Source organism: Apium graveolens, chromosome 4 (genome assembly GCF_009905375.1).
Source record: "Apium graveolens cultivar Ventura chromosome 4, ASM990537v1, whole genome shotgun sequence".
NCBI classification, from domain to species: domain Eukaryota; kingdom Viridiplantae; phylum Streptophyta; class Magnoliopsida; order Apiales; family Apiaceae; genus Apium; species Apium graveolens.
In genome coordinates, this window is record NC_133650.1 from 234224982 (window position 1) to 234297070 (window position 72089).

A 72089-nucleotide genomic window follows, 5' to 3' on the forward strand; every position below is an offset into this window, starting at 1 on the left:
GTCCCAATTTGTTGAAAATACTTCATGTACATATACAGATTTAGGCCCAAAACATAGCATCTTAATGTTTAAGCATATATCATATTCTCTCAGCTAGATTTATCATAGGTCTTTAGTTTGAGCACTTGTAGTCTTATGAGTTAATTGATTTCAGTATTGAGTTCTGCTGATTCATATTTCAAAGGTCGGTATCGTGTTTGACTTTTGAGACCAAAGTTGTCTATTTGGGAGCAGTGCGGACTGCGGAGTACACTAATTAGAAATATTAGTCTATATCTATAATTTTTTAGGAAAGTTGCTCATTGAATCCTATATTTGTACAGTTCTAGTTCTGATGTGAATCAAATTCTTATCAATATATTTCTAAACTGGAAAATAGTTATTTCAGTTAAAAAAATTTAGTAAATTTTCAGTTAGGTTCCTTTAAACTATTGGCAAGAATATTCCCGGAAAGGCCTTTTAGTAGTAAGCACTAGCACATAACTAGAACTGGCGAACAGACATTTGATTGAAAAGTATCATCTAGGATGCAAATTTGTATCTAATTTAAAACAAAGGCAGATTAAAACTCCCTGATAAGGTTATAACCATTACACTCACATCAATTTGGACAATTTCACATTGTCCACATCCCTTGTATCTCTTCGTACACCAGAAATGAATGAACATACAGGCTAACTTACATTTTTTTTCTTTCCCGTCTGCTCATCCTCTTTTTGTAGTCGAAAAGGAGCATCATCCTACTGACTCTCTGGAATGTTGGTCATTCTTCTTACCTGTCATATCTAATCTATTTCTAACATTTTCACTACATCTAGGACACTGCTCGTTTTTTATAGTGCTAATTTAGGCTCAAGCTAATTCAGATTAGTACCGTTTGAACTTTGAACCATAGAAGCACCATTATAATGAAGTTTTTATAATTGAACTAATAACCAGGTTTGATATCTGTTTAATTTTTCAAGATGTTGACCACATAATATTTCTGTCAGTCTTGTGCTATATAATCTCCTATAAATGATTAACTGTATTCATTCTGTAAGATAAAAATGCATATAAGCTTTAGGTCTATTCATGCCACCGTCCAACTGATATTTAGAGAAGCTGTAAGAAGTAATTCTTGTCCATTGAATGAAGAAAAGCAGACACCCCTTTCTTCAGTTGATCGCAGTTCAATATAAAGCTCAAATGTTCTTATATATGTTTAATGACATAGTAGAATATTACCAGAATATACTGTACTATCTAGACTTGACTAAAAATCGTACTCTATATACGAAGATTAATTTTCATCAAGTAAACGATCACGAAAATCATCAAAAAGTTGCAAAATCCATAGGCAATATAGGATTAACCTTAAATAGGTTATTCAGTATCCAAAAAGATAGGATATTCAATAACCTAATTAAGTTTAAGTAAATGGTCACTAAAACACCAAAAAGTGGCAAAATCCATAGGCAGTAAATTTAAGATTAATCGCGGCCAAGGTTTTGCGAGTTACGTATGAGCAATTTAGTGCGATTATCAAATTGGCATGAGATCGCACATGCTCGCGAAAAATCGCAGAAATAAAAACCCTAATTATCTTTATAACCATTCATACTTGTCTTTTTAAATGTTCATAGCCTCACAATTTTGCATTTCAGAAGGCAAAGAGAATTCGAGGGAGTCAAGTTCGAAATAAATGATTTCGAAGCCTTTGACGTGCTAACTATCATCGATTGAAAGGTTAATACTTTGGTGTGATATTTCTACCAAGTTGATATTTGTACAATACTACTATGTTGGAGACTTGTTATATGTGAAACTGTTTTAAGTACCATTCTACTGCTAAATATTGTAGAACAAACATTTTCAGTAAGTATAAATGTAGATATTTATATTAAGTAATATCATTTTTGGCAAACAATCGTACCAGTAATTGGGGTTCAAAATTGGATCTTTAGCTTTTCAAGGTTTTGCGCATTTTACAAGACTGGATTAACCTTGAATAGGATATTGAATAACATATTCAAGTTCAAGTAAGTGATCATTAAAAGCACCAAAAAGTGGCAAAATGCGTAGGCAATATTGTTTTGTACAGTTGGACCCTATTTTCCTCCAAAATGGGAAATAATGGGTTTCACTCGTCTCTTCTCCCTATCTGTGCTACCATCTCAATTCTCATGTTTCTTGTCATTCCAAGGTGTTAATCTACTATATATATATATATGGTTGGCATGATCTACTTGTCTTGCATTTCATTTATATAACTGTAGCTACTGCATATGTTGTAAGTTATGTGTATGTGCATGTTTTGTTCTCCGTTAACCATTGGTTTTTTGTTACCAAGATTGAATGTGTTTAGTTTGGATACAGTGAAGGGGTAATAACAGCTTTTGGTTGCCTAAAGCGGGTAATTGTGATCCAAAATTGAACTCAAAGCTTTTGGTTGCGGGACAACATTTGGGTATCAAATAATATTTGTGAATGCTTGAAAGGGGAATACTCCTTGTTTAAGCTGGGTTGGAATTTCACTTGCGGCAATGGAAATTTCTGTTAATTCTGAGAAGGGGTAATAGGTATCATGACTCCTGAATTTGCTGCTCTGTACATAATACAAAGTTGTGAAGAATGGGTTAGGTTTACGTCAGCCCTGGTTGTCGGAAATTAATTGTGTTATTGTGTACAAAGATGCATACTAAAGGGCCAGCTTGTTAGTAATCCAACTCTTGTATGTATCATCACAAAACAACAGTTGACAATTTTGCTTTTACCCCCTTAAAATATATTATCACTGTTCCATTGAATTATTAGCATTGTTCAAATTCTTCCTTACACAATTTGAACAAGGTTAGCAATCCAATAATGGAACAATCGACGGATGGAGTAGCACGCAATCCAAAGTTCAACTGGCTAAACCAGTAGCAGGCGGACTAGGGTACTCCGTATTCTTTGAAAATTGCTGTTTTCTTTTAAAAGATGTCTGGAATGGGGAAAAATAGATTAAGCCAAGGGCTTTGCTCCACCTATTCTCACATCTTTCCTTCCCAGGTTTAGGAAAATGAATGTATAACATCTTACATTTAATTACTAGTAATAACGAATTATCGTAGATTGTGTTTCGAGATTGAAACTTTATTTTCAATAATGAATTTGTATATAATTGGAGAGCAATCCTATGCTAACCCAAATGAATCCTAAATGACACATATCATTCTATTCATTCGTGAGACTCATGTATATGAAATATTGAGCAATGACATCTCATCATTTGGAAAATATTTTGGGAAGGTTTTTACGTACTCTAACATTTCTCATAATTTAATCCCCGTTTCGCCTAGATTTTGAGGCTCATGTAACATACATGGTATTTATATGTCACCGGAGTAACCACTCAAACACGTAATTTGAAATGACATACTAAGTACTTATTTTAGAATGTTGAAATGAAATATCTAAGGTACTGGCTGGTTATCTTCCAGCAGTTATTTGTAAGGTTTCAAAGTAGTAGAATATTTAACATCCACCGAATGTTTGCTCATTAGGCATGGGCGGATGGTAAAATCACAAACCTAACAAGTTCATTCATCTGGTAAGGTAATTCATAATACTAAAGTCTTGAAAGATATCACAAAAAATAAAACATAATCCAAACCAAATTCTTGAATAAAAGCAAAACAAAACACAATTTAATCAAGTCTCACACAACACATCCTTAAAGATGTGTAATCAAGCATCCCACAGCTACAAATGAAACACGAAAGACAGTACTAAACAACACTGTCTGTAAACTAACAACACAATAAACAAAACACACGGAGTGACTAGCAATTGCTAAATCATCTAGAGGTGAACCAAGTCAATACCCGAACCACCATTCCATGTTCCCAATCAAGTTTAAAAATTATTCCTTAAAGAAATGCCATTCATAAACATCCTCTACTTCTTGACAAACAACAAAAACATTTACCACGGTTCGTTCTTGACTCAGAAACCCTTTTCTGCCCACTTTCAACTTCAGCTCTAAAACAATAATTAATAATGTCTATACTTATTCAGTTGCCCTGGTGACCTGGCCCCTTGGGTTAATTGCAAGGAATCGCCTCCTTGATTCCTTGAATTGTACGAGATATAAGATTGTTCACAGTTTCAACTGACTCGGCTGAGAGCTTAGAATCAGGGGAGTCATAGATCATTATCTGAAAACCCACAGTCAGAAGAGAACCACCGCTACCAGCACCACAACTACTTTCTTTTCCCACCATTTCATTGGAGCTGCTAGGTCCGGAAGAGTCAGGAAAGCAATCTGGAACTATTGCAAACCCAGACGGAAGGATTGTTATACATGCAGAGTCTCCCCCGTTCATAACCACATTCATTAATGACTTATCAACAGCTGCCGAAACTATTAATGATCCGAACGCATCGTTGGATGTCTCTTGTAGTATCAGCACATTAGTCTGATTTGAATTACCGCCTGATGCCTGCAGAGGTAGTTAAACCAAAATAAATCAGAAAACGAAGAACGGACCTATGATTTATTGGCAATCCATCTACGTTCATTTATGTGAAGCTAGAGAAAAGATAGCACAATGGAGAACACGTCCTATTCAGTTTATTTCCATAAGAAAATAAAGGTTCATATACCTATCAAGATTTAATTTCCAAATGACACAAGTACATAGATCAAGTTTTTTTTAAAAAAATGATTATTAAAAATTACTGCATATACATGAAAATGCAACTTATTTACGACTGATGTACTAGCAGTGATGCTGTTTTTCTTTGGCTTGATTATTAAGTACTTTCTTTTGTGGATAAGACTATACGAATACTCACATTAGCACTCAAAAGAGAGATTTTGTTGCCAGAATCTTGGCCCTTGGCAATGCAGACCATCTGATGCATTTGATCACCATGGGACAAAAGTTCCCACCGGCTCCTTAATTCTTCATTTTGCAGTAAATCGAACAATTGCTGCTGTTGCATAGGCATCCAAACAGATGATGCAGCACTTAAAACTATGCCAGAGGGCTCTCCCAGGCTCTGAACACTTTTCCGTATCATCAACCTTGCACCTTTTCCCACATTCCCTACTTGGACAACCTCCCAATTGTGCATTGTTGCACAAACTCCAGCAGAGAAGTTACGAGTCATGCGTTGTGCCAGTTTTGCCATGCTTGTCTTACCAGTTGGTGTGATGACTGTTTTCATGAAACTAAATCAGAATCCAGTAATACAATTATCATCAGACAATTTAATGAAGACACCAAATTACCTGAATGATCTTCAGTGGGTCCCGCAGAAGGCATAATGGTTGCCAAAAAGTCGCATTGTCTTTGAAGTGCTGTAACCCACTTTTGTGCACCAAACCCCATGCCAGACCTTAGTAAAGGACGGTACAAGTGGTGAATTGAACTCTCGTCAAATTCTGTATGTTCTACCCAGATAATCTGCAATATAAGATTGAGACATGACCATAATATATAACGTTAGTCAGAGGCCAATTTTGTATTCATCCATACCAGCGCAATGTAGGATTGCAATAGCACTGACAAGATCTCAACTAGGTGTACAAGATAATATGAAATTGCACTTGGAAGTGGAAATCTATGGGATCAGTTTAATAGAAAACTATTTAATGATGGCAAACATGAAGCTTAGAAATCCCTCTAACAGTCTATAGTAGTACTTTATTTAAACAGCTTCAGAGACATTGCTAATATGCACGGATCAATAGATTCTGCACATGAAAACGTGCATGTACTTGTGGGTACTTCATCATGATGATATGTTCAAGAACCCAGTATTTGTCTTTGTTTAAAACTGATGAAAAGCCACCAAAAAAACAGACTCTTTGTAAGGACCGAGAGCAGTCGCACACTTGGTATTGGTTTATAAAAAGCAGGGTAAGAAACCAAGAAGGGTTTGACTGATATACTTTAGATAATATCCTCTAGAAACAAAACATGATCATTAGGAAAGAGATACAATACTATATTATAGTACCATGGTTTGATAAGTCGAAAAGTACTATATGAAACTGCATCCAGTTCATATAACCTCGTTAACAGTACAGAAAATTTGGGGACGAAAGAGGGATGATACTTCCAAGGCTTTTATCTGTGAAACAACTTGGCTAGCATAAATATAAGAACTGGAAACCACTAATATTAAATGTACTCGTTTACTTTCGATGAAAAAGTTATATATACCTTTAAGATGTAGATCAAAACAAAAGAAGCAGCAATTTACAGGTAAACACTAAAAGGTTCAACTTATAAGGTAAAAGTACGACGGCTTCTTATTGGGACTAGATAAATAAGTTGTTTCTAATAGTCAAATTCAACAAGGATAAATCACAAAGAATACAGGAGGTGAGGCCATGAGGTTACATGTAAAGATACAGAAATAAATACATAATAATGTATCAACAATTACCTTAGTATACCCATTAGGCATATCTTGCACAACACATCCAGAAGGATGCCTCCTGCAATGCATGAATGTTTGTGCATTTGGCACTTCTTGAATGGCGTCAATAGAAACGTCAACGACAGCCCACAGCCCATCTCCATGTTGCTTGCAGAATCGGAGAAACCTTACTTGACGAGTGGGGACCAACGGTGAAATGACTTGAATTTCAGCATGCATCTACAGTGTAAATATTAATCTGAGTTTGGTACTCATCTAGGTAATTTATAACAAAAAATATATGAAAGAAGTTTGAAGATGTGTACCAGTTGCAGGGTACCATTTACAGAGCCACCCATACCACTAGAAATCACATCCAGAGTATTGCTCTTTACAATCATACCAGGAAACATTTCACCCCAGTGATTCTGTAAAAGAAGAGTCAAGAAAACCATAACTAAACATACAGACTTTCTAAATCTACAGTAAAAGAGAATGCAGATAAAAAACATGTATCGTCAACACCATTGCTAAAATTTCTGGTTCGACCACAAATTGAAGCACAAAAAACTTCTTTGAACATGTATGTGGAATCAAATCTTCCAAAACATGAGGTAATTTCAGAAAAACTAAAGTAAAATAAAAACAAAGTATTGAATTGAACAACTTACTGCATCCATCATCATCTCTACAAAGCCCGCGCTGTTGATAGTTGACACGCCAGTGGCCCTGGTACCCTCAGTCCTCAGACCAGGTGTCTTGTCAATGCAAGGAGTGATTATCCTTGTGTACTCCTCCACATTCATTGCTTCAACACTTCCATCCAGACTTCTTATCCAGAGTGGATTATTAATTTGAGTCAACTTCAGTAATTCATTCATTGCATTTGAAGCAAGTTCAAAAAGCAAGGATTTCTCAAATGGTGTATTAAGTCCAGGCACGCCAATAGATGGTTTGGTTGAAGGCCCTGCAAGCATTGTATTTGGGACCCCAGCACCAAAATCAAATCCCATAGGCAATGCTGCCCCTTCAGGACCTAAACCAACAAAGCCATTTCTTCCTACTGCAAGTTCCAGGTTGAAGTTAGACATTGCAGGAGGGAAAGGACCAGCTAAAGGCGGCAAAGGTCTTCCTAGGAATTTTCCAGCCAGGGCACTCATGCGACTGAGTTCCTCTTTCAACCTCGCATTCTCCATCCGAAGATGATTCTCCTCGAAAGATATCCCGCCAAGTATTGGTCCTCCACCACACCCCCTGCAAATCGGATTTCTCATGGCTTCCTTGATAGCAATGTTCTCTATCCGGAGCTTGTCATTCTCTTGTTTCAGAATTAAGTTCTCATGGCGCTCCAGTTGAGTCTAATGATCAAGTAAGCAACTTCAGTTTCATTGGAAATAAAATGTAGTGCACATTTATCGACAAAAAGAATCTACAAAACTATAGTACCTTCATCTGTGTTCGTCGATTCTGAAACCAGAACTTCACTTGCTTGTTTTCTAAGCTCAACCTCTTCCCTAGTTCCAACCTTTGTTTCTCATCAGGGTGGGGATTCTCCTTGAATGAACTAAACAAACAAAAAACAGCATTCAAGACATAAATAATGAAAAAGAAGAATCAAACAACTAAAATCTGCACAATGTCATTGAAACTTACCCCTCAAGTTCTTGAATTTGATAAGGAGTATGTCTATGGTATTTCTGTTTTCTCTTGGATTTACCCCTTGGCCTTTCTTGTTCATCACCTGATGCAGCTTCCATAGGTTCACTGCCAGATTTGCTCTCAAAGTCCTCTTCCCTAGCGATTACCATTGCACCAGTCTCAGAATTTCCAGCAACCAGAGCCATCTCATCAAGACCCTCCATCTTCAGTTTCTACATACATTTCAATACATTATACTATACAACAATAATAACATAAACAAGATAACAAAAATAATAAATGAAGCAAAAAACGAAATCCACCAGAGAACTAAAATGCACGAACATAACCAAGAACTATATATGTAGTGTGTGTGAAAGAGAGAGCATACAAGTGCAAAAGATAGAGCAGAAGAGTTGAAGACAGGCTGAAGAATAGGTGGACTAAGCAAGTGATGCTGAGGAATAGAAGCAATGGTCATGTAGTTAGTGGTGTAAAGACTATCAAACAACAGCCCAGCATCACCACCACCACTACCAAAGAAACCCCCTAAACTCATCAGATGTAAATCCAAGAAAACAAACCCTTTCCTTAAATTTCTTGAACCGCTACAAAACCCAAATATAAATTTGACAACAACAAAGGCATAACATATTTACTACTAATCTCACTTTTTAGATTCAAGTCATGAAATCAAAGTTATGATATGGCCTTGATTTTCACCAACCAAAATTTAAGTAGCAATAAAAAAGGGTACCAATACACAACCACAAAGAGTAAGCCCTTATAATTACTAGTACTAGCTAGTGTAGCAAAATATCCAGTTGAGACACAGGCAATATGTCTTCACAGTTTATAGCTGTCATTAGTGAAAACAACAGCAACAATGCTTAGTACAAGTAGCAAAAAAGTGTTGACTTTTTGTAGTACCTTTATAAAGACATGCAATGAGAATCAGATATATTAGAAAGACCCAGTTGACTACTTTTCCCTTTTTCTCACTTCTAACCAAACTTTAGTCCTCAGTTAGTGTTAAAAGGCCATATGGATATGGGGTATCAAATATACATTTATAATATTATATACAGCATAGCAGACTGAGGTATAGAGTGTTACAAGTACAGTGAAGAAGGTGTTATGTGGTTAAAGCTAAAATACAAAGTTGGGATTTGTGTGGGGTCCTTTTGTTATAAAAAATTCCCATAATAATTTATAATAAAGCATAGTACAACGTTATTAAATTAATAACGCTCGATAAATTAATATTCAATAAATTATTCGATCTTGACATAACAAAAATGGTGTATAATAATTTCGATTAATTAATTATCTCGCTGAACTGATAAAGAATTTATCGTTCCAAAATTATTAATTTATCGAGTTTTAAACCTATGAGTCGTTCCAAGATTATTAATTGATCGAGTTTTAAGTGTATTTGTCGTTCCAAGATCATTAATTTATCGAGTTTTAAGCGAATTTATCGTTACAAGATCATTAATTTATAGAGTTTTAAGTGTATTTATCGTTCCTAGATAATTAATATATCGAGTTTTAAACGTACTTATCGTTCCTAGATAATTAATATATCGAGTTTTAAGAATATTTATCGTTCCTAGACAATTAATTTATCGAGCTATAAACCTACATGAAGACGGTGGGGATCTGTGTGTGAGTGGGGGTAGAGCCTCCATAGATTTACATAAAGGAGAGTGAAAGAATGAAAAGAGAGAAGTAAAGTAATAAAAGTGGCACACATATAAAATAAATGTGACAAGCAACATGTGAGACATCAAATAAATGTGTGTAGAACGAAATAAAAGGAGGATTTAGAGCGGACTTACAGAGAGAGTGTAGGGGTGGGGGGGGCAAGCACAATAGTCCTGTGATTGAATTCTCCAAGAAGCCCTTGTCCTTTGCACAACCAAAAGCACTGATTAATATTTTAATTAGTGTAGATTAGAGCGTATTATATAGGGGTGGGGGGGCCTTTTAGGACAAAGATGGTGGGGTTTCACAAGATTAGGGGTGCATCGACGTTTCCAATTTTATTAATTCTTTTCTTCTTCTTTTTTTCTTTTTTTGTTGATAAAAGGTGGAAAAGGAAAATAAATATAAGATATGGGAATGGAGGCAGATTCGTTAAATATTTTATTTCAAAAAGAAATGTGAAACGACCGTTTGCATCACAATTTTGGTAATTTGTTTTTCTCTGATTTGGAAATAGATAACGATGACAAAGCATCCACGTATCCCTTCGGCATTGGGATTATTCTTGGAATTTCTATAATTGTGACATTTTATTCAAATTGGTTTCTTTTTTGTTAAGATATTAACACAATTTTTTGCATTTTTTAATACTCTTTTTTGTATTTTGACCCATAAAAGTTGTAAATGGAAAGCAATTTTTTGTCTGCACACATTTATATATCAGGATAAACGATCAAAAAGCATTGACCGATTAATGTTAACAGGTTTTATTAAAAATATCTTAGTAAAGGAATAAATTGAAAAGGTTGTGGATACTATTTTATAATTGATATCTACTGTTGATAGACTTTTTGAAAAATAACTGTTAATAAAATTATTTATAAAATCTGAATCATTGATATAAAAAAAAAGTGTCTCCATTCAAAATATGAATTACTTTTTTCCATTTTCTTCCGAGTGTATTTACGATCGAAACTAATAACGAGTTAATGTTAAACCGTATCAATATTAAGTTCGTTTGAAATATTTTTTAAGTGTAAACAAACACCCCTAATATTTACTGCATAACACATAAATTATGCCATTTTATTAGATAACTTATTTAAAGTCATAGGTATATGTGTATTCGAAAATGATATTATATAATAAAGATGACGTAACTCTTCATCATCTTTATTTGCCTTGGTGATATGTATTTTCATGGTGCTTAATAAACGGAGGAGTAAAAAATGAAGAGAAAAATAACAAAACATTTCGGAGTTACAAAGATAATTATTAAATATTAGTTTTTAAAGTACCTTTTTCTGAAAAAGGAGAAAATAAACAAATATAAACTCGAAAAATTAAATGGCACTATAAAAAACGATCTTTTTTATAGAGATGAAAATCTTGTAATGTTTCGTTAACTAATGCAAGATCTCATTTATTTTGTAATGAGAAATGCTACCTTAAAATATAGTCTTAGTAAGAGGGGAAAGGGTTGAGAATCTACCATGTGTGATATAATTCATTATTCGAGAAATCTTAGATACCGACGTGTTACGAGATTTGCTATAACTTTTTTTATCTTTCGACCGATTTACATCTTAGATTTTCTCATTCCGTCGTCTGACTTCTATTACAAAGACTGTAATATCACGAAACCTATCCAAGAGATGTTTTTATTTGCATTCACACATTTTGGCTTGAGGTGGTGCTCTCGGCCAGTGAATATCAGTTACTACCCGGTGTATATTGTTAACATTAACAAATGGAATAATAGAGGGTTTACGCTGGTTCTAAAATATAAATAGAATTTTACAATAAAAAAATTTCTTATATTCTTCCAAAATGTGATCATTTTAAAAATAAAAAAGATTTAGTTTTCCAAGAGCCACTATCAAGTAATGTTCAATCGATTACGTATTAATCAAGGTCCGGACTAGCTTACGAAAAGTGAAAATTGAGGGCAAATCTAACTCTCGGATGAGTTAGGACACGAGTCGAGACGATCAATAAGATTTCAAAACTAGTTGGTGTGTCAGATTAATCAAAAGGTGTTTGATCTTTTTTTGTGTCAAGGCAGTAGCTATGAATAGTAATCGATCTCCGAAAATCTAATTGTATAGAGCGAATATCGTAAAGATCAATTAGTAAGGTTGGTTTTGGGCTGAGACAATATTTTACACAAGAAGAAGAGGATTGCATATGTGGGATAGTCGAGGGATAGTCGAGCCACTACTCTTTCATTATAACTTCATCATATTGAGTATTCATTACCTAAATGAAGCGGTTCTTTTAAGAAGTCATTGATTCGTCGAAAAGGGGACTATTTACTTTCAATTTTACCGATTACTATAATCGGAAATAATATAATATTTTGTTGTTAATTTTTTGAATTCGAAGTGGGTTCCTAATCTATTTCTGTATTATACTACATTCAAAAACTAACTCTGAAATCACAAATAAAAAGCAAAATAGTGGATAGATTCATAGTTCGATAAGTTGTAACTGAATTTATAAATGGATGTAATTGAACTCATCATGCATGTAATAAATTCATAGTTCGATATGTTTAATATTTATGAATATAAATTTCAATTTGGCACTTAATACGTTGCTCCCGCTTTATTCATTGATAATTATGTGAGTGTGTTAATTAGTAAAAAGAATAATAGATGTAAATTATAAAACATGTATACAGTTATTACGTAATACAATGTCTCGATCCATGTGTATATTTGGAGGGCTATAATAAGCATGATAAATTTCTTGTAATATTTCGTGAATTAATACAAATGTATCATTTTTTTGTAATAAAAAATATTTGGTTGAAATATAATCTTAGTAAGAGGGGAAAAATGGTTAAGGATTTAGCCCATGTGATATATTACATTGTTCGAGGGACCCTAAATAGAGTTAGGCTATGAATTTGCTATGATTTCTTACTAGTGTCTAACCGTTTTAATCCTACATTTTCCCGTGGTTTCCATTACGAAGACTGCCAAGTCGCATATCTGAAGGGTTTTATTTGCATTCGAGCCTTTTGGCTCTAGGGGGTACTCTTGGCCCAGTAAAATATATGACCGGTAAACATTGCTAACATCAAAAAATGAAATAATGGAGGATTTATGTTGGTTCTAAAATATAAGTAGGATTCGAGACGATAATTAAAAAAAAATCTTATATTCTTACGGAATGTAATTATTTTAAAAAATAAAAATGTTTATTTTTGTAGAACCATTTTTGGTGTTGTTCGATCGTTTACGTATTAATCAAGACCTGCTTACTAGTGAAAATGGATGACAAATCTAGCTTTCCAATGAGTTACAACACGATTTGAGACGATCAATTACATTTCAGAAGTAGTTGGTATATATGGATAATCAAAAGAGGTTTGATATTCTTCTATGATGTCAAGTTAATATTTATGAATATCATCGACTTTCCGGGATCTAATTGATAGAGCAAGCATTGTAAAGATCAATTAACAAGCCTTTAGGTTTTGGGCTGAGATAATTTTTAGCGTAAGAAGAAGAAGATTGGATTTATGTAGAATAACGGAGCCACTACTATTTTGTAATGACATCGTGTTGAATAATCATGACCTTGATAAAGCAGTTTTTTCACGCAATAATTATTGATTTGCCGAGAAAGGGATACTTCTAATTTTACCAATTACCATATCCGAAAATAATATAATAATTCTTTGTTAATTCTTTGAATTTGAAGTAGATTCTTAGTCTATTTCTGGACTAAATTCAAAATTATAAATAAAAAAACAAAATATTGAATAAATTCATAAGTTTGATACTTTTTAATTGAACTCATGCATGAGATAAAATATTGAATGTTGCAGAGTTAACTATTTGTATGTTTAGAAGAATTAGGTTTGCATCAATTTTTATTTTAATAATTTTGGAATGAGCAATTTTTAAATTGTGAACCAGAGAAGACAAATGATAAATTTTCGGATGTGGTGTAACAGTAATAAACTAAATAATGTATTTTTAGTGGCTTTAGAAATAGAAAACAAAAGGATAGGTAGGTAATTTTTGTGTATTGATGAATTTAAGCATGCTTTATTAATAACGTTTTTAATTTCAAAATTTTGAATTGCACGTACAATGAGTGGCCGATCTATTATAATGCATGGCGTGTCACTTAACACACCATTAATTTTAAGAAAAATGTCCTTTTTTAACAGCTTAGATAAATCAAGCATGCCTTCCTTTCTCCATTTCTATTTATCAACTGCTTCACCAACTGCTGCATAGCAAATTCTGTTCCTATTTCTGTTGGATATAATTCTAACTATACAGTAACAATGTGCAGTTATATATATAATAACAAGAACAAGACAAATAACCAAATAACCAACTAACGAAATAAAACACGAAGGCAATAACAAACTATAATCAGATACTGTAATTGACAAAGAAAGTAAAAAAAACTTATCTCTTATCGCTTTCCAAATTCTGATAAGAAGAAGAACACAACAGCTGAGTCGCCAAACCCTTCAAGAGGACTTAACTTTTCTTGAAGAGATTATTGCCCCCACCACTTAAGCTGTGATGGAATGCAGTAATATCGCTTTCAGGATAAAAGCAACAGAACAATTTGACCACAGAACCAGCAATGATCAATGGCGACTCGCACCTCAATTTGTCCATAAAAACCTATGCAACTCATATATGTTTGCGAGGTAGGTACCGAGACTTGTGTAATATTTATCTCAAGTATACCTCTCAATATATAGGCATTTCAAGTTATTCTTCTTTTATTTTACTCGATGTGGTATCTCAAGCATTCCACTTATGCTAGTAGTCGTAAACAGCATTAACACAAGATATTATATAAACTCAATATCTTTCTTTTACGATATCAATGTGAGACAAAATCCCCATAACCCATTTCAAACAAGCAACTTTGTCTCAATATATTCATGAATTCCACTAAAAAAATGTCTTAGTATAATATATTTATTATACTATTTTTTTTTAATATAATAGTATAGATAAATTTCAATTCATACAGAACGGAAATAAATCATATTTTTGTAATATTCTAATTTTATTAACATCTCTCCATATTTTCTTGGAAATTTACCAAAAATACCGTTTTTTTTAGCAAAATATATGCACAAATTAGGACGCGGGTTATATATGAGTTTGTATATGAGTTTGCAACGGTTGATATGTGTTTGCAGATGAGATTGATCCGTATTTTTTCAAATATTTTATGTGATTGGGTATTTATGAAAAAATCCTTTTTTATGTATGATATATTTATTGATCTCTTATAGGTAATTCTGCTCCCGGTTTATTTACGGAGCGTCTGTGTGAGCATGTTAACTAGTAAAAAGAATAAAAGGTATAAATTTCGAGACATACATGCAGTTTTTTTTGAGTAAGACATGTATATACAGTTATTATTACAGCAATATACAGTGTCTCAATCCATGAGGATATTGGGTGGCGTATAATAAGCATAATAAATTGGTAGACTAAAGTTTAATTGAAGGCCACATGTGTCTTCTGTTGACAAATTAATATTTGGAATTGACTATACTTTGGCAGCAGGCATAGCAAATTTAAAATCTAAAATGTGAAGATGCTACAGTAACCAACTTATGTGGTGAGAGTGTGAGAGTGTGCGTTTGTGCTTGTGCACTCGTGCATGGTAAAGACATGAGACTCCTACAATTTTACAACAAGAGATGGATGCCTTCTTCTTCTTTCACCTTGGTGCAAATTTGAAGTGCAATGGGGATGTGAAAGAAAATATGATCAACGGTTTCATCGGCATTACTACCTACAATACATGATGAGCTAGCTGTCATATAAGATTGATAAATCATGTTATCTTGACACAGGATTCAAGAGCCTATCTTTTATGCCATCCACATCTATAATTGCAAGAGGGTTCCAACTAGAGTTAGTTATGCCAGAAATGAGTAGGCAGTGCGCCATTTAGAACCCTGAATCCCAGATTGTGTGGAACTTGATTAGATGGGGTTGCATATCATTTCAAGTTATCATATTATTCAGATGAACCTTTTCAATACCAGTGATCTAAACTCAATGGCATGTACATCCTCGTTGAACATGTTATATAGCAGAAGGGTCAGAATTCATAATCATAATTTTTGACAAAGCCCGCAAACAGTTCTAGGAAATATTCCTTATCCAGGATGCTCCACTCTGTAAGGCTTTTATCAACTCCACCCTCTGACTATGGTAAGCAACACTCATATATATATATATATATATAAATAGCAACCTTAAAATAGACTGATTAAGAAAGTAGCATATATATACGGATTGAATCCAAATACAATTTCCATTACAAGCATTGCAGTCGAACTTACAAATTATAATTGACAGGCAGCAGTATTCCACTTGTTTATGCATAATAATTGACAGCTCAAATATTCCATTACAAGCATTGCAGTCGAACTTACAAAAATGGCTTCAACTGGATAGCACATACATAATCAAATTCCAAGAAATAAAAACTAATCAGATATCAAACTTCAGTTAACTCAATTACAGCACTGTTCAATGTCCTGTTTCTACCAAAATTTCATATAAACAAATTCCAATATCCGGCAATCAAAGTTGAGAGTACTAGCAGATCCTTTGCTTCTTAGTAACACTTGAATATTCATCATCAACCCTTGCACGCTTTCCGGATACCATGTCAGGTGCACAAGTCCCCGTCCCAACTGCTTGGTGCCCTTGATCGTCCATAAATTCCTCCCAATGAGTATGAATCAGGTCTCTCACATCGCATTCCATGAAACAATCGTACGACTCAAAATAAACAGAGTGTAGCTTAGTAAGAACTTCCAAAGCAAAACTCAACTCTCCTGCATCCTCACTTTCATCCAATCGGCCAACTTGAGAAAAATAATCATACTTCTCAACTAGAATCAAATTCCGAAAAAAGCCTTTCCAGACGGCCTCAGTGTCATCCAAAATAACAACAGCACTGGGATGAACAGGCACAACATCAAGTCCCTTAAGTCCTTTGACAGTGCAATCCTCCCTTGATATGATTCGATCACCAAAGTAGATGCCTTGAGGATCAAGAAAGTCGCGAACAACGATAGAAGCATAATCGCGTGATCCCATAGTGTAAACATACAACTCGAACATCTGACTTGCCTCTTGCAAGAAACTCCGAACAAAAGGCCTCAACTTGGTTAAGTACTTGACTCCCGTGGCCTTCCATTCAAAGATGTCATCATGACAAGGAGGGTCTTTAATATTAGTGTTTGGCTGATGTCGAAAATTGGTGTGAAGAAGAGTATGATCCAAGTCCAGAACCAAACACAGCTTCCTTCGACTTTGAAGATTAAGCAACTTCATGTGCCTCACCCTCTCAACTTGATCAACACTCATCTTCAGTCCTTTCACCAAATAATTGAACGATATTGTTTCCGCCGCCATCTGAATGATTTCTCCGAACCCTAGTTTAAGATTAGATATACTAATATGTTTGGGTGAAGAATGTGAAGAAGCTTAAAAGACTAGCGTGTGTGTTGCATTTGGAAGAGTAATGAATATATATAGCTTTCTCCGCGTGACCTCACTGATCCTAATCCATGTCGGATTCGGTTTTTTAAAAATTTACCACTTAAACCAGAAATTAGTTACTTTTTATCCTAATTTTTAAAACTTATTTAATACGTTATCAAACTTGTTATTGTACTTATTTTTTGACAAGTGAATTTTGGATCTTTAAATTAAAATATAATTACACATTTATGTAAATGTATTTTATATACTATCTTTTTATAAAAAAATACATTTGACCCCGTATAGGGAAAAATATTCTTAAATGCACGTCACTTGTTTTTAACGATTGTTATTAAAATGTTGAAATTTGAACATAGATACAAATAGAAATAAACATTTACTATAAATAATGTTTTGTTGGGGATTTTAGCTAGGGATGAGCAAAACCGAACCGAAACCGAAAAACCGAACCGAACCGAACCGTGCTAATTCGGTTCGGTTCGGTCCTAAATTTTTCAGAAATTCGGTCTATTCGGTCCGGACCGAATAGACCGAATTAAAATTCGGTTCGGTTCGGTTCTTTTCATAAATATTTCGGTCCGGACCGAATAGACCAAATCTTAAATACTATAATTTTGTATTATATATATTTTACATATATCTTAAAAATTATAATCAAAATTTTTAATTTGTAATTATATTTATGAAATATTAGAACTCTACATATCACATTACCTTAATTATATTTTAAAATTTATAACTTGTGATTTAATTTATAATGCAATTTTATTTTTGAAAAAAAATTCGGTCTATTCGGGCCAAAACCGGACCGAACCGAATTATTTCGGTTCGGTTCGGTCCGGTCCATAATATAATTTCGGTCCGGTTCGGTCCAAGAAAAAATGACTATTCGGTTTTTCAGTCTATTCGGTTCGGTCCGATTTTGGACCGAACCGACCGAATGCTCTGCCCTAATTTTAGCATTCAAAATGGGTACATAAGAGCAGCGCTCAAGCTGCCCAAGTCCATTTACTGTGCCCCTCACCTCGCCACCTAAGCAAAAGTAAGTCCCGAAAAAAAGTGGCCAATTGCCTCCAACCCATGTAGCTCAATTTTTATATTTTATTTTTACTTTTATTTATTTTAGGTCCCACAAAGTTTATCTATATATTATATTTAATTTGTATATAATTTAATTATAATATTATTGGCCTCACCTTGCAAATGGCCTGTGCGGTCTAATTTTTTTGTTCTACTCCAGTGCATTATAGATGATCATTTCCAAATTGTTCTTCCCGAGATAGGAAGTGTGCATTATAGATAGTGATTTCCAAATTATTCTTCCCGAGATGGGAAGTGGGTACTCAAAAGTCCACCACTGGAGGTGCTCTAAGTCCAAAGACATGGTTGGTTGATCGGTTTTTCTCCCATTTTTTGTAAGGATTTTTCTAGTGTGATCAGGCACTAAATTTTATAATTTTACCTAATTCTGACTGAATTCTATTTTTTGATAATTGTAGCCTGCATTCACAAAAACAAATATTCACAAAATACATCAATGAGCTAACTTTTAGATCCAGGAAGGAAGATTTTCCTCAAACTCAAAGTGTGAGTTGTGCGGCTGAGGCTGACTAGTCCCTTCTGGGGTAATTGGTTTCTGGTCTGTCAAAGTTTCAAAAAAAACGGGAACTAACTTTGGAGAGGCTACGGCCCTCAAGCCTCACTACTTAACAGTACTTGACACATAGCTTGGACTAAAAGTTGCCAGATTTAATGATAACACGGTGCCTTCAGTTTCTTTTAACACAGCTCAACACTGATCAAAACAAAAACTGCTCAGAACTCCAATACATAAAACATGTTGGTAAATTAGTCAGGTCCTAACTATAACCAAAACCAAGGAAAAAGAAAACTATTCAAAACTCCAATACATAAAACATGTTGGTAATATGTCAGGTCTCAACTATAACCAAAACCAAGGAAAAAAGAAAAGGCATCATAATAACAACATCCAGATGTTGAGCTGATACCCCATCACAACCCAGAAATGGGAGACAGAAAGTTACCGTTTTCAAAGTTGTTGCAAAGATCTACTATGTTCCTTTTGATAGGTATCTATAATTTGTCAAAATAAAAACATTGCATTCACAATGCAAGTGACTGAACCTCGTCAGCTTTCCATGCATTCTCTTCATACCTGTACCACCTCATTAGGCCTTCATCAGCTTTACTTCTCTGGCACATAATGCACGATTCATTCATGCATGTGAAGAATTGACGCAAACGAGAAGCTTTCTGGAGTAGAGAATCATCGATCTCCTTCAGAATAATTCTTTTTTGAGCAGGTGGTGGAGGAACTTCAACAATGTGACAGTGAGATATATTAAGCACTTCCAGATGCTCTAAGCCGTCCAAAATAATGACCAATGCTTCTTTTATAACCATTGAGCAACGAAGGCTTAACATCTTTAAATTTGGAAGAAACTGAACGATCGAATTCGCACATGTTACGTTAAAAGATCCCATGATCTTCAGTTCAGCAAAATTTTTGCAGTTTTTGAAAATCTCTTCCATTACAAATCGAGGGGTGCCTATGCTTGGCATGGTCATCGACTCCAGATCCTTCCACGTGCTCATTGCCTTGCATATACCAGTCCTCTTTATGCGGTTCCAGGCAGGCATTACAAGCCGTTTGAGCCTTGGACACCTGCAACAAAATTAATAATTTACCACCGTAAACCACTCTATGAAAGCAGAAAAATATTGTAAAACATTGAAGGTAAAGTGAATCACAATATTATAATTCTACGTACTTCAAAATTTATTATATACTCTTTTTAGCCTGTTGCAAGCCATTTATACCGAAATGTGAAAACATGCTTTAGGAAATTCTAATACATTATAGATATTAAAACTTATAAGCTGTAATGTTGTATTAGAAGTTGGGTAATAACGAGTAGCAGGAGTTATCTAGAAAACATTAATATCATGATACCACTAGTAGCGAGAACATTAATTGCTGCAATGTTTCAATACATAATGTGCTGCCCAACAAACCAAGAATGCAAGGCATCTGTCATATAGAGGTCGACAGTCCGAGCTCTGGTAAATTTCGGTTTAAATAGGTAATAGATGTTGAGCAGACAGAATATAGAGCAAAATTCTAGGGCATCGCGCTAGAGATAAGGGACAGGGGTCCAAAATCCTCGCAGATATTTATGGGAGCCTGTATATGCAACAGTTCTCACTAGTCTTATAATAGAGTACCATCTTTCTTAAAGAGGCTAAACGAAGACATACAACCCTGGAAAGAACGGAGCTCTATAGAATATATGACTCATGCCCCTTTAGGTTTTCTCAGTTCCTTGGCAGGCAGTGTGCAGCGGGTTTTGAAAAGGAAATTAATCGCGGTCTTGAACCAGTTCTTTCCCTGACCCTCTTAATTGATTTATTCATAGATATATAAGGAAAGAAGACCTAATACTTAGTTTAAATGACTTTGATAGTATCATACTTTTGAAATCCATCCATCCTTTAAAAAAGTTAATTTTTTAACTCGGTAATATCAAATAGTTTTTTCTGGCTTAGCTAGGCAGGATAGCCTAGACACTAGTCTTTCATTACGACCCTATCCCGGCAAGACCGATAAACAAAAAATATAATTAACTAGAAAAAAGGAACGAGAGAGAGGGATTCAAAGTAAATGAACAGCAGAAAAGGAAGGCCTTTTACAATTTTGTCGCACCAAATTAAACTTTTATGGTACAACGGCGAATTCAATATATATAAAAAAAGGGTCGCGTTCCAATGAGAACTTCTTAAATGAAAACCGTGAGAACTGGTGATTTTTGTAGTTGAAACTGGTGATTTTTTGAAAAGTTAAAATTTAGAATATGGAATAGGTAACAGTATAAAATCTTGGAATCATCTAACTAGAAAAAGAGGCCAGTTTCATTCTTAACAAAAAATTAATTTATATGTTGTTTGTGGTTAATCAATTGTAAACTAGATTTCGAACTTACTTACATGTTAGGATATGTATAATAAGATATCTTCGGTTTAGGTTTAGGTTAGTAAATTCTAAAAGGTGACTTCTGTAGTTGAAACTGGTGATTTTTTGAAAAGTTAAAATTTAGAATATGGAATAGGTAACAGTATAAAATCTTGGAATCATCTAACTAGAAAAAGAGGCCAGTTTCATTCTTAACAAAAAATTGATTTATATGTTGTTTGTGGTTAATCAATTGTAAACTAGATTTCGAACTCACTTACATGTTAGAATATGTATAATAAGATATCTTCGGTTTAGGTTTAGGTTAGTAAATTCTAAAAGGTGCTTTCTCCCTTGCCTCCCGGTATCCCAATCCCAATGAATATAAGGAATTTTCAATTTATTCCAGATCATTCATATTTCGATGTAATCGAGAAAGATTATAGAGTCTCGTGTGAGTTAAAGTGCATCCTCTTCCATGTATGGAATGATTGTATTATTGGGATAGATACACAAATAGCTTTAACTACAAGAAACCGAGTAGGCGGGTTTGTTCAAGAGGAGATTTAAAAGAAAAGGAGGAAATCAAATAAGAAATATTTTTCTGGAGATATCCATGATCCTGGTGAGACAGATAAGGTATCTGGACATAGAGCAAAATATACTATGTCTTGCTGTAACGAAAAAGACCCAAAGGAATCCAAAATCCTACAGATAATTATTAAAACAGTATATGCAACGGTTCTCATTTAGTCTTATAAACTATTAAGTACCATCTTTCTGAAATGGTACCAAGTATAAACAGTAAATTTAAGTTCTTTAGTGCTTTCAGAGAAAATATTTTGAAGTTTACATTTAGCTTCAATTTTATACAGAGACAAGATCCTTAAGCATGCTTAGACATTCAGCATATCTATCCAGAGAGCATAACCCTTATTTTAAAAGTCCAGAACGCCTAACCCTAAATCCACAAAGAACATTACTTTCTATAAATATATATAATCTCAGATTCTGACTTGCAACAGTAGGCAATATAATATCAAAGTGCTCAGCAGGAAGTTATTGGCGATATGAAAGTCGGGCATGGATTAGATATATAAGTAAAATTAAAAGAATAGAGTTTTTGAATTACCTTTCAGCTGTGTATGACAATTGCTCATCAGTGAGATAAAGATTGTAATGGAAGACCAAAGTTAATATATGTCCATGACTAAGACTTAAACTGAGCCTTAGAATCCGGGTCAACGTCCTATCGGACTGGTTATCCACATAGACATAGGGCTCTAATGATGTCTTGATAAAGTTGGACTGCATATGCGACAAATCAACAGTTTGCCAAAGTAAAGGGTCAGAACATGCCCATCGCCATGCTCTACAGACGTGAGCTATGCCTGGAGCCAACTCAAACTTATTAAAAGACTCTATTATCTTCAAAAGGACATCTGTATCTAGATCCTCCCATCTTCTCGAAACAGTTCCACCTTCCATTTAGGACCTGATAAAGAAATCTCAAGAAACTTTAGAATATCATTAAGCTATTGACAAGAAAAAAATAAAGAAAATGAGTGGACCTTGAATGAGCAAGGTTTCTCATAAAAATATTTTAGATAAAGATTAAGTTTCATAAAAATATTTAGATAAAGAAGATAACAGGAAATAAGCAAATCATAAACACTTGGCAGAAAAAGGTTTTTACTTGAATTTTGTTACCAAATTAAACAAACAAGCTCTCAACAACATTAACAGTATATCTTTACTCATATGTAAATGACAGTCATAAAATATAGAAAGGGTATGTCGGGAGACCGAGGATGGAAGAAACAAACATTTATATTTAAAATGCATAATTCAATGTACTAAAAATGCAAAATTTAAGGTTTGCCGTTAAAAAAATTTAGAAGACAGAAACATTAGTGAATATAATGTGTGCGATGATCTCACTGTCATTACAAAATTATAGACGGTGTAAACAAAAGTTGATTAAATTATAAATCCTTTTCGATGTTTAAAAACTAAAAACAGCTAATATGAATATATGATTCTGCATAACAAAAAAAATCGTAAAGAAGTGAAAACAGTTTCATTGTTAATCCTAACAAATTGGCATTCAAAACTAATTTCAATTGGACATGAAAGCAAGCAATTACATAAACACATAAACACAACAATCACATGAAAAACATAGACAAAGCTGAATTAAGCTAAAGTAGCAGTGAATTATGAAAAGATATTTCAATTAAACATAACACAAATACAAGAGAACCCCTAGAAATGAAATAGAAATGAAGGATATAATCAAAATGACTTTAAAAAATGTATCTGCGCTACAAAATTACGATCCGATGATCTTGACATTCAAATGCAATCACAGATATGCAATTCTTATATATGTGTGTTGAGAGAGAGAGAGAGAGAGAGAGAGAGAGAGAGAGAGAGAGAGAGAGAGGAGTTAACCTTCGAGAATTTGGGAGAGAGAGAGAGAGAAATTACCTTGAGGAATTTCGATCTTGATACATGCAAGAGGCAGGAACACAAGTAGTTTGTAAGTCTTGTGTTATAAGCGTTTGTCGAAAAGAAACGGAAGGGGGAGGGGGCGTCAGGTCAGGTGAGAATTACAAGCGAAATGATAAAATTGGGACAATTAAAGGGACTGTTTTTAACGTTTGTAACCGCTCCCTGACGTTTGGCTACTGCTATCTATTTCGCAACTTAATTACATTTTTACACTCTTACGAAAAATTTACAGGACCCCTTATTTTTTTTTGGACTTTTACTGTTTATTACTCTTTCCGGGCCTCCATCCCATTTTATCTTTCATTTTAAAATTTTCACATATTAAAAAATAAAAAATTATATCTTTTTTCTCATTTTCACATAACAATATAATATAATTTAATTTTTACACCTTACATTAATTACACCTACTCAAATATGTAATTAAATATATACATATATATATATATACACACAAATTATAAAATAATATACATTTTCAATTTCTATAGGAGGACATCTATTAGAAAAGTTATTTAGTCGATTTTCAAACTATAAAATTTATACATTTTTTTGACATTTCTTCATTTCCTCTATGAATTTTTAATTAACTGATCTTATTAGATGATTCCACGCCATCCAATATTTCTCTAATGCATGAGTTCGATTACAAAGGATCGAACTTATGAATCTATTCACAGTTTTTATTATTTGTAATTTCGGAGTTAGTCTTTGAATGTAGAAAGAATACAATATTAAATTAAGAATTCACTTCGATTTTTTATTTTGCAAAGTTGATGATTAAAATGGGATAGAGGAAGTACATACTAGCTTAAACCGTTAATATTAAAAAAAATTAGAATTATTTAATAAATTTTTATAAATATATAATATTTATATATTGATAATAAATAATAATAAAATAATTAGAAAGAAGCTATGTTTATAATTTAGCACGATAGGTTGTGCTCGTATTTTTATGAGGATAATGAAACCGTGTATAATAATTAACAATTTAGTAATTTAATAGGTGTATAACACTATTTATTTTCATTTTTAGTAACCAAAATAAGGGGATCACCGTTGAAACAAATTATAACTCATTCCGGTAATTTTTACAATTTAGTAGTTTAATAGGTGTATAACACTAATTATTTTTATTTTTAATAACAAAATAAGAGGATAATAGTTGAAATAAATTATATTTCTTTTCGATTATTATAGTTTAACTAGCATAATAATCCGTGTAAGTCACGGGCAATTTTTCTTGCAATGTTTGGTTGCATAGTGTATGATTTTTTAATTTTAGTTTGTGCGGATTTTGTTAAAATATAAAATGTATAGTTCTTCATAATTTATTTTAAGCGTACGAAAATATAACTCGAAGCAACATGTACTCAATGATTGTTTAGATCGTTAAATGATGAAATATTGTGCAATGTTTATAGCTTTTTCTTTGTAGGCTTTGATGATTCTGGTCATGACAGATATTTTCGGTATATATAATTTTTGAGTTAAAGATATGTCTAAACTAATTATAATTTGTGTAGGTTGTTAGATATATTTGATAATGTCATGACTAATATGTTTTATGTTTAGCTTTCAGATCTTACGTGAACAGGATAGATCAGTACTTAACTGTTGATCAGTACTTATACTGGAAGTCAGGACTTAAGGATATCAGTACTTATATTATCAGGAGATAATCATCAGAAGATAGATATCAGAACTTAAGTGCTGGAGGACAATCAGATAAGGACAGTAGCTGATTAAAGGAAAAAAGATCGAGATAAACATAAGAAGAGATATGCATGAAGAAGGAATTCCGTGAAGAATGGAATACTTGGAATAGAAGATATCTGATTGATATATTTTAGGAAGCAGAATTATATTCCATATCAATTAGCAATTATCTTGTAACTGTGTAGTATATAAACACAGACATAGGGTTTACACTATAAGTGTTATCATTATCGAAGTTATTATTCTATATAACCCTAGCAGCTCTCGTGATATTTGTTCATCAGTGAGAGGTAACAGTTCCATACTGTAACAGAGTTTATTGTTTCAATAAAGTTTGTTTTCTGTTACTTAAGTTCTTTAAGTTCGATTTGAGTGTACTATACACTGTATTCACCCCCTCTACAGTGTGTGTGTGTGACCTATCAATTGGTATCAGAGCCTATATGTTAACATACATACAGTTAAAGATCCAAACACAATCATGTCGGACACAGAAACTCCAACTAAGCCTACTAAAACTGAGGAACCACCGAAGACACAAATTCAGAGTCGGTATGAGACCATCAGAGTCCCCATACTGAGACCATCTAAATATCCCATATGGAAGGTAAGGATGACCATGTTCCTGGAAGCAACAGATCCAGAATACCTTGATAGAATCAAGGAAGGTCCTCACAAACCAACCAAACTCGCAGTTGCAGTTGCAGGTGAAGCAGCAATGACCGTACCAAAGGAGAAGAGTGATTATACTGCTGAGGACATAGCATCAATTGCTAAGGATGCTAAGGTACGACACTTACTGCATAGTGCCATTGATAATGTAATGTCAAACAGGGTAATCAACTGCAAAACTGCTAAGGAGATATGGGATGCTCTGGAAACAAGATGTCAGGGAACTGACACAATTAAGAAGAACAGGAAGACAATACTCACTCAAGAGTATGAACACTTTGACTCAAAGACTAATGAGTCATTGAATGATTTATATGATAGATTTGTCAAACTTTTGAATGATTTGTCATTGGTTGATAAAGAGTATGATCTTGAAGATTCAAACCTTAAGTTCCTGTTAGCTTTTCCTGAATGCTGGGATTTGAAGACAACGACAATAAGAGACAACTACAATCTTGATGAAACAACTCTTGACGAAATCTATGGAATGCTCAAGACACACGAGCTGGAGATGGAACAAAGAAGCAAGAGGAAAGGAGGAAAGTCAAGGACAATTGCTCTTAAGGCTGAAGAAGAATTCCCCAAAGCAGCTTCCTCAAAGAAAGACAAGGGTAAAGCTCTTTTCATAAAGTCTGATACTGAGTCATCAAGTTCTGAGAGTGATGATGACTCAGATTCTGAAAGCTTGCCTGAGACTGATGCTGATGAGGAGATGATGAAGCTGTGTGCTCTTATGGTGAAAGGAATCACAAAGATTGCATACAGGAAGTTCCGGAAGGGAAAGAAGTTTTCCAGGAAAAGCATAAGTTCTGATAAGAAGAATTTCAGAAGATCTGAAGGCAGAGGAGGAAAGTCTGACAGATGAGATTACACCAATGTTAAATGTTATAACTGTGGTGAGAAAGGCCACATATCTCCTGACTGCAAGAAGGTAAAGGGTGACAGAGGCAAGGCTCTTGTCACAAAGCAGAAAAGCTGGACAGACACTTCAGACTCTGAAAGTGAGGAGAACTATGCATTGATGATAAATGCTGATAAAGAAAGTGCTGAGAGCAGTTCTGAAGCTGCTGAAACAAAGGTACCTCAGACTACTTATGCTTTTCATACTGATGATATTAATGAGTTGAGAAGATATCTTAAAACCATGTTTGTGAGTTATAGAGATCAAACCTTAACATGTGAAAGATTAACTTCTGAAAATCTTATTTTTAAGAAAAGAAATGATTTCTTAGAAAAAGAGTTAGTTATATTCCATCAAACTCAGAAGGATAGAGATGATGCTTTTATGTTAGGGATGAAGTGCTAAAAATGAATGAATCTCTAAAAACTGAGTTAGAAAAGGAAAGAGAGATAATCAGGACTTGGACTAACTCTGGCAGAACAACTCAAAATTTGCTAAGTAGTGAAAATTGGAAAGAGGGCTTAGGTTATGGTGAAAATAAGAATGATAAAGGAACTGAAGAAATTAAGCCTGTTGTTAAGCAAAAGCCAAAGTTAAAACCTGTTAAGTTTGTAACTGTAAAGTCTGATAATGAGAAATCAGAAGTTAAAGAGGAATTAACTTCTGACAAACTAAAACAGGAAAAGACAGCTGAAGTAAACATAGGCTTAATGACAAAGAAGCAGCTTAAGCATAAGCTGAAAGATGTCAAGAATGCAAACAAGGTAAAATCACCTAGGAAAAATAGGAATGAAAAGGAAGGTGTGAATAAAAGCAATGATTATAAACCTGTTCCTGATGCTCCTAGGAAAACATGTCATAACTGTGGAAGTTCTAACCATCTGGCTTCTTTTTACAGGAAAAATAAGAATATTAACTCCTTACCTTCAAAATTAGGAGTTAAGAGTCAATCAGTTAGATACAAACCACAAAATCCTTGTTTTCATTGTGGTAGTTTATGGCATTCCATTTATACTTGTAAGGAATATCATAGTTTGTACTATGATTATTATCAAATAAAACCTTCTTTGAAGAAAGTTTCCATTGTTCCTTCTAGTATAAATTCTGATTCAAAGTCTGATAATGTAAATTCTGATAAGAAAAATGTTAACATAAACTCTGATGCTAAATCCGCTGCAAATGTTAACAAACTTAATAAGGCCAAAGGATCCAAGCAAGTCTGGGTCCTTAAAACTAATAATTAGTGGTCTTTATGATTGCAGGGCAACAGGAAAAATATTCTAGTTCTGGACAGTGGATGTTCAGGTCATATGACTGGAAATAAGGCCCTGCTATCAGACTTTGTGGAGAAAGCTGGCCCAAGTGTTTCTTATGGAGATGGCAACATTGGAAAAACATTGGGATATGGCAATATCAATCTTGGGAATGTCATCATTAAAGAAGTAGCTCTGGTCTCAGGACTTAAACACAACCTTCCGAGTATAAGTCAAATCTGTGACAGAGGTTATCATGTTGATTTCTTTGAAGAACACTGTGAAATTGTGAGTAAATCTAAAGGCAGAGTTGTTCTGAAAGGATATAGACGTGGTAACATTTATGAAGCTAAGCTTTCAACAAGTACTGATGGCTCTGCAATCTGTCTGTTAAGTAGAGCATCAATTGAAGAAAGCTGGAATTGGCATAAAAAACTCTCTCATTTAAATTTCAACAATATAAATGAACTTGTCAAGAAAGATCTTGTGAGAGGATTGCCAAACACAGTATTTGCTCCTGATGGTCTTTGTGATTCATGTCAGAAAGCCAAACAAAGAAAATCTTCATTCAAGAGCAAGACTGAATCATCAATTCTTGAGCCTTATCATCTTATACATGTTGATCTATTTGGTCCAGTAATTGTCATGTCTATTGCAAAGAAGAAGTATGCATTGGTCATAGTGGATGAGTTCACCAGATACACATGGGTGTATTTCTTGCACACAAAAAGTGAAACTGCATCTATCTTGATTGATCATGTCAAACAGCTGGATAAAATGGTCAAAGATTCTGTGAAAATTTTAAGGAGTGATAATGGCACTGAGTTCAAGAATTTGATAATGGAAGAGTTCTGCAAAAGCCATGGAATAAAGCAGGAATTCTCTGCTCCTGGAACTCCACAGCAAAATGGAGTTGTTGAAAGGAAGAATAGAACTCTCATTGAAGCTGCACATACAATGCTTGAAGAAGCAAAGCTTCCAACCTATTTTTGGGCTGAAGCTGTGCAGACTGCTTGTTTTACTCAAAATGCAACACTCATTAACAAGCATGGAAAAACACCATATGAGATGGTGAAGAAAAAGAAGCCAAATCTGAAATATTTTCATGTATTTGGATGCAAGTGTTTTGTTCTCAAGACTCATCCTGAACAGCTATCAAAGTTTGATCTAAAAGCTGATGAAGGAATCTTTGTTGGATATCCACTTTCCATAAAAGCCTTCAGAGTCTATAATTTGAGAACAAAAGTGGTCATGGAATCTATCAATGTCTCTTTTGATGACAAGAAGATCACTGGTCTTAAAGATTTCGTTGACCATGATCAGCTGAGATTTGAAAATGAAGACTCATATTCTGATACTGAAAATCCTGACAGTCTAAGTCCTGATACTACAAACTCTGACGGATTAAACTCTGATGTTATTGAAACTGTGGTGACTACGTTAAAGGAAGATGCACCTATGCAGGGGGAGCATACTCAAAATCCTACCACATCTCAAGAAACATTAGAACATGCATCTGGCTCTTCAAGCTCTGATTCGTCAAGTTCTGATAAGCCAAGTTCTGATAGTGCTGAAAATCTAAATACTGAAGAATCCAACTCAGAGAGCATAGTTTCAGGGGGAGCATCAGAAAATGAAAATGAAGATAACATGGATCATGGGGGAGCATCCAGTTCTAGAGAAAACATTCCATCTGCAAGGAAGTGGACAAAATCTCATACACCTGATTTGATAATTGGAAATCCTGATGCAGGTGTCAGAACTAGAACAGGTACTTCAAATGAGTGTCTATACAATTCTTTTCTCTCTCAGACTGAGCCAAAGAAAGTAGAAGAAGCTCTTCAAGATGCTGATTGGGTGCAAGCAATGCAGGAAAAGTTGAATAAATTTGAAAGAAACAAAGTCTGGACCCTAGTGCCAAGACCAAAGAATAGATCTGTTGTTGGTACAAAGTGGATATTTAGAAACAAAACTGACAGTGATGGCATAATTACAAGGAATAAGGCAAGGCTGGTTGCAAAAGGATATTCTCAACATGAGGGAATTGATTATGATGAAACATTTGCACCAGTTGCTAGGTTAGAAGCCATAAGGATATTTTTGGCTTATGCTGCTCACAAAAAGTTTACTGTCTTTCAAATGGATGTGAAAAGTGCTTTTCTCAATGGAGAATTGGAGGAAGAGGTATATGTTGAACAACCTCCAGGTTTTGTAGATACCAAACATCCAGATTATGTCTACAGGCTTGATAAAGCACTTTATGGACTTAAGCAAGCTCCTAGAGCATGGTATGAGACTTTAGCTCAGTTTCTTCTGGAAAGTGGATTCAACAGAGGGACAATAGACAAAACACTGTTCTACCTCAACCATGGAAAGGACTTACTTCTGGTCCAGATTTATGTTGATGATATCATTTTTGGGGGGTCAGGGATATTTTTTCTACATAATTTTGTTATAAAAATGAAGACAAAAAAATAAAAAATAATCAGTTGTTATCATTGAATTACATAAACAAAATAAAAAAGAAAGAATTTAGTAGAATTTTTAGCTTCTAATTACATGAATACAATTTATATATTAACCTTTCAAATATTAAAGGGATAATTTGTAATTTAATTGCAGAAGAGTTCTATCAGTAGGGGAAAAAACAAAGAGAAAACTGAAGAAAGAAAACTAAAAAGCAGCTTGGAGGAATTGAATTCTGACGTTCAGTGTAGAAAATCAAATAAATGACAAGCTCAACTGAGGCTACAACACGTTTTTAATACTTACAAACTATTCACTATTTATCCAAATCTCACAGGGACCCCATGGACCCCCTTATCTGCCTCTGTTTACCAGGATAAACATGAGTATACACCCTTAGATTAGGTCCAATGGGAGCCCAAGTGAGTGATGTGGCAGATAGAGAAAAATAGTTGAGCTTCTTTTATGCGTTGGAGAGAAGAAGAAAAGTTGGTCAGGCCTGGCTACTCGGGCCGGCCAACTCTCTACTGCTTGGTTTGCTTTTTCATTTTTAACTATATTTTATCTTTTTTACTTGATAAACTTGGCTGTGTATAAACGAGATGTGTGTGAATAAGCATGGCCCACACAAAACCAGGACCTGGGCTTTGCATTGAAAATGTCTGTCCAACTTATTTGATAAAATCGCTATTAAATAGGTGGCACAAAAGTTTCAGATTTTGACATGGGACTTGGGCTTGTGCATTGCGGGTTTATCATTAGCCTCTCACAGCCATTCGTCGGAACCGTCTACAACGAAGAAGTGATCTAAACCGTTTTGGGATAAAATAGAAAAATTAGAAATGATCTCGGATGAACTAGTACTCTGGTAAATCCTAATTTAGTTTGAGCCTGTGCAGTTAAAAATGATTGTACTAGCTTTTCAACTACTAACATGTTACGTTTTCTTTTCTCGATTTCTAGTCTTTAAGTATATTAGCTTAAAACCCGTTGTGATGCATGGATAGTCGGTCTGATGACCGTAATTACAGTAATATTTAAAATAAAATACACTCATAAATAGATTAATATTCACAATAGAATTATTCAAATAAAAATAGAATCATAATATGTCTATTTTTTTTGGTTTAAACAAAAAAATTATACTATTCATCCAGGTTAGGCTAAATAGAATTATATCCAATCTTAAACAAAATATAAAAATAAGTTTTAGTTGATATAATGTTATCAGGTTAAAACAAAATTATATATAGTATTCATTTGGTCTAAAATAAAATTATATTTACCCCATACTAAAATAAAATTAAATAAAAATTAAATATAATTAACTGAATTTGAATTGATATAATGGGCATGAGGATAAAATAAAATTTGCTACCCCATTCTAAAACAAAATAATAAATACTACCAATCCGGCTAAATTTTTTATTGAACTATGCTAAAAAAATAAAAATTTGAAACATAATACGTTTGTCTATATAATATCATCACGTTAAAATAAAATATATAATCTATTGGATTTAAAATAAAATAATATCCACTGAGAGCTAAAGTAAAATTGAAAACAAACTAAATGTAATTAGCGGGTTGATATAACGGGTCTGAGACTAAAATAAAATAATATTTATTATTGATCTGTGAAAAAATTAAAATTAAATTAAAATTAAGAAATTTTATATTATTGATATGTGTTAAAGTAAAACTAAAGTCTCCCTAATTCGTTGGCTCTGAAATATTAGAAGTTTGGTAGTACATATTTGTGTACAAATTAAACCAAAAATAAATTTGAATATAATTAGTTGGATTTGGTCGGTATACAAAACTAAAAATAATTCGTATACTATTGATGTGACATAAAACTTACATTTTAATTAAAATATAATTATCTTTCCTCAACACACCTATAAATATTAATAAAATTATATATTTCAGTTAGTCATATTTTTTTTAAATTAAAATATCACCAATTTATACACGTGTATATTTAAAATTATTGTCAATTTATATTATTAAAAATTTTAAATAAAAAAATTCAAAGCTTAAAATTTTTACTTTAAATTAAATTCAAAATTATATAATATTATAAATAAACCGTACATCGCATGAGTTTTAGGCTAGTAGATATATAGAATATAATGGTGGACAATCTTAAGGAATTGTGACATTATTTTATATCAATTATTCCTTCAAAATTATTCATTTGAGCCGTACTTTTGTCCTATCAACATTACAGATTTACACAATATATTTATACAAAATAATACCCCTTATTTTATTTTTCTTATTAATCATTGTTCATAAATTGCGGCAAAAAGAATATGCTACATACTTCACAACCAGTATTGTTGTAAAAGACATGTCTGCACTTTAACAAGATTAAGATATTTTGTCAACCCTAAGTAAGTTGTTGTTAGTCCCTTAACGATATAGCAAGAATTACAGAAGGGGGGTTGAATGAAATTCTTGAACCTTTTTCTTGAAATAAAAATGTTCAACTCGATTATGGATATATTTGTTTTGATTAGCACAATGCGGAATGTAAACTTGAATGAATCAAAACATAAGTAATTAAAAACAAGAGTTTTTAAAAACTTTCTGGTGGATATAAACAATTCCACCAGAGATATATATAATATATCGAGAGGACTCTGTGTGCAGAAATGCTCACAGCTGCTTACAAAATAGAACTGCTGAGAATACAGGAAATGCTAAAGATTGTGCTTACAAAGATTTCTCTGTTTGTATGTTTCTCAGCTATCTCAGTTATTTTTCTATTTGCTACTCTCTTGGTTTATATATTACCAAGATTACAAAGTCAAAAGAACTGAACAAATATAAAATCTAACAGTCTTGATCTTTGCTGCTTTTCGTCCTCTATTACCCAGTTAATGGGCTTCCACAGTGTGTTTGTATCCAACTCGACGGCTGTGTGTCAGCTTTCACTGTTCAACTGATGTTTGAATCTTGATATGATCATCCGTCGAATTTCAGATCATCCGTCGATGACTTAATTGATCATCCGTCGACTGCTATGTTAAACATCCGTTGATAGTCATTTGATCATCCGTCGAAGCTTTGTTAATCATCCGTCGGTAGCTATTTTGGCACTTGACTTCATTTCACTTATACAGAATTACAAGACATTGCTTATGTACAGTTAATCAACCTATTCTGCATATCTAGTTAAAGTCAACATGACTTATATGCTTCTACAGATTCTATACAAAGGTGCATACATCACTGTGCTACAAACTTATTATTACATAAGCTACTCACTCGATGGATAATAAGTTAATCATCCGTCGGGACTATAATGAGTTATCCGTCGGGACTAAAACTCTTATCCGTCGAGTGCTACATAATTTCACTAAGTAAAATCTACTTAGACATTTTGTTGAAGTGATCATCAAGTACACAACAGTTGTATTGTTATCTTAATCTGTATTTTGTACTTATAACACTTAAAGTCTGTAAAAATGCAAAGGAGCAGACTGAAGTCTTTTTCCTGAAACAGTATCAAGCCTAATGATTCTATCTGGAAGAAGATCAAGAAGATCATGCCTCAGAAGAATTTTAAAGAAGTTTGGAGTTGAATAAATATGTTTGCAGAAAAATACTCTAAGTCGAGATCTCTACAAGTCACATATTTAATGTTATAGATAAGTCATTCGAGAATTCCAGAATGGCTTATCGAGAAGTCAGGAAAGCTACTAGAGAACTCAGAAAGATATCGAAAAGCTAAATTGAAGACATGAATATTGGAGATATCGACAAGTCATTTCTTCACTAGAGAACTCAGAGTTATCGACAAGTCTACATTCATTAGAGAACTCTGAGTTATCGATAAGTCAAGTTCCATTAGAAAACTCAGAGATATCGATAAGTCAAAATTCACTAGAGAACTCAGAGATATCGACAAGTTAAAATTCACTAGAGCACTCTGAGATTTCGACAAGTTAATTTGACTAGAGAACTCTGAGAAATCGACAAGTCAAGAAGCCACTAAAGAACTAAGAGTTTGTTAGGGCGAAAACACGCGCTAATATTCACGCAAGTATACGCATTCGCAAGTAGTATAAGATATAAATCAGATTCGTTCCCACAGAGACTGGTTTAGGTTAAGTTAAATTTATGCACCTATGCAACAATGTATGGTTATCTCTCAATGCTAAGACAAATAACAAATTGGGTTTTTATTAAACTAAGAGATTATACTAAATAACATTAACTAAGAGAATTGAGGTTAAATTAATATATATGATAAATATGGGATCCTAACTTCATTAAATACTTCATTCAATAGCCTTCTCGTTCTTAACCTTAGCATGTGATGGTGAGGACACTAATCAGATAACACGAAACTGATAAACGCCAACTTTCGTTGCACGAGTACCATTCTACCAGACATCCACAAAAGAGATAGAAGCTGAATAGGCACCAATTATATTGAGACCCTATATGTCTATAGAATTTGACAACATAACAGTTTAAGCACAAGTTATCTATCTTGATTACATAGGGCAAGTAAAACGGTTAGAGTTACCTACGAATCATGCATACACATACATGAACCTATGCTAGCATGGCAAGTTCTAAACCTCTATATTCACTGTCGCTTCAATAGAGATTAACACGCTATCTTATATGTTAGCTACGCACATAAGACGAATAAGCACAACCAATACTAGGATATCATACAATCACCACACACCAAGATATCGAAATAATTAACTATTGGAATCCATAAGTAAATCCGCTAGAATCCCATGACAACGATTAGCCCATAATCGAACTCATCGTCACCATGGGTTCCAATGAAAGCATGGTATAAACAAGGTCTTAATAAACTAAATAATAATCAAAGTACGAATAAACGAGATCTAGGTTCAACAAGAACGAAAACGAGCATCCAAAGTTACAACTAATTCAAAGAATCACAAGTTGAAAACAAGATCTTCTTTTTCGGAGTTGTTCTGTGCTTCTAGGTCTTCTCCTTGGTATCCCAATCTTCCCTTCTTGCGCAAAACACAATCTTCTTCTTCTTAAAAATCCCCCTGTGAAAACGTCTCAAATCTACTTATATAATAGTCCCATAAAACTCAGATTACATAGAAGTTGGAAGCCAAACAGAAGTAGAAGTCTAAAATAATTTAGCAAAATTCCCGACCCTGCGCGGCCGCTCAGCATAGCTGCGCGGACGCGCAGGCCTCCACTGGAAAAAATCCAAGTTTGCTCCGTTTCTTTGCCGTAATCTGCCCGTTCCTTTCCTCTCGCAATGGTGAACACATGCCAATGCTTATTCTTGATGATTCCTCCCCCGAAATGCAACTAATACCCTGAAATACATGAACACTAGAAAAACGCATCAAATATACAAAATACTTGATTCAAGACACCAATTTAAGCCATTTTAAGACGTTCTAAGTGGTATAAAATGCCACTTATCACACCCCCAAACTTAAATCGATGCTTGCCCTCAAGCGTCACAGACTCAAAAACAAATAAAAATATGAATGAATACAATCTATATGAAAATGCAGCGATCCCCCTTACTACAATTAATCAACCAAATTGCCACATCTCAACGAATGCAGTTAGACAACTAAAGATCAATAAACTCATGCAAACGGACATACAGCCAGAAACGTGGTGTGTGCAAATGCTTAACAGATATGCTTCGGAACTAGACCAATTACTATGACTAGACTATCCTCAAGGCAATCCTACGATTATACAAAGAATAAAAATTCCAGGCACAAAGTGATATACAACACTACAAGAACTCTGGAGCATACTACGGAATCGTGCTTTTTATTTACAACTCAAATGCTTATTTGACCGTGCAATGAGTGAGGTCCACAAAAGACTTATACAATGATATCCATGTAACGAGCGTTAGGTTAGCGGATCCCAGACTCTAAAAGCCTTAGGTCGCTAGGCACAAAGTCCCCTAAGAACTTAATAACTCGAATACCAAAGAGCCCACTCTTGATCAATTATGCCAATTTTTTTTTTTAAACTCTGAGCAAGTGCGTTTCGCTCCATCTTGCTCAACCCTAGACTACTCGCAACATACGCGAGCCGGCTACTAGCCATTTGACGCCTAGCCACAACTAGCAACAACTTCCATATTTTTTTCTCCAAAATTTTTCTTTTTCATGTCTTTATCACTAAGAACCTATAATCGAATTCTAAACATAATAAATAGATTGACCTTGAAAACAACCAAATCATAACACAATCTAGCCCTTTCGTATTCTCTAAGACTTAGTGGACTTACAATTGTTTCTAGCATGCATATCAACCTACACAACTTAATATCACTTTAATGCTATCACTACACTCACATCAATATCACAATTCAGTCGATAAATCATTGCAAAAGGGATCATGGTAAATGCATGAGCTACATGACATTCATAAAAAAAAAAACTATATGGCATAAATTATGCAACTATATGAACTAATCTATCATGAATATGCAACTAAATGACACACACACAATATTCCTTAACTACCACCCCCATACTTAAAATTTTCAATGTCCTCATTGAAGGCAATAATAAGGATTTCAGGCATACCTAATTAGCGGGAGATTCACCCTCGTCGGGTGGAGGATCAGGTGGCCAATCAACCTCGCCACCAGTGTCTCGAACAACAGTACCGAAAGCATGTGTCAAATCTGCAGCAAAATGATGGTGAATATCGTGCATGGCTTCCATACGCCTAGTTACTTGCCTGTACTGCTCATCACCAACACCGGTCCTATCAATTATCTGCTGCACATGAGAAGAACCCTCTATAGGCACTGGAGGATCCGTTCGGCTACCCTCTACATCATCAAAGATATATCCCAACCCCTTGTCAGGGGGTGCACCTAAGAATGAATAACTCAAGTGATTTGGCAGTGGGTTGAGCTCAAGTGTAGGAGCATCTTCAATAGACGACTCGAGACGATCCTGAGAAATTTTCAGCTCTGCTAACCCAAGAGAATCGAATGGCACATCCAACTTCCTCTTCCACAGAGGTGCATTCAAAACCTGAATTTGCTCTACTTTAAAGCACTCCTCTTTAGCTGTGGGTAATTTTATTTCCTTGAACACATTGAAAGTGACCTTCTGATCATGAACCTTCATCGTAAGCTCTCCTTTTTGCACATCGATCATAGTTCGGCCTGTAGCCAAGAATGGTCTTCCCAAGATAATGGGAATCTTCTTATCTTCCTCGAAATCAAGAATTACAAAGTCAGCAGGGAAGAAGAGTTTATCCACCTTGACCAAGACATCCTCCACTATACCTCGTGGATAAGCGATGGAACGGTCAGCTAGTTGCAATGACATGTATGTTGGTTTCGGCTCAGGAAGACCAAGCTTCTTGAAGATAGATAAGGGCATCAGATTGATGCTAGCTCCTAAATCACATAAACACTTGTCGAACGACAAGTTTCCGATGGTGCAAGGAATAGTGAAGCTTCCAGGATCTTTAAGCTTCGGAGGCAACTTCTGTTGCAGCACAGCACTGCATTCCTCCATTAGAGAAACGGTCTCTAAGTCATCGAGCTTCACTTTCCGAGAGAGAATACCTTTCATAAACCTCGCATAGCTAGGCATCTGTTCAAGAGCTTCAGCGAAAGGTATGTTGATATGAAGTTTCTTGAACACCTCCAGAAACTTCTCAAACTGCTTATCCAGCTTTTTTTTCTGCAGCCTTTTAGGAAAAGGAGGTGGAGGATAGATCTGCTTCTCCCCTGTATTACCCCCAGGAGGAGTGTGTTCCACAGTAGTCTTCCTTGGTTCCACCTCTACTCCCTTCTGCCCATCTTCTTCAGCCACAACTGCATTTTCTGAATCTTGAGATTTTTCAGGCTCTTCGTCTTGCTGAATTTGGGGGCTTGCGACCTTTCCAGACCTTAAGGTGATGGTGTTCACATGTTCTTCAACTTCCCTCTTTCCTGGATTGGCTTCTGTATCACTAGGAAGCGTTCCTGGTGGTCGATTCAATAAGGCATTAGCAATTTGCCCTATTTGGTTCTCCAGATTCTGGATAGAAACAGCCTGACTTTGGCATATAAGAGCCTGGTTTTTGCACATAAGCCTCAACTCCTCTAATTCAAATTTTTCATTCGAAGATAGACCTGCATCATGAGTTTGTTGTTGAAGTTGAAGTTGTTGCTGAAAACCAAGAGAGTTGAACAGCTTATTTCCAAACGGATGGAACGGCTGTTGCATCACATTCTGATTGTTGCTCCAGCTGAAGTTAGGATGATTCCAGTTGTCAGGATGATAAGTGTCTGGAACTGGTTGTTGCGATCTCTGAAAGTTGCTCACAAACTGAGCTGAGTCGCTAGATATAGCGCATTGCTCTGTCACATGCGGACCTGCACACAGCTCACAAACACTAATTATCTGCTTAACACCATAGTTAGCCAGAGAATCGATCTTCATAGACAACGCCTTTAGTTGAGCAGTGATAGCCGTAGCTGTATCTAATTCAAGAACTCCTGCTACCTTGCCCTGTGGATATCTCTGGGTTGGACACTGATATTCATTAGCAGCCATCAGTTCAATTAGATCATAAGCTTCCTTATAGCTCTTTGCCCATAATGCTCCGCCTGATGCTGCACCGAGCATGGGTCTGGACTGTGCTCCCAACCCATTGTAAAAACAAGTGATTATCATCCAATCAGGAATTCCATGATGAGGACACTTCCTAAGCATCTCCTTATAGCGCTCCCAAGCTTCACTTAGCGATTCTCCCGTTTGCTGCGCAAATTGAGTAATAGCATTCCTGAGTGCAGCTGTCTTCGCCATAGGGAAGAATTTAGTAAGAAACTTCTGAGCAAGATCTTCCCAACTAGTAATCGAACCAGCTGGTAGAGAGTGTAACCAGCTCTTAGCCTTGTCCTTCAGAGAGAATGGGAACAGTCTCAGCTTCACAGCATCTTCAGAAACAACGTTGAACTTGAAGGTGTCGCATATTTCGATGAAATCCCTAATATGTGTATTGGGATCTTCCGTTGGAGAACCCCCAAACTGGACTGAAGTCTGTACCCATTGAATTATGCCAGGCTTGATCTCAAAGGTATTAGCTGTGATAGCTGGCCGGACAATGCTAGATTGAATGTCATTGATCTTGGGTTGAGAAAAATCCATCAAGGCTTTCGTTCGTGCTGCTGGATCTCCCATTGTAATGAGTACCTGAAAAACAAACAAATAAACCGTGAAAGTAAAAGAATCCGAGTCAGTGAACTTTAACGGCCACTGATGACAAGCACATAAACTAAAAATTAACTCTGAGTCCCCGGCAGCGGCGCCAAAAACTTGTTAGGGCGAAAACACGCGCTAATATTCATGCAAGTATACGCGTTCGCAAGTAGTATAAGATATAAATCAGATTCGTTCCCACAGAGACTGGTTTAGGTTAAGTTCAATTTATGCACCTATGCAACAATGTATGGTTATCACTCAATGCTAAGACAAATAACAAATTGGGTTTTTATTAAACTAAGAGATTATACTAAATAACATTAACTAAGAGAATTGAGGTTAAATTAATATATATGATAAACATGGGATCCTAACTTCATTAAATACTTCATTCAATAGCCTTCTCGTTCTTAACCTTAGCATGTGATGGTGAGGACACTAATCAGATAACATGAAACTGATAAACACCAACTTTTGTTGCACGAGTACCATTCTACCAGACATCCACAAAAGAGATAGAAGCTGAATAGGCACCAATTATATTGAGACCCTATATGTCTATAGAATTTGACAACATAACAGTTTAAGCACAAGTTATCTATCTTGATTACATAGGGCAAGTAAAACGGTTAGAGTTACCTACGAATCATGCATACACATACATGAACCTATGCTAGCATGGCAAGTTCTAAACCTCTATATTCACTGTCGCTTCAATAGAGATTAACACGCTATCTTATATGTTAGCTACGCACATAAAACGAATAAGCACAACCAATACTAGGATATCATACAATCACCACACACCAAGATATCGAAACAATTAACTATTGAAATCCATAAGTAAATCCGCTAGAATCCCATGACAACGATTAGCCCATAATCGAACTCATCGTCACCATGGGTTCCAATGAAAGCATGGTATAAACAAGGTCTTAATAAACTAAATAATAATCAAAGTACGAATAAACGAGATCTAGGTTCAACAAGAACGAAAACGAGCATCCAAAGTTACAACTAATTCAAAAAATCACAAGTTGAAAACAAGATCTTCTTTTTCGGAGTTGTTCTGTGCTTCTAGGTCTTCTCCTTGGTATCCCAATCTTCCCTTCTTGCGCAAAACACAATCTTCTTCTTCTTAAAAATCCCCCTGTGAAAACGTCTCAAATCTACTTATATAATAGTCCCATAAAACTCAGATTATATAGAAGTTGGAAGCCAAACAGAAGTAGAAGTCTAAAATAATTTAGCAAAATTCCCGACCCTGCGCGGCCGCTCAGCATAGCTGCGCGGGCGCGCAGGCCTCCACTGGAAAAAAACCAAGTTTGCTCCGTTTCTTTGCCGTAATCTGCCCGTTCCTTTCCTCTCGCAATGGTGAACACATGCCAAGGCTTATTCTTGATGATTCCTCCCCCGAAATGCAACTAATACCCTGAAATACATGAACATTAGAAAAACGCATCAAATACACAAAATACTTGATTTCAAGACACCAATTTAAGCCATTTTAAGACGTTCTAAGTGGTATAAAATGCCACTTATCAGAGTTATCGATAAGTCAAAGTGAAGATTTGAAGACTAGAGATCTCGACAAGCCAAAATTCTCTTATAGAGAACTGAAGACCTCTACAAGCTAAACTAAATATAGAGTACTAGAGATCTCGATAAGCCAATATACTTATCGAGATGTCAAGTGTTCTATAGACCTAAACTGGAGATCTCGATGTACAATCTCAAAGTACAAGGTTGCAGATCAGTTCAATATCCAAGATAAACAATCAACAAACAATCCAACAGCTGGATTGACAAGTCTACAAAAAGCAGCTTGAAGAATGTGCAAGATCAATGATAAAGATTAACTGACAAAGGAAGACTAAGTGAACACGGGATGCTAAAGATATGCTAAGCCAGAAATGGAAGATCTGCTTTTCTATAAATAGAAATGACAAGTGACAGTTTAGAAAAACTAATAGCATGTCTTATTACACACTGTGTAAACCAGCAGTTAACTGAGTTATAAAGTTAACACTGGTCCTTAGTCAGTTGTAACAATTTAGATCAAATTTCTTGTAACACTCTCAAGGAGAAGCTAAGCTCTTTATCAACAAGGAGCCTAGAAATTTTGTAGCAAAACAGTCTTAATTTTAATATAAAATTAAGTGAGTTTTGAAGATTTGTGTTCTTTATTTTTCTGCAAGTTTAAATTCTGCATGAACACATTTCACTACAAGAATTAATTTACTTTGTTCAACCATAAACATTCAAGAAAAGCTCAAAAATAGTAAAACACATTCACCCCCCCCCTCTTTTGTGTGTTATTCATTTCCTAACAAGTGGTATCAGAGCAAAATCTGAAAGTAAACAGATTCAAGATCTTGGAAGAATGAATACACAGAAAATCAGTAGCATCAAAATTCCAACCTTTGACAAAGCTAACTACACTCTTTGGAAAAAGAAAATGATGTTGTTCATCAAGATGGCCAATCCACTCTACATTCAGATCCTCAAGAATGGACATTTCATTCCTATGGTTAGAGTTGAGGAATCTACAGATGGAGACATGGTTATCCCAGCTCATTTTTCTCCAAAAGATCCTTCTGAGTATTCTAACCCTGAAAAGGAGAAAGTCTCCCTGGATAGTAGCTTGCAATTAATATTGATTGAGTCACTTGACAATGTGATGTACAACAACATTGTCAACTGTGACACTGCCAAAAAAATATGGGAAAAGATTGAGATACTCTGTGAAGGAACTGAAGAAGTTAGGTCAAACCAAAGAAGAATACTGATTTCACAGTATAAGGGTTTTATGGCAAAGCCAAAGGAAAGTATTACTGATGTGTTTGAAAGGTTTAACAAGCTGATAAATGTTTTGCAGCTTCATGACAAATATTATGAAGCTGAAGAAGTGAACTTGAAGTTCTTGCTTACTCTCCCTGATCATTTGGAACAGAAAATCTCAGCAGTCAGGGAAGGGAGAGACTTGAGCAGAATAACTCTGGAAGTTCTATATGGAATTCTCAAAACATATGAACTAGAGATGATTCAAAGGCAATCACTGAGATATGGTCAAGGACATGTTGTGGATGGGTCAAGTGATTTAATTGTAAATGAAAGCCAAAAATCTAATGATGAACCAAGATCTCAAACTCCAGTTGTCTCAACAAGTGAGCAAAGAACAAATGATTCACATGAGCAAGTCATTCTGGAATTAAAAGGATGAGTTCTATACTCTTGAAGAACTGGATGAGCTAGATCAGTCAATGGCCTATTTAGCTAGGAAATTCTCTAATATTAGAGTAAAGAAGCCAAGATACTTCAAGAATAAAGGACAGTCCTTCGACAAAGACAACAGCTGGAAGAAAAAAGGAAAGTATAATTCTGATAGCAAGAATGGCTACAAAACTGGATCTATTGACAAATCCAATATAAGATGCTTCAATTGTGATGAACTAGGCCACTTTGCTACAGAATGCAGGAAACCCAAGAAAGCAAAGAAAGACAAGGCTTATCTTGAACTTGAAATAAAGTATGAAGCTCTTCTAAGGAAACAACAAAGTAAAGCTTATATTGCAGATGGTAAAAGTTGGGATGACTTTGAGAATGATGAAGATGAAGAATTTGGTAATTATGCACTCATGGCCCTGGAGCAAGGAGAATCATCCTCATCTAAATCATAGACGCCAACTCTTACCACTATTGATTTAAATATGAATCAATATAAGGAAACTGTTGAAAAGATGAGCACAGAAATGTTTCACATTCACACAAGCATAGTTGCTGCTAATAAAGAAGTTAGCAGATTAACAAAGATAAATGAGAAGTTTGAAAGTGAGAAGCAAGAAACTGAATTATTGTTGGTGGAGCTTGAAGCTTTAAAATAAGAAAATGCTTATCTAAAGAACAAGCTCAAGTGTGCAAATGAAATTGAAGCAGTGCTAAGGGAGAAGATGGAAAATAATGAAATGAAGATGAAATCTTTCAGAAATGCATCTGAACTGGTCTAACAGTATCATGAGAAGAATAAGCCATGTGCAAACATTGCTATTGGCCTTGACTATGATGCCATGAATGACAAAAAGAAGACTGTTGGTGACAAAGGGAAAGCAAAGAAAACTGAGAATGCTCCAACCTCTTTGAAAGAGGTTAATGCACCTATATTCAAAGCATGTGAAGTCAACTTCAGTGAAGAAGAATTTATTATCAAGCAAGAAATTGATGATGAAGATAAAGAGAAGAAAACTGAAGAATCAGTTCAGTCTTCCAATACTGAAGAGAAGCTCATGAACAAACAAAGTCCCAAAACTCCTGTTAAAGAAACCAAAACTGAAGATGCAAGAAAGAAAAGGAAAAATAGAAATGGGAAAATAGGGATAAATAAAAGCAATAATTTTGCTTATGTTGCAAATGCTCCTAGAAAGAAGTGTGAAAAATATGGCTCTGCAAATCATCTAACTCACCTTTGTTAAAAAGGTTGTTAGCAAGCCAACTGAAGGAACTTGCAAATATAATGAAGCAGATTCGAATGATCACTATTCATTTTGTGACAAGTTTGACTGCAGTCCTTGCAACTTGAAAGTAATGAAGAGTTGCCACAAACTGAGAGTAGACCTTAAATATACAAGAAATGAGTCCACATCAAAAGGAAAACATGCATAACAGTCACTGAATTCTATTTTTTCTAAAACAATTCATTCTACCTCTGTTGAACAAGTTACTAAGAAGAAACTACCCAACACTGCTTGGGTTTCCAAACACACTTAAGACTCATTGTGTGCAGGGCATAGTGTAGAGAGTCATCTTGATCATAGACAGTGGATGTTCCAGGCATATGACAAGTGATAAAGCCCTGCTATCACAGTTTGAGGAGAAAGCTGGCCCTTTGGTGACCTTTGGAGATAACAGCAAATGATTCATAATGGGATATGGCAAGATTGTTTCTGAAAATATTATCGTTGATGATGTAGCACTGCTAGCTGGTCTTGAAGTGAATCTTCTCAGAGTTAGCAAATTTGCAGACAAAGGCCTTAAGTCTTATTCAATAAAGAAGAATGCACTGTTATCAGCAAGAAAAGTGGTGAAGCTGCTCTGAAAGGAGCAAAGAAAGGAAGCTTGTTTGTTACAGATTTTGACCCAATAAATAAGGATGGTGTTTGTTGCTTCTACACCAAGGCATCAGAAGAAGTAAACAAGCTATGGTATAAAAATCTGCCTCACTTGAATTTCAAGGAAATTAACATCTTATCAAAAAGGAGTTAGTAAGAGACATGCCTAATCTGGAGTTTGCTCAAGTTGAAGTTCGTGTAGTCTGTCAGAAAAGAAAAATGAAGAAACTACCCAACAGGAAAATCATGAAAATGGAAGCTCATCTCATACACCTGAATTTAATTGCACAAACTCAGGGGGAGAAAGAATATTTTCAGATACTTGAAGGAAACTCCAAACTTGGGATTATAGTATCCTAAGGGAACTAGTTTTGAAGCTGTTGGTTACACAGATGCAGATTTTGCTGGATGCAGGATTGACAGAAAGAGTTCTAGTGGAAGCTGTCAATTTCTTGGATAAAGTATTGTATATGGTATAGCAAGGAACAACAAACTGTATCAACTTCTACATCTAAAGCTGAATATTGTATCAACAGAAAAATAATTAGCTGACATTTTTACTGAACCTTTGGATGAAACAACTTTCAATAGATTAATAGGTGAAATTGGAATGCTTAACTCTTCATCCTAAGGCAATAACTCAACTGATGTTTTGCAGCAGATTAATCTCCAGTAAATCAAAATTAATTTGATTAAATTGGAAATTAACTGAAATATGAATTATAAATATTTCACAAATCTCTGCATATTTATTTCTCAAATTCAAATTCAACTTGGAATTTTTCAAATTTTAAGTAAACTGCTCAGTTGTTAATTTACATTCTTAATATGTAAAATTAACACAAGGCAGAATTACATAAACCAAAAGTATATAGAGAACTGAGTCCTCGATAAGTCAAATTGACTTCTCGACAAGTCATTTTAGGACTTCTCGAGTGGGTCCTCGATAAGTCAAATACTGACTTCTCGATAGGCTTAATATGACTTACCGATAAGTCTTTGTAGAGTTCTCTAGTAGTATTAATTCACAGAGTTCTCTACAAGTGAATTTTTTGACTTATAAATAACTCAGAACTGAGATAATTTAATTATTAAATTATTTTGGTAAAATACTTTTGGAAAATTCATTCTAATTTAATTTTGAATTTATTCAAATGAAAGTTGGAATTAATTCAGTCCACCTCTTGGACAAACTGAGTATTTATTTGACATCTCGATAAGTTAATTTTGAGTTCTCTGAAAGAGTAATTTAAAATGACTTCTCGATAGACAAACTCCAAACGTCTATTTTTGAGATCTCGACAAGTCATTTACTTTTACTATAAATACCCAGACTTCTCGATACATTCACATACTTACAACTTCGAGATCTAAATTAACCTAGCCTTTCAAGCAAAAAAACCCATTTCTCACTCGTTTCTACTCCTTTCTCAAAAATTCTTCTTACCCATTCACTCTTACTAAACTACAATGGCACAAAACACTATTAGAGAAACTATCCCAGAGAGTGGAACAAACTTCTTGGCTTTCACTGATGCTTACCAAGCCCCTGACAGTTTCAAGGGGTTTGTGAAATTTCCGTCTGAATCTTACATTGCAGGAGCCTTGACTGTTAATCCAGTGTTGTACCTGGATGTGTTACATGCCTTTTGGACTACAGCTGTGGTGAGGACTGTGATACATGATGATTCTAAATCCTTGGTAGTGACTTGCTCAGTTGGAGGTTAACAAATTGAGTTTAATGAGCAGGATGTGAACATAGCTTTGGGGCTGCCTACTACAAATCTGGTGGAAGTGCCAACTCCTTATGAGCTGATTGAGTTTCTGGACTTCATCAACTATGGTGGAAGAATCAACTTATCAAGCCTAAACAGAACTAATCTAAGGAAGGAGTGGTCATTCATTTTTGATTCAGTCGTGAGAGCCTTTACATGAAGGAAGACAAGATATGACAATATTTCAAGTGTGGTACAAAAGCTGGTGTATTCAATTGCCCACAACAAACACATGAATGTTGGTCTGCTGATCCTGTAAGAACTTGCAACCAGACTAACTATGCCCCTGTCATCTAGAGGTAAGGAAATTTTCTTCCCTAAATTTATTATGTCCACTTTAAATAATAAAGTAGCAGACATACACCTACTGAATGGTATAGATAGTACTAAGTTAGGCAATTGTAAGCAAGTGTCCAAAATAATATTTGGCTCACTTACTACAAAGAATAAGGTCAATGTAAGTCTGAAAATCACTCTATTTATGTTGGAGAGGTTTAGGACTTATCCTTATCCTATGCCTGACATGAGATCTATTGCACAATCCAGCACAACTATGATTCCTGAACCTGTGGAAGTACAAGCACAAGAACACCAATATGGATCTTCCCAAGCTGCAACCATTCTTTCACAACCTTTAGAAGCTAGGAAACCAACTACCTCATCTTCTCAAAAGGGCGAGGTCAGTAAAAAGAAGAGAAAGAGGATAAACCTAGCTGTGATAACTGAGAGTGGTGAGGAGAAAGCTGAAAGAGAGACACCTTTGGTCAAAAGATCCAAAAGGAGTAAACAAACTGAGCTGACCACTCTACCCTCCTCTACATCCTCCCAATAGGATGTAGTTGTAAAAACAACCAAGAGTGAGTCTGCACAGCCAGCACAAGAAGCAATTCAAGTGTATGGTAGGAGGAACAAGGAAGACACACACTCTGAGAACACATCACTTGAAGCTCCCTCATCTATTCAGGGGGAGCTGCCAACACTCACAACTGAGCAACAAATTCTTATAACTAATATTTCTTCTATTCCAACTCCACTTGAATCCACTTCTCAAGTGCAACAAAAATTAAGTGACTTAGCTCAAGAAGCTTTGCTCACCACCCAGACACTCCATTCAGATGGTGAGAGGCTACATGCTGGGGTAGACCTTGATGACACCATCACAAACATGGGGGATTCATCAGTTTTTAATGAAGACCCCATCGATACCTCTAATGCACCTTCATATGCAAAACAATCTTCATAGACTGAAAGGTTTGAGGGTAGTACTCCTGAGGGGGAGCTATCTAAATCCTCTCCAATTCAATTAGAGGCTCCTCATGTAGGGACAACTCCCCTTACAACCCTAGCAGATATTGTCTTCACAGTTGAAGCTAGGAGTACAATTGCCCATGATCCTGTCATAGGGGAAGCAAGCATAACACACTTAAGTGCCATTGTGTTGCAAGACACACAAGGGTTTGAGGCTGGTGTACATGACAGTAACCCATTCAAATCCCCTCCAATTCAATTGGAGGTTCCCACCACAAGTGGAGAATCACACACTATCAAAACCACAGAGCAATCTGTGAGTCAAACTGTGACCCCAGTCACAGGTGTTTCTGATGAACCATCCACCTCACAACCTCACATACTCTCTCAATGGCTACAAGAATCTGCTTCTCAACCAACTTCTGTAGATGATCTACTACTAGAGGATATATTTGGAGTGGCCAACATCTCACAACATCTCCTGACTTCAAATATGAGCAACCAGGACTATCAAGCTATCATGCTTGCTTACAATAAAGAGGTTGAGGAGCAAAAGGAGAAAATTGTCAATGATGCTGAGCCAGATGGGAATGTGGATGCATGGCTGTCTGATGACTTTGCCTTGGAGATGAATCAAGTTCTGGCCAGATTCAAAGAAGAGTATGTTACTATTCTGAGCAGCAATGCAAAAGACTTGAGTCCAGAAGCTGTCTATGATGCCATTACAAATGTATACAAAGCTCAGCTCAAAGCATTTCATCTGTTTGGTAAGGCTCTTGAAATCAAGCTCACTAGCCATGAAGACAGAATCAGGAAACTGGTGAATGAGAAAATGGACAAGATCATACCTTCTCAAGAGAAGATCTCTTCTAAATTCGAGCATTTTTCTGAGCAAATGGCTAGGATGGATCTTGCCTCTATTGAGAAGGAAGTCAAAAACCTCAAACTATCTTTCACCAATCTCCATACAGTGATCCAACAACAAATTACTCACTCAAATGAGACCAAGGTCCAGCTGGATCTACTTCACCAGAGCAGATATAAGCCTTCAGCTTTGCTAATGGAAGGGATCAAAGAGGCTGTAGAAGAACACTTTGGCACATCTAGCAGCTCTTATCAGCCTGGATCCACTTCAACAAATCTGCAAATTCAGTCTCTACAGGGTCAAGTCACAGCATTGCAAGATTCCAACTCCTCTCTCACTGCACAAGTTCAGGCCTTGACATCTCTTGTCAAGAGCCAACAAACAGATATCCAAACCCTGGTGAACTCCCATAAGCATCTTCAAATGCAGAATTCTATAGCTTTGGGAGCTATTATAGGTAAACTCAACATACCACTACCTTCTCTACCTGAACAAGTAAGGCCTGAAATTCCTACTCCCCTCCTAATGCCTGTCCACAAGACTAAGGGGGAGATAGAGGCTAGGTTGATGCGATCTAGGTCATCTCAACAGCAATTCCAGGGGCTGAAAAGAAATCTAAAGAAGTTGATCTTGACATGGAGAGACTTATTAGGTCTGCTGAAGGACCTAGTCTGAGCAGAGAGTTTGAAGAACTACTCAAAGCCTTAAAAGCTTCTCTCAACAACAATCACTTCACACATAAAAAGGCCCTGGACAAGACAATCAATTTCATAAGAGTGATCAAGGTCAATAAGGACAACTTTATGAAAGAGAAGATAGTGGTTAATGTAAATGACTCAGGGAGACACAGATGTATGCAGGTGTCCCTCAATTGCCTTATCTCAAGGAGGGCATCTGAGTTAGATATCTTCATCAGCAAAGTTAGAGTTATAACTCGTGAAGATATTGTTAGGTCACACAACACTATAGAAGGGGGTTGAATATAGTGTTTATACAATCAAATCGATTTCAGCACAAGTATGTAACAAAGATCAAGTATATTCAAATAAACTCTGTTATAATAGAACTGTTGTTCTCTCTCAGTGATGAACAATATCACTAAGAGCTGCTAGGTTACAATGTATAATCTTTTCGTGAATGATAACACATATAGTGTAAACCCTAAGCTGTGTTTATATAGTACACAGTTACAAGATATCTTCTAATTGATATGGAATATAATTTTGTCTCCTAAAATATATCAATCATATATTATCTTTTACAAGTCTTCTAGTCCTCTAACTCTTCTTGCATATCTTCTTTTGTTTTAGTCCAGATCCTCTCCTGTAAATCAGCAGCATTCCTTTTCTGAAGTCTTCCCGCACTTAAGTCATGATATATATCTTCTGACGCCTTAAGTTCTGATATTCAGTTCTGACTTCAGTAAGTTCTGATTTCCAGTAAGTCCTGATAAGTCCTTGTTTAATTTTTGAAACTAAACACAACAGTTTAGACATGACATCACAAATATATCTAACAATCTCCCCCAACTTATAAATTATGAAAAATATACAAGTTAATAGATTTGACGAGGTCAAAAACATTTAAGTACAAATGTAATAAGAGTTTAACTAGACAACTAACTACAACTTACAGTCCTTGTAGCTTTTACCAATCTTATTGAGACAATCTGAATCCAAAATTATTCTTGACAAAGTTTGATATCAGCTTTTCTTCTTTATTTCTCAGGACTTGAGCTATTGTAGCTTTGACTTGTTTTATCTCTTCATCCTGACTTCCAATCTGATAGATTGCAGTCCTAAGTACTGAGGTAGATGTTCTTTCAAGACCATCACCAAGTCTGATTACTTTTGGATGAGAAGAGTCTTCATTGTAGCACAAACATTTCTCTTTTAGAATGACTTCAAGTTTAGCAGAATCCTTCTTCATTGGAATTTCATTTCCATCATCTTCAACTATGTTTGGAATGAATTCTGTAACCCTTAAACCAGAAATTCTTGCTTTATCTCTTATGGTCTTCATAATGAAATTTGACCATCTCCTGGTAATATCAGACTTTATCTCTAAAAGATAATGAAAGAATTGAAGTTCTTTCAGAGATTTATTCAGCACTTCTGATTCTGACATTTGATATGTTCTTCCATCTTCAAGAAATAGAATCAGTTTTTCTTTGACATTACTTTTGTCATGAGCATGCAGTACCACTTGAACAGAAATAACCTTATCAAGGTGTTTTTGTGTAACTTCTTCAAGAGGTTTGTCAGTCAATAGAAGTGGATCTCTTGTAAGTACTTCAACTCCTGTCTTGATCTTGGCTTCTTCAAAACCTAATCCAGCTCTGTCTCTTGCTTCTCTGGCTTTCAATCCAACAATCATGAAATCAGATAACAATTGACTTTTCTTAGGATCAGATGGATTAACATTCTTCCATAGGAGTTTTCTCTTATTAGTAAATGTCAATTTACTCAAATCAACTTAAGCTTTGTCAGAGGTTGATGTCTTGATAGCTTGATCAGAATTTGATGTTTCTTCTGTAGCTTGTTGTTCTTCACTCTGCCTAACTTGAGCTCTGTCAGAGGTTGTTTTAGATTCTTCATTTATCTTCCTTCTTTTCAGAGTTTGAACAGTTTCATCTACTGCAACAGCATCATCAAATACTTGAACCAATTTGCATACAGGTTTTATCAGGATTTGAGGAATTTTCATCTCCTGTGGCTTTGTTGGTTCATCAATCTTTTCTTTCCCTTTATCCTTGGGATCAACTTGTGATCTTGTCTTGGGTTTTGAAGCCTTAGAATTTGACTTTTCCTTGATCACAATGCATTTTTCCTTAGGCCTTGGAGGTTTCTTAGCATCAGAAACTTTAGACTTTAAATTTGTCTTCTCAGCTGCAAATCTGGCTTCTTCCTCCTTGAGATTCTCTAAATCCATTCCAGGATTATGCTTGAGAAATAGTCTTCTAGCAATTTCTTCATCAAGTGTCTGAATCTTGGATCTTTGTAATAGACTGTTGTCTCTCTTCCCTTGAGCTTCAGAGTTTGCAAGAACTTTTGAGAATCTTGACTTTCAGCTTGAATCAGAACATCAGAACTTGATATCCGATTTTGATTGTCAGAACTTGCTATCAGAGCTTGATCATTTACAGCTTCAGAACTTGTCTTCTGTGTAGAAGATTTGTTAGAGTCAGAAATTTGTTTATGTGAAGAAACTTTGTTGTTTTGCCCTTGACCTTGACCCTTGCTAGGGTTTCCCTGGTCATCTTTATCATCATCTTTCTTCTTCAGTACTTGATCATTAGAGCATTTGGACTTAACTGCCTTCTCCCCCTTTTTGGCATCATCTGATAGTAAGAGAGAGAGAGAGAAGAAGTTCTACTGAAGATTGAATTTCATTCAATTGAGTCTGTTGAGAGGCTTGATTTTGCAGGACCTCAGTAATTTGGGCCTGTTGTTTTTCCTGAACCTTCTCAATTGCTTTAACTTTCTCAAGAATAGGTCTGATAAGTCTTGACATGTCTAATTTGAGAGTCATATCTAGCTTTTTAGTAGATTCCAGAAGTTTGTCAAGTTTTTCATGAGTTTGAGAGTGTAGACCTTGAAGAGATCTGGTACTCAGAGCTGTAACCCTGAGTTGAGTCTTGAAATCAGAGTTTGACAACAACTCATCAGCTTTTGACATATGCTCTGTTAGAAATTTTATGGTTGGAATAAAATCTGATTCATTCCACTTCTTGGTCCACTCCACCCCTCTGTGAGTTTCTTCCCAAAGAATAAGAGCAGCTTGTTCAACAAACTTTTCAATCAGTGCCTCCTTTCCAAGAATGGGAGCTGGAGTATTAACTAGAGTTGACTCTCCAGAACTTGCAGAAAACTCTTCATCTTCTGACAACACAAGTGTGTGTGTGACAGAAGGAGATTCTGTAGCAGCTTCATCTAAATTCTGATCTTCAGGTTCCTGATCCAGAATTGGTGTAGATGGTATCTCAGCCTGTAAGATTGGAGAATTAACAATAGATGGCTGAGCTGCAGTTGGAGCTTCCAGAAACAGGACAGATGGAATTATCAGCCTTTGAAGGTCAATTTCAGGACATAATCCTGAATCTTCAACTGTTGTTTCTTTAACTAGAGAGACATGAGGTGTAATCACTGTTTCTGGAACAGTGTCTTTAGCTTGAGTTGGGGATGGCAAAGCTTCAATTAAAACAGGTTCTGATGAGATCAGAGATTCATGATCCCCTTCCTCAGCTTCTTGAGTATCCTCAAAATAAGGTTGTGCCAAATGCCTTCCTGCTCTCTGTTTCTTTGATCCCCAGGATAATGAAGGAGTTGCCTGAGCAGCATCAGAACTTATAGTTCTTTTCCTCTTCAAAATATCTGAACCCTCAGCTTCAGTCATTTTATGATGGGTTGACCCTTCAGCTTCAACTGTCACAGGTTCTGATGCATGAACCTGTGCTTCTTCTTCATTAGATTCATCCCTTAGAAGAATCCTCATTCTTCTCCTTGGTGGAGATTTAGGAACAGATTTTGCCCTTAAAGGTTTGGGTCTAGATGTTGTAGCAAATGGTTGTGGGTGTGAGGATTGTGCTGGTTTGAAATATATTCTGATGGCAGGTTGAGTTGGTTGAGGTTGAGAAGTATGAGCTGTTTGAGTAGTGGTTGTAGGTGCTGATAGAGGTTGCAATGGTTGAACATCAGGATATATGGCAGTATAGGTGTCTGGATCAGAGTTACTAAGACTTGTTTGACTGATTGATGAATTTGGAGGGGTCTTAGTACAGTTTTCTTATTATCAGTAGATAATAAGTCAGTGAAAGCCCTTTTAGCAAGTTTAAAGGGTTCAATCAACTTACTAGCTAGTTGGGGCTTATCAGAACTACATAAACTATAAATAAGTTGGCAAAATCTAGCAAAATATACAATATTTCTGTCCTCTTGCATCCTATCCCCAATAAATCCTAGCACAGCACTAGCATAATCAAAATGAGTTTGATTAATGAGAGCATACCCGATTTGCTGACTCTGGATTGGGATTGCATCAAAGTTTGATCACTTGTTGGTGAAAGCTTTTGTAATACAGTCAAAGAAAAAACTCCACTCCCTCCTGATGTGGGGTCTCTTCAATTGTCCCAGCTTTGCCAAAGATTCTTCATAGCCCGGATTTTCCATCATTTATTGAAGAGCTGGCTCCTCAACTGTTGAATTGAAAGTGCAATCTTCTGGCAAATGTAGTGCTTGTCGAACAGTTGACAAGGTCACCACATGCTCATCCTTCCCTGTAGTAAATATGATGCTTGGGGACCCATTTGCACCACCATCATCATAAACACCACTCCTCCAAAACTCCAGTACTTGAGTTCCTGAGAGTGTTTCTGGTTGGGTCAATGCATACCCAATCTCACTTCGAGAGAGAAAGTCTTGTATGAAGTGAAGATCTGATGGAGCTTCGTCCTTATTAAGTATGGCCAAATAGTTATTGGGGACGAACTTGGCTCCATTAAAAATGATGTCCTTTGGTGCCATTTCTGTAAAAAAAATCAATTGAGAAATAGAGTGTACACAAGGTGTTTGATAAAATGCCTGTGAAAAATAGAGCTTCAGAGAATATTAGAAAGAGAGAGAGAGAATAATAGAGATAAGAAAAGAATTAGAAAGTAGGTAAAAGATTGTAAAATCTTTTAACTCCTTATATATATACTCTCTCCACTCAACAACTCTTTTTGGAAGTAAAACAGACACTTTACACCTGTCAGCCAGTAAATAGTTAAAGCAGTGGTTAGTGGGCACGGGAAATAAGCAGTAATTATTGTGCACATGCAGTTGTCAAGGCAAACACGTTTCCCATTAATCAAATGATTATTACTGTTTTTCATCTCACTTAATTATTTTCTGATAAAATATGACCGTTACAGTAAATATCAAATAAGCCAAGTAATTAAATAATGCCACGTAAGCATCAGAGTTTCCATCAGGATTTACATCAGGATTTGACTATTATCAGAACTTAACAGTCATCAAAATATGGCTTCTGTACTCAAAAAGTGAATGTCTGTTTCTGTAATTCTCCACACAAATACTGACTTGTTTTCTTCAGAGTTTAATTATCAGAACTTCCATCAGAACTTGTCCTCAGAATTTATGCAAATAATACTTAACTGTTTGTCAAAAACAACTTAATCATTACATTAATTTTCATCATTCATATGGAGTGAGAGTGTGTGTATTTGCAAATGATCAGATAATGATTAATGTCTGATAAACTTCAGTATATCTTAGAAATAAGGCATAACTAAGAAAAGTGCTTAAAATCTGTCTTTATTTTTGAAGTCTACTATAGAATAAATTTATACAAGAGTCCACCTCAACTGTTTGTGCTCATTTTATGCATCTTCTGACATTCTTTTTACAGTGGCTTCTCAGTGTAAATGAGTCACGACTGCTATCAGAATTTATGCTATTATCAGAGTATTTCTCCAGTAATCAGAGAATGTGAAAAATCACCAAGAAAAACCTATTTGCTTTTCTAATGCATATTACTTAATACCAGCAATGTACTTGGGTCTTCCCTTTCACATATATTACTCTAGATCCCAAAGGTGTACCTGACTTCAATCTTTTTTTCTTTTCTTTTCTTCAGATAAGTGAGGCTTATCAAGCATGTAGTTCATCCTTAAGATTTACTGACATCAGAATTTGACAGATAAGAAGCAAAAATCTAGTTTGTGTCTTAGTAATAAGATACACAAAGTAAATTTGACTAAGCTCAAAATCAGAATTTTCTTGTGTTTGAGATTTCAACATAAATAACTAATTCAAACATGGGATATATAGTATGTTTAAGACTACTAGGTCAGCATCTAGCACAGTAATCCTCATTGGAGTGAATAGTCACAGAACATTCATAACACTATTAGAGTATATAGAATCACATCAGATAACAATCAGTATTTAATATATTAGAATTTAAGCACAGATTACATAGTGGTTTTGTGAAGATATCCTCTAGTTGTTGATCTGTTGTAACAAAATGCAATTCCATTGTACCTTCCATCACATGTTCTCTTATGAAATGGTACCTAATGCTGATGTGCTTTGTCATGGAATGCTGAACTGGATTACCTGTCATAGCAATAACACTTTGATTATCACAGTAAATGGGTATTTTCGAAAATTCTAACCCATAGTCCAGTAACTGATTCTTCATCCAAAGAATCTGTGCACAACAGCTTCCTGCAGCAATATATTCTGCTTCTGCAGTTGATGTGGAAATTGATTTCTATGTCTTGCTAAACCAAGAAACCAATCTGCCTCCAAGAAATTGGCAGCTTCCACTAGTGCTTTTCCTGTCTATTTTGCATCCTGCAAAATCTGCATCTGAGTAACCTATTAGCTTAAAATCTGATTCCCTTGGATACAAGAATCGTAGATCAGCTGTACCCTTGAGGTACTTGAAAATTCTTTTCACAGCTATTAGATGAGGTTCTCTTGGATCAACCTGAAATCTTGCACAAAGACAGGTAGCATACATGATATCAGGTCTACTTGCAGTTAAATAGAGTAAAGAGCCAATCATACATCTATATTTAGTAATATCTACTGATGATCCAGTATCTTTATCTAACTTGGTTGCAGTGACATGGGAGTGGATGCAGTTGAACAGTCTTGCATTCCAAATTTCTTCAATAAATTTCTGGTGTACTTGGATTGATTTATGAAAGTACCTTCTTCAGTTTGTTTGACTTAAAGTTCAGAAAATAGCTAAGTTCTCCCATCATACTCATTTGATATCTTGACTGCATTAGCTTTGCAAACCTTTCACAGAGTTTGGCATTTGTAGAACCAAAGATGATATCATCAACATATATCTGTACCAAAAGTAAGTCTTTTCCATGGTTGAGGTAGAACAGTGTTTTATCAATTGTGCCTCTGTTAAATCCACTTTCCAGAAGAAATTGAGCTAAAGTCTCATACCATGCTCTTAGAGCTTACTTAAGGCCATAAAGTGCTTTGTCAAGTCTGTAGACATGATTTGGAAATTTTGGATCTACAAATCCTGGAGGTTGTTCAACATATACCTCTTCTTCCAATTCTCCATTGAGAAAATCACTTTTCACATCCATTTGAAAGACATTGAACTTCTTGTGAGTAGCATAAGCCAAAAAGATTTTTATGGCTTCCAATCTAGCAACTGGTGCAAATGTTTCATCATAGTCAATACTCTCCTGTTGAGAGTAACCTTTAGCAACCAGCCTTTCTTTATTTCTAGTAATTATGCCATCACTGTCAGTTTTGTTTCTGAACACCCATTTTGTGCCAACAATGGATCTGTTCTTTGGTCTTGGCACTAGGGTCCAGACTTTATTTCTTTCAAATTCATTTAACTCTTCCTGCATTTCTTGCACCCAATCAGCATCTTGAAGAGCTTCTTCCACTTTCTTTGGGTTCAGTCTGAGATAGAAAGGCATGATAGAGACATTCATTTGATGTTGTTGTTCTATTTCTGACACCTGATTCAGGATCTCCAATTATTAAGTCAGGTGTGTGTGCTTTAGTCCACTTCTTGCAGATGGAAGTTGATCTCCAGAACTGGATCCTCCCCCATGATCCATGCTATCTCCATCAACATTTTCTGATGCTCCCCCTGTAGTTATGCTCTCTGAGACTTTAGAATTTGAGTTGGATCCTTCAGGATTTGAAGAATCAGAGTTTCCAGAATTATCAGATTTTGGCTCATCAGCACTTGATGAATCAGATTTTGAAGAGCCAGTGACAGTTTCTGATGCTTCTTGAGAGTCTTGAGATGTGGTATAATCATCAGCTTGCTCCCCCTGAACAGGTGCATTTTCCCTTGGAGCAGTTACCACAGTTTCAATGACATCAGAATTTAACCCGTCAGAATTTACAGGATCAGAACTTAAGTCATCAGAATTTACAGAATCAGAATTTAAATCTTCATTTTCAAATCTCAGCTGATCATGATCATTGAGATCTTCAAGTCCAGTAATCTTCTTATCATCAAAAGATACATTGATAGATTCCATGACAACCCTTGTTCTTAAATTGTAGACTCTAAAAGCTTTTGTGGAAAGTGAATATCCAACAAAAATTCCTTCATCAGCTTTTAGATCAAATTTTGACAGCTGTTCAGGATGAGTCTTAAGAACAAAACACTTGCATCCAAATACATGAAAGTATTTCAGATTTGGCTTCTTTTTCTTCACCATCTCATATGGTGTTTTTCCATGCTTGTTGATCAGTGTAGTATTCTGTGTGAAACAAGCAGTCTGCACAGCTTCAGCCCAAAAGTAGGTTGGTAGCTTTGCTTCATCAAGCATAGTTCTTGCAGCTTCAATGAAAGTCCTGTTCTTTCTTTCTACAACTCCATTTTGCTGTGGAGTTCCAGGTGCAGAGAATTCCTGCTTTATTCCATGCTCTTTGCAGAACTCTTCCATGATTGAATTCTTGAACTTAGTGTCATTATCAATTCTTATAATTTTAACAGAATCTTTGTAACACCCCCAAATCCGGGGTCGGGGATCCGGGTTGTCACGAGTTCCATTTCCCTTAACAACACCCAATCTTAATAAATAATCAACTACTCTGTACTGTGACCCCACAATAAACACACACACCACTAGTTATAGTCTCAGAGATGAATATCCAAAAATAATCACAAGTCGTTTTATTCCACAATTATCTGCCAATACACCTTAAAAGGTTTTCTGAATAAATTTACATTTCTTTGCCATTATTACAATTCATAAATATAAATAAATCTGGTACATCAAAAGTTGAAAGCCTAGCCTATTGGTAGTTCCTACCTCAGCTACGGCGGCATCAATGCTTCTAGAAAACTGTGGAACGTCTCCTAATCGCTTGCGAATCGGGAGCTTGGTTCTGTTCATCTTTTCTATCTGTTGTTGTGTGATGAAAGAAGAAAGCAAGGGTGAGCAGCAAGCCCACCAAAATAATATGTATAATGATTAATAGTATATGAGCCTTCTCATAGTACTCATGAAAGTCTTGGTCAAAAGAAATGAACCAAGTTGATATCTTAATGCGATGAAGTCATAAAATATTCAGTATATATATACATATATACTTTTCAAAATATTGGAAGTCCTCTTCCATGCATAATACACACAGAGTTCCAGTGTATAACTATATAAAAATATTGTTGCAAGGTGATCTCATATATCTAACCTTGTCACAACGTTTTTCTGAAAATCTTTGTCATGCATAAGATAATCATTTACTAGATATAAGTTTAAAAGATGAAGTTACAAGATACTCCAATATACTTATATCTTTTCCAAATACTACTTGAACTACCACCGTTCAAGTTATAATTAGTTTCAAAAGTTCATCACGTAGATGAGACTACAAGACCAGATTTGAATAGATTAAATCTTTAAAATATCATCAAAATAAAATGAAGTTACGAGATACTTCATTTGATGCAAACATCATTTTGAAAACTTGACCCTGCCAACACTCAACAATCGCCCAACCGTAGCCTTTCTATCGAAGTGCTCTGGGTAGTGTTGCAGAAATTATCCAATTGGATGATGAACTCATTACGGGAGTTTGCCGCGCTAGGAAGACCACTTACGATGATCAGTCGTAGTAGTACAACCCCACCATTTTCTACATGTAGAGGAGAACCTGTCGGATTTACTTGTCAACCGAACACTGAACTCCTAAGGAATGGACCGCCTTAGCGGAACTTCTAGGCCATTTGGGCCAATATAATAAGGCTGGGCCGGCGCTACTCGGCCACTTACGCCACTCCTAGTTCAGATGAAATCCATGACTCTGAAACGTAAAGCTTGTCCCCACTTTCCCCAAGTAGAAACTTGTTGATACGGCTCCACCAAGAAGTCGTATCTATTTGGAAAGGAGAACTCACCGATATTTCCCAGGCGATGCCTGTTAATGGATTAACTTGTTCCAAGAATTTTACTTCCCGAGTGTTGGGTAAGTAATCAATTCATTTATCAAAACAACAACCTTGTTGCGAATATAAAACATACCACAGAGCCGGATCCCTCAGGTTTTGAGCGAGTATTTAAATCCCCTTAAAAAGGAAGATCTTAAATATAAAAATGAGTTTTGGGATCCGCTCTAACTTTTAAAAATCATTTTGAAGACTTGAAAACACTTTATAGAGTGTTTGGAGTAAAGCTGATTTAATGAAGTAAATCAGTCCCCAGAATATTTAGAAAATGACTGAATATTATTATTTAAATAATATTCCCATAAAGAATAATCTTTATAAAAATAATTGAAGTAGAAGTATTACAACTTATACTTGAAATGGATATCAAATAACCAAAGATATACTTATATGAAAGTACTATCTTTATTTGAATAATCGAAAATAAGTTTGATTATTGACACCTTATTCTTTAATAAAATAAAGAATATATCTCAGCAAATAATCGGAGTCATAGATCCTCAAATGAATATTCAAATAATATTCATTAAATAATATAAACTGAGTCATAAGCCCTCGAATGAATATTCAAATAATATTCAGATAATAAAATAAAAGGAGTCATAAGTCCTCGAATGAATATTCAAAATAATATTCATTTAATATAAAGGAGTCATACGCCTTCGAATAATATTCGAAATAATATTCAATAATAAAATAAAGCTAAAGTTATCGAATAAGCCTTATTCGATTAATAGTTTTGAAAACTATGACCATATATATATATATATATAAGTATATATATATATATATATCCATATATACAAAACCTACTCGGGATCCTCGACTCCCGGTTTTAGAAAATATTTTCACCTTTGGGTCCCTATACTAAGGGTATATGCTAATTACCGCTATCCTCTAGCATAGGTATTATCAACTGAATCAATTGAATCAACAGATATATATCAAGATTACGAAACAGACATGCATATATACCATATCAGCATGCTCCAATATATTGCAAAATTTGCTAATAACAATCATGCACTTATCACAAGATAATGCATATACATATATTTACATCACAACAACAGTATAACGGGTAGAAAACTTGCCTGAGCGACTGGGGGTTACGAATGGCTCGGGACGAGTCTGGTAACCTATAAACAACAAGTAAGTTGGAATTAAACCAAAGTCACTTGTAAATCTATACTTTAACTAACTTAGACTCTAACGCTTGTTTTGCGCTTACTGATTCTCTTAAGTCACTCGAGTACCCTCGGCTCCACCATTTTTAATAATTTAACCTTTACGAGTTTTAAGGCGATTCCTTCGCGAGTGTCTTACCAACTGCCTAACACACTTACCATAAATGTTTCATGCATTAATTAACCCTTTTTGGTCTTTAACCTATGTTTCAAAGTAAGGTGAGGGGAAAAGTTTCGTTCGTGAAACGCCGTTACTTGAAACGGTCGTTTCTCCTAAACCGTGCATCGGAATCGAACGAACTACATATCAAAACGAAGCTCGTAACATGAGCTATCTAAACATGGCAGTGGTCATAATCTAGCAGGGGGTTCTCGGGTCCTAATGTTATGCACAAAAACAGTCCAAAGAAAATCGGACGTTACGACGGCTATGTTTACGCGATTACCAATGTTTAAACTACTCCAATTAACCACCAACCAACTCATAACCATCAATACAACAAAACTTCACCTAAACCATACCACATCAGTCCATAATCTCCAAGGTTTTCAACTCAAACAACCACAATCAAGACCTATGAACTATAATCAAGCTTCAATTACCAAAAACACTTCCAAATCAAACCAAACTACTAATAATCACAATCCATGCTTCTCATTTCACAACACCAACCATTAAACTTACTAACAAATAAAGTAAAGGCTATGGTTTGAAGTTTATACCTTCCTTGGGAGGTGTTAAGTTGCTAGGAAGCCTTAGGGAGCCTCCTACAAGCTTGATCTTTCCAAAGAAATCAAGAACACAAAGTTAGGCTTTGAAGTTTCTAAAAGTCCGATTTAAAGAACTGTAAAAATGAGGGTCTTACCATGATTATTTGGACGAGACTTGTGAACAAGAGTTGTAGGCCATCTCAATACCTTTCCAATGAGCTATAGAACACAATATTTGAGTGAGAAATGAAGGAGATACAGCAGTTTTAGTGTTCTGGTTCTGTTTTGGCCGAGAGCATGAAGAACAATGCCTTGGTTTCTTTTTGATTTTGATGAAAAATGATTTGCTTGGCTTGGTTGGTTTGATTTTTGTGTTTGTTTTAGTAAATTACCTAGTTGCCCTTGATTTTGTGTGGTTAAAAAGCCACCACATCTCCTTCCTTCCCATGTCATGCTTGAGTCATCCTCATGATGTCATCCTCCCCTCCTTGTCCTCTTCTCATTGGTTGGGTGACATCATCCTCTCTAATCCCTTTGATTAACTTCCTAATTGTTTGCCTAATGACCGCTGATCTGTTATACGGTTCGCTTAACTTTCGTTTTCGTTTATCGTTTGAAGGATCATACCCGGGATCTTATTACTTAGGTTCCCTTAACCTTTCTCAATATATTATATTCCTTTTATGATCCTCTCCTATAATCCTTTAATTTAAATCCTTTTTATCCTGTTACCTTATACTCAATTCTTTCCGTATCTATTAGATTTCCGGGAAAAATCAAAGTGTTCGGATTTGGATTCTGACGATCTTTACATACACTTATATCCCATATAAAGTACTAATAAAATCTCAGAATATCCATATCAGAACCCCTACATAGTGTGGCATGAAAAGTTTTCTCATTCAGCAAAAACACTATTCATAAGGGTTTCAAAATTTTCCAAAAATTGGGGTTATTACAGTCTCCCCTCCTTAAAAGGATTCCGTCCCGGAATCAGATAGAAATGAATAGGGATACTTTCTTAGTATTGCACTTTCTAACTCTCAAGTCAATTTTCCCACATTGTGGTTCTACCATCAAACTCTGACTAGTTTGATAACCGTTCTCCTAAGCACTTGTCCCTTTTCGATCTATAACCCTTTCTGGTTGCTCCCTATAGGTTATGTCTGGTCGCATGCCTATGCGCTCATATGCCCTTATTTATCTGGCTTCCGAATTACATTTTCTTAACATTGATACGTGGAACACATTATGAACTTGCTACATATTCGGGGGTAGGGCTAGCTCATATGCTATCTTCCCAATATGTCTTAATATATCCAAGGGTCCAATAATTCGTGGACTTAGCTTCCCTTTCTTTCCGAACCTCATCCTTCCTTTCCAAGGGAATACCTATAACAACACTAGGTCCCCCACTTCCTATTCCTTGTCCTTTCGTGTCAAATCAACATACTTCGTGTTCCTATCTTGGGCTACTACCAGCCGTCCTCTGATTAGATCTATTATATCCTTGGTCCTTTGGACCACTACTGGTCTGAGCATCTTGCGCTCTACAACTTCATCCTAACATAAGGGAGATCGACATTATATTCCCTCAAGGATCTCATAAGGTGACACCTCGATAATGACATATGATCTATTGTCGTGATATAACTAAATCCACGTTAAGTGATCATTCCAAATTCTTTCAAGTCTATTGCACAGACTCTCATTATAGCGTTTAGCATTAGAGCTTTTGCTTCTCAATACCCATTCTTTTCTAGTTCGTAATCGCTACAACCTTCCGTTCCTAATATTATACTAGTTATACTTTTGCTCGTTAGCGTTCTATAACCTTTTAATAACCACTTCAACCTTAGTATCACGAATGTGTTTCCATTTCGAATACTACCACAACTTTATTACTCCTTTTTCTGCTGTTTCTATTTCCCAAAGTTTGATCAATCATATAGAAGTAAAGGAATTTGTTGAGAGATCACTATGATCATGAACACTTGTTATATTGCATAGTTAGTACAGAAGGTGGCCAGCCTTTAGTACTTGACAAGCAATTAAACAATAGATGGTATCCTACTAGGCTTCTATCACACAGATAGATAGTCATTCGGCAATACCTCCCCTTCTGGAAGGGTTGTTCTTCTCAGATTACATGAAATGAAAAGAAGAGAAAAGAACGAACTGAAGAGAATTGTATATATAAAAAAAATATATATATACTGCCACAAAATATCTGGCTTGGAACCTACCTCTGAATTATAGAGGTTTGTCATAGGAGAACAAAACATAAACGTATTTATATCAGCATCAAGTATTATAGCATCGTATTTCCCATGCCTAAATATTTCTATTCCGTTCATCATTCTATGGACCCATGCTCTTCCTCGAGCTTATACACAATCACCTTTGAAACTCCCTCGACATCGAAAATCGAATCTAGGATCTCATTCTAGACCTCATCGTTACTAGAACCCATTTCTATACCGCAACCTTCTTCGTATAATAATACGACTCTCTATTGATAAGAAAGAATAAATATTCACTAGGTAGATACTCTACTTAATTAGTCTATCAATGATAACTTATACACTACCACGACCCGATTAGTGGTACTCAATCTCAACATCCATTCCAATACAACTCTCACGGTTGTAATCAGCTCGTTACTCGCAGAATCATTGCTGCCTTACTATGGTCCACCACTGACCCACTGTCATCATTCACTTTCCATGAAATCTTAATAGCTAACCATACGGAGTCCATACATGTCGTATCAAATCCTTCTAAGGAGGTAACATAATCACCATTTTTGATTCATGAAGAACACTCCTGATCCTGACATACATACATGACATGAAGCAGATAAAATTTTAGAAGAGTTTCAATCAAAGCAACGATAGTAGGTTAATACCATTCTAAATCATATGCCTTAAATAGAAGACTTACTCAAAGGTTCGTTTAGTCCTTTTGAAACATGGTCCAGGCTCATTCTCAAGATAGTACCTTCTAAGATAGATAGCCCGCTCATGGCGATTACACGAATTAAACCTTTACCAACTACTATTACGGCTGGGTATTGCACAGTCATCAGAAGGAATGTCAATCTTCCAAACCATAATACAACCTTCACAGTTTTAACCATCATCACTGTATTCTTTTGACACAAGCGCCTATAATTATCCTCTTACCTTTAAAGTGTCGGCCACCTCTTTGGCCTTTCCTGATAGTAAAATTTCCTTACAGTCAATGTCACTTTAACCATCTCCAAATAAATTTTCTACCTTATTTCAATCACAGCTTATATGAAAATGCTTTCCTTAAAATCTGATGAGTAAAAAAAAATCACCATTTTTCCATAAGTTATTGCCTCAGTCTTTAGAGGTTAATCACTGTCATGACTGACTCTCAATCATAATTAGAACATCTTTTATCTTAAGTCCTAATTGCCCTGAATAATTTCGACCATTACTGGTTCGATCCATACTTTCTCGTGGTTTAACACGTGCCCTACTTGGCAACATTATAATTACGTCATATTTCCCTTATCAACATTTCTATTCTTGAAAATTTTGAATATTACCTTTCTCCTTGTAAAACATCTAAGGTTATCCTTCAATCGTTCCTCCTGTATTCCCTAGATACAGGGCATATTAAAATACCATTTACTATTACTAGAACCATTGTCTATATACTTCTGAAAAATTTCTCCACTGATTCTTAAAGGTTGTTGCTACATTAACCCTTTCCAAATCATACTGTCAAAACTCATACTGTCCCTATTAAGGGTGAAATTCCAACCTTTATGCATTCCCCTAGGATTCATTTTAAGTTACCGATGTTCTATCCTTAATTCCACCTTTAAAAGGTACCTGCATCCTTCCATGGATAAATCAAGTCATATATCCCTGATAAGGGTGTCTTATTCAATCATTCCCACCTCGATAGTCTATACCTAACTTCATAATAGCATCCTTATTCAAATTGAGGTCAATCCATATGGCCTCCAAAAGATAACAATGGTCATCCACTTTTCTTTCTTGATTTGGTAATGATAACATGGATGTTCTGGAAGATATTGGTCATGTTCAACGTGAACTTCTTCTTAATAATTCCTTATTTACTTTTGTTGTTTATCTCAACAGTCATCTCAATGTTGGGATATCTTTCATATCTGGCGTCTCCCTTTCTGGGTATCATGCCACCGGTCTTACACTTTACCTTCTTGAAGGTCACTTCCTTCACCCAATTTTCTTAATTTCTTACTTTCTTGTCTCCTCAGTCTATCTGCGTCTCATTATTTATCCTTCGAATTATCTCAAGGTTTCCTCGAATCTTCCCAACTTACAGGGGATAAAATATATGTATCTCTTATACCTTCAACCATCAATTTAACTCATGGTGAATCACTCTCATCCGGACGATTACCTACTTTTCTATTTCTATTTCTACGAGTCTTTAGGGTTTCCTCATACCCAACTCCCTTATCATTCCTCAAACTCTCTTGCCTTAATATTCCTTTCTCTTATCGTTATTTCATGAACCAACACAACATAAGCATTGATTTTAAACATCCCGTCATTCTAGATTCGTGTCTTCAGAACGAATCTTGATAACTTTTACAACTTAGATTCATAATTCATCATACTCGTCTGCCTTTGTTCTGGCTCTTAAGCTTTTACACTATCTCCATAACCTTGGGAAGTACTTTCCTGAAAACAATTGACTGAACTTAAATCAGTTTATTATAATCTCTTGCTCCGTGCCTTCCTTGGCCTTTCACCAGCGGGTGGTCTCTCTCTTAGGAGGGTAAGTGACAAAACAGTCTTTTGTGGTTCGTCAATCATTTAGAATCTCAAATGATTCATCTATTTCCTTTAGCCAGGCTCTTGCCTCGACTGGGTCAGCTTGTTCCTTGGAACTCTGAGAGCTTAGCGACTTAAAGGTCATGAAAGAATTTCCCACCGCACTGTCTCCTCAGGGTGGTGGTTGGGGATAATAGTCTAAGTTCTCTTTAGACAGGTCCATGAATTGCCGTATAGGGGTACCATCTCGGGTCTCCTGTCCTTACTCGACTTTTGTTTCCTCAGTCTAAATATTTCTTCCTACTCCCCATAATTGGGGTCATCTTACATAATTTAAATCCTCATTTTCCACTTCATCATGTTATGGGTTCCTTTTGTCTTGGTGGCAACCTCCCTGACTATCACGTTCAGGGTTTGCTCTAACTCTTATTCCTCAAACTAGCTTTCATCTAAGATTTCATCTTTAAGCTCTTAAACCTTTGGAACCCAAATTCTATAGGAATACCTCATTATTCCCTTATCATCTCTCTCGGTATTAATCTCATACCTATTTGTTGGCTCTCTGCCTTCATTCATCACTTTTACTGGCACAATATGTTCTTTTCCAATACTTCGGGCTGTATTGCTATCTCAAACAGCTTTTCGGTACCGGCTCCGGTTACCTTCACTACTATTTCCATTTTCTCAAAATCTCTTATAAACTCTCCAAAAGACATTATCATCTTGAGTCTCTCCTTTTTACTAAGGGCATCAACCACCATATTGGCTTTCCCCGAATGATAAAGAATCTCCCAATCATTATTCTTGATTAGCTCTAACTGCCTCCTCTGGCATATGTTGAGCTCTTTCTACGTGAAAATGTACTAGAGCACTTATGGCTAAGGTAATTCTCGCACTTCTCTCCATACAAGTAGTGCCTCCAATCTTTAGGGTAAAACTATTGCCACGAGCCTAAGCTCATGGGCGGGGATATCGAATTTCATATTACCTTAATTGTCTTGACATGTACGCGATTACCTTACCGTGCTGCATAAGCACGCACCCTAAGCCCTTGTGCGAAGCGTCACTACACTTCACAAAATCTCCTTTTCCATCCGGCAATGCCAGCATAGGGGCCATCACCAACCTCTGCTTCAGTTCTTGAAAGCTGTTCTCGCATTTCTCTGTCCATTCGAACTTCTCAGTCTTACGAGTAAGCCGCGTTAAAGGGGTTACTATCTTTACAAACTTGAACGAACCTCCGGTAGTGACCGGCCAATCCTACCTCTGGTAGTCGACCCAACCAGGGTCATCAATTCATCAGTGGTCCTTTATCCAATCTCGTCAGGATCCTCCATGGGATCCTCCTCAGCAACTATCCCTTCTAGGACAACATCCTCAACCGCTACATCCTCAATATCAACATCATCCGGTCCTGCGTTAGGACGCTCTATTGGATCCACAATCTGATCTCCAATTAGTAATAAAACATCATCGCGTTGATGTTCCTCAACTTCAGGGTTCGGAGTCCCGCTACCATATACGATAACGAACTACGCTTCTATCGCTACATTTATAAGGGTTCCCATAAGGGTTTTAACTGTCAGTACTACGTTAGGTAGTCCGACTATGAACTTGGCAAGAGTTCTTATTATCTTAGTGAACTTATTATCTTAACGTCCCATCATCTCTGAGGTTTATAACGCTTAGCTCTGTTACCATTTCTGTAACACCCCCAAATCCGGGGTCGGGGATCTGGGTTGTCACGAGTTCCATTTCCCTTAACAACACCCAATCTTAATAAATAATCAACTACTCTGTACTGTGACCCCACAATAAACACACACACCACTAGTTATAGTCTCAGAGATGAATATCCAAAAATAATCACAAGTCATTTTATTCCACAATTATCTGCCAATACACCTTAAAAGGTTTTCTGAATAAATTTACATTTCTTTGCCATTATTACAATTCATAATATAAATAAATCTGGTACATCAAAAGTTGAAAGCCTAGCCTATTGGTAGTTCCTACCTCAGCTACGGCGGCATCAATGCTTCTAGAAAACTGTGGAACGTCTCCTAATCGCTTGCGAATCGGGAGCTTGGTTCTGTTCATCTTTTCTATCTGTTGTTGTGTGATGAAAGAAGAAAGCAAGGGTGAGCAGCAAGCCCACCAAAATAATATGTATAATGATTAATAGTATATGAGCCTTCTCATAGTACTCATGAAAGTCTTGGTCAAAAGAAATGAACGAAGTTGATATCTTAATGCGATGAAGTCATAAAATATTCAGTATATATATACATATATACTTTTCAAAATATTGGAAGTCCTCTTCCATGCATAATACACACAGAGTTCCAGTGTATAACTATATAAAAATATTGTTGCAAGGTGATCTCATATATCTAACCTTGTCACAATGTTTTTCTGAAAATCTTTGTCATGCATAAGATAATCATTTACTAGATATAAGTTTAAAAGATGAAGTTACAAGATACTCCAATATACTTATATCTTTTCCAAATACTACTTGAACTACCACCGTTCAAGTTATAATTAGTTTCAAAAGTTCATCACGTAGATGAGACTACAAGACCAGATTTGAATAGATTAAATCTTTAAAATATCATCAAAATAAAATGAAGTTACGAGATACTTCATTTGATGCAAACATCATTTTGAAAACTTGACCCTGCCAACACTCAACAATCGCCCAACCGTAGCCTTTCTATCGAAGTGCTCTGGGTAGTGTTGCAGAAATTATCCAATTGGATGATGAACTCATTACGGGAGTTTGCCGCGCCAGGAAGACCACTTACGATGATCAGTCGTAGTAGTACAACCCCACCATTTTCTACATGTAGAGGAGAACCTGTCGGATTTACTTGTCAACCGAACACTGAACTCCTAAGGAATGGACCGCCTTAGCGGAACTTCCAGGCCATTTGGGCCAATATAATAAGGCTGGGCCGGCGCTACTCGGCCACTTACGCCACTCCTAGTTCAGATGAAATCCATGACTCTGAAACGTAAAGCTTGTCCCCACTTTCCCCAAGTAGAAACTTGTTGATACGGCTCCACCAAGAAGTCGTATCTATTTGGAAAGGAGAACTCACCGATATTTCCCAGGCGATGCCTGTTAATGGATTAACTTGTTCCAAGAATTTTACTTCCCGAGTGTTGGGTAAGTAATCAATTCATTTATCAAAACAACAACCTTGTTGCGAATATAAAACATACCACAGAGCCGGATCCCTCAGGTTTTGAGCGAGTATTTAAATCCCCTTAAAAAGGAAGATCTTAAATATAAAAATGAGTTTTGGGATCCGCTCTAACTTTTAAAAATCATTTTGAAGACTTGAAAACACTTTATAGAGTGTTTGGAGTAAAGCTGATTTAATGAAGTAAATCAGTCCCCAGAATATTTAGAAAATGACTTAATATTATTATTTAAATAATATTCCCATAAAGAATAATCTTTATAAAAATAATTGAAGTAGAAGTATTACAACTTATACTTGAAATGGATATCAAATAACCAAAGATATACTTATATGAAAGTACTATCTTTATTTGAATAATCGAAAATAAGTTTGATTATTGACACCTTATTCTTTAATAAAATAAAGAATATATCTCAGCAAATAATCGGAGTCATAGATCCTCAAATGAATATTCAAATAATATTCATTAAATAATATAAACTGAGTCATAAGCCCTCGAATGAATATTCAAATAATATTCAGATAATAAAATAAAAGGAGTCATAAGTCCTCGAATGAATATTCAAAATAATATTCATTTAATATAAAGGAGTCATACGCCTTCGAATAATATTCGAAATAATATTCAATAATAAAATAAAGCTAAAGTTATCGAATAAGCCTTATTCGATTAATAGTTTTGAAAACTATGACCATATATATATATATAAGTATATATATATATCCATATATACAAAACCTACTCGGGATCCTCGACTCCCGGTTTTAGAAAATATTTTCACCTTTGGGTCCCTATACTAAGGGTATATGCTAATTACCGCTATCCTCTAGCATAGGTATTATCAACTGAATCAATTGAATCAACAGATATATATCAAGATTACGAAACAGACATGCATATATACCATATCAGCATGCTCCAATATATTGCAAAATTTGCTAATAACAATCATGCACTTATCACAAGGTAATGCATATACATATATTTACATCACAACAACAGTATAACGGGTAGAAAACTTGCCTGAGCGACTGGGGGTTACGAATGGCTCGGGACGAGTCTGGTAACCTATAAACAACAAGTAAGTTGGAATTAAACCAAAGTCACTTGTAAATCTATACTTTAACTAACTTAGACTCTAACGCTTGTTTTGCGCTTACTGATTCTCTTAAGTCACTCGAGTACCCTCGGCTCCACCATTTTTAATAATTTAACCTTTACGAGTTTTAAGGCGATTCCTTCGCGAGTGTCTTACCAACTGCCTAACACACTTACCATAAATGTTTCATGCATTAATTAACCCTTTTTGGTCTTTAACCTATGTTTCAAAGTAAGGTGAGGGGAAAAGTTTCGTTCGCGAAACGCCGTTACTTGAAACGGTCGTTTCTCCTAAACCGTGCATCGGAATCGAACGAACTACATATCAAAACGAAGCTCGTAACATGAGCTATCTAAACATGGCAGTGGTCATAATCTAGCAGGGGGTTCTCGGGTCCTAATGTTATGCACAAAAACAGTCCAAAGAAAATCGGACGTTACGACGGCTATGTTTACGCGATTACCAATGTTTAAACTACTCCAATTAACCACCAACCAACTCATAACCATCAATACAACAAAACTTCACCTAAACCATACCACATCAGTCCATAATCTCCAAGGTTTTCAACTCAAACAACCACAATCAAGACCTATGAATTATAATCAAGCTTCAATTACCAAAAACACTTCCAAATCAAACCAAACTACTAATAATCACAATCCATGCTTCTCATTTCACAACACCAACCATTAAACTTACTAACAAATAAAGTAAAGGCTAGGGTTTGAAGTTTATACCTTCCTTGGGAGGTGTTAAGTTGCTAGGAAGCCTTAGGGAGCCTCCTACAAGCTTGATCTTTCCAAAGAAATCAAGAACACAAAGTTAGGCTTTGAAGTTTCTAAAAGTCCGATTTAAAGAACTGTAAAAATGAGGGTCTTACCATGATTATTTGGACGAGACTTGTGAACAAGAGTTGTAGGCCATCTCAATACCTTTCCAATGAGCTATAGAACACAATATTTGAGTGAGAAATGAAGGAGATACAGCAGTTTTAGTGTTCTGGTTCTGTTTTGGCCGAGAGCATGAAGAACAATGCCTTGGTTTCTTTTTGATTTTGATGAAAAATGATTTGCTTGGCTTGGTTGGTTTGATTTTTGTGTTTGTTTTAGTAAATTACCTAGTTGCCCTTGATTTTGTGTGGTTAAAAAGCCACCACATCT

The 72089-nt window shown here is 35.5% G+C and overlaps 4 protein-coding genes and 1 non-coding gene across 9 annotated transcripts in view; 2 read left to right on the top strand and 3 right to left on the bottom strand.

The window, feature by feature from the left end:
* LOC141720692 (uncharacterized) overlaps positions 1–2789 on the top strand; it is a 4602-nt gene extending 1813 nt beyond the window's left edge. The window contains exons 2-3 of one of the 3 annotated variants that reach the window (XM_074523254.1): positions 1647–1728; positions 2359–2789. In XM_074523254.1, coding sequence (XP_074379355.1) covers positions 1647–1688 — 42 coding nt within the window. In that variant the 3' untranslated portion in view covers positions 1689–1728; positions 2359–2789. The remainder of the gene's footprint in view (positions 1–1646; positions 1729–2358) is intronic. The other 2 variants (XM_074523255.1, XM_074523256.1) reach the window with 2 other exon arrangements.
* An 832-nt stretch (positions 2790–3621) lies between these two features.
* On the bottom strand, positions 3622–9043 carry LOC141720694 (homeobox-leucine zipper protein ROC6-like). Of its 3 annotated transcripts, none has more exons than XM_074523259.1 (9): positions 8965–9043; positions 8050–8267; positions 7843–7960; positions 7068–7754; positions 6723–6824; positions 6424–6636; positions 5261–5435; positions 4822–5186; positions 3622–4466 (listed from the first exon to the last, which is right to left on the bottom strand). In XM_074523259.1, the coding sequence occupies exons 2-9, from the start codon at positions 8256–8258 to the stop codon at positions 4068–4070; spliced, it is 2268 nt and encodes a 755-aa protein (XP_074379360.1). In that variant the 5' UTR covers positions 8259–8267; positions 8965–9043; the 3' UTR covers positions 3622–4067. The 3 variants fall into 3 exon arrangements, with proteins under 3 accessions (XP_074379360.1, XP_074379359.1, XP_074379358.1); XM_074523258.1 differs by lacking the exon at positions 8965–9043 and adding an exon at positions 8706–8881; XM_074523257.1 differs by lacking the exon at positions 8965–9043 and adding an exon at positions 8426–8881.
* A 7306-nt stretch (positions 9044–16349) lies between these two features.
* On the bottom strand, positions 16350–17174 carry LOC141719422 (RNA polymerase II C-terminal domain phosphatase-like 4). The gene has a single exon (XM_074521800.1). The coding sequence runs from the start codon at positions 17172–17174 to the stop codon at positions 16350–16352; it is 825 nt and encodes a 274-aa protein (XP_074377901.1).
* Positions 17175–19144: 1970 nt separating this feature from the next.
* LOC141720695 (F-box/LRR-repeat protein At3g48880) lies at positions 19145–23879 on the bottom strand. The gene is made up of 3 exons (XM_074523261.1): positions 23725–23879; positions 22367–22729; positions 19145–19950 (listed from the first exon to the last, which is right to left on the bottom strand). Exons 2-3 carry the CDS (start codon positions 22720–22722, stop codon positions 19389–19391), a joined length of 918 nt encoding a protein of 305 aa, XP_074379362.1. The 5' UTR covers positions 22723–22729; positions 23725–23879; the 3' UTR covers positions 19145–19388.
* Positions 23880–39450: 15571 nt separating this feature from the next.
* LOC141722131 (small nucleolar RNA R71) lies at positions 39451–39557 on the top strand. Its single transcript, XR_012575160.1, has one exon. It is a non-coding gene; the product is annotated as a small nucleolar RNA R71 (small nucleolar RNA).
* The last annotated feature ends 32532 nt before the right edge of the window (positions 39558–72089 follow it).

Excerpts from the sequence above, each read along its gene's own strand:
- LOC141720695 (XM_074523261.1), bottom strand. The coding sequence starts at position 22,722 with ATGGAAGGTGGAACTGTTTCGAGAAGATGGGAGGATCTAGATACAGAT. Across the intron at positions 19,951-22,366 it reads TTGTCATACACAGCTGAAAG|GTGTCCAAGGCTCAAACGGC; the intron begins GTAATTCAAAAA and ends ATTTTGTTGCAG.
- LOC141720694 (XM_074523257.1), bottom strand. The coding sequence starts at position 8,593 with ATGAGTTTAGGGGGTTTCTTTGGTAGTGGTGGTGGTGATGCTGGGCTG. Across the intron at positions 7,961-8,049 it reads CAAATTCAAGAACTTGAGGG|TTCATTCAAGGAGAATCCCC; the intron begins GTAAGTTTCAAT and ends TTGTTTGTTTAG. Across the intron at positions 6,637-6,722 it reads TAAATGGTACCCTGCAACTG|ATGCATGCTGAAATTCAAGT; the intron begins GTACACATCTTC and ends TTTACACTGTAG.
- LOC141719422 (XM_074521800.1), bottom strand. The coding sequence starts at position 17,174 with ATGGCGGCGGAAACAATATCGTTCAATTATTTGGTGAAAGGACTGAAG.